This window comes from Canis aureus, chromosome 1 (genome assembly GCF_053574225.1).
Source record: "Canis aureus isolate CA01 chromosome 1, VMU_Caureus_v.1.0, whole genome shotgun sequence".
In the NCBI taxonomy this organism is placed as follows: Eukaryota; Metazoa; Chordata; class Mammalia; order Carnivora; family Canidae; genus Canis; species Canis aureus.
Genome location: NC_135611.1, coordinates 22,025,443 through 22,097,531, shown reverse-complemented (window position 1 = coordinate 22,097,531; position 72,089 = coordinate 22,025,443). Strand labels below are relative to the sequence as shown.

The window sequence follows — 72,089 nt, the reverse complement described above, 5'->3', positions numbered from 1 at the left end:
GTTATCAGCTATGTTAGATCATCTGGTAACAACACCACCACTGTCACTTGTGACAACCAAAGTGTCTGCAGACATTGCCAACAGTACCCTGAGAGCAAAACTGCCCTAAGTTGAGAATGACTGATACAGTCCATCCCCTTTCTCTGAAGATAAGGCATCTAAAACCCAGAAAGAGAAGAGTTATCACCACATTTACACCTCTAGTTAGAAACAGAGTCAGGGCATCCCTGGGTGGCTCAGTGGTTGAACGCCTGCCTTCAGCCCAGGGCCTGATCCTGGAGACCCAGGATCGGGTCCCACTTCGGGCTCCCTGCATGGAGCCTGCTTCTCCCTCTGCCTGTATCTCTGCCTCTCTCTCTCTCTCTGTGTCTCTCATGAATAAATAAAATCTTTAAAAAAAAAAAAAGAAAGAAAGAAACAGTCAAGAGTATATCACAAAATAGTCCCAATTCTCAGTCAAGTATTCATTCAAGTCCTTATTTCATTCATTATGTCCTTGAGAACAATTTTGCTCCAATATATTCTCTCTGGCTTAAGTAGATTTTATATTTGTATCACACGAGTCGGGAATTTAAAAATGCTCTTGATTTCTAAATTTTGAAAGAAGATAAACATTGTCTTACATTTGCTACATAAGGGTGGAAGCTAGGGTACAAGAGAACCAATAGAGTACACACAGATAGCATGCACACACACACACACACACACACACACACACACTGATTTGGCTTATGTGATTATGGAGCTTTTCAAGTCCCACACTCTGTTGTCTACAAAATAGACACCCAGGAAAGTGGGTGGTAAATTAAGAAGACCTAAGAGGTGAATCCCATGCTACAGATTCCAGTCAGAGTCTGAAGGCTCAAGAACCAGCAGCACGGAGAACAAGAGGAGGCACCTGACTAGTGTCTCCGCCCTTTTGTTCTATTCACACTCTCAGGGGATTAGATGATGTTCATCCACACTGGGGAGGGCAATTTGCTTTATTCAATCTACTGATTGAAATGCTGATTTCACCAGGAAACAGCCTCAAGGACACACCCAGAAATAACAGTTAAGCCAATCATCGGGGCCCCCTGTGTCCCAGTGAGGTTGACATATACAATTAACAATCACAATAAATAAATCCAATAAGCAAAAAAGGGAAGCGAGTAGGACAAATACACTCAGCCCCTTGTAACTCATCTCATTTCTAGATCCTCATGTCACCTACTAATGAGTAGTTACTGTTCTATACGAGTTTTGCTTTTCTCCTGAGCATTTCAAATTCCCACACCCAAATCGAAATTCCCACATCAATCCCAAAAACATTTCCTGAAAGAGTAGCAACTTATTATTTCCCTATTCAATTCTCCAAAACGGAAATGCCTTATTCTAAATAAGAAAGAAGTTGGTATCAAGTCCAGGATACACCTAAGGTAGTGACTTTTAAGGTAATTTTCTTTTTAATTTTCAGGGACCCACCCAGCATGTACACAATGCTAACAGTGTTACCTGATGGGTGGCAGTGAAACAGACAGTGCTGTTTCTCTGATTCATGTATCATAATCCTAAAGTGCTCTTGAGTTTTCCCAGAGACCAAACTTCTTCATTTGATAATACAAAGGCATTGGTTCAAGAAAATGCCAGTCAGCCATGCACTATTGCCTGTAACCAAAGGAACTTGCTCCACCGTCAAGATCAGAAACTGGGTTGAAAGACAAGGAGAACTGAGTAGTCGCCACTTATAAGCAGCATTGAATGAGCAAAACAGGACAGAGACTACCTGTAAAGACAATCCAGTTGATCATGCCCTAACATTTTCTGAATTATTCGGCATATGAACAGGGGTTACACAGATTAGTTACAATCAGAAAACAGCACACTGATCTTCAAAGAACTGCCAATCTAGTGGAAGAAATTAGGCCAAAATCTTCAGAAAGCAAGTAACTCATTCAGAAAGGACACAACAAGAACCAACGATCATATCTCGATTGGTATTATGAGCATGAAAGTGAGGCAAGTCAGGTAGGATAAAATAAGAAAACTTCCTGCAGGAAAAGAATTCAGAACCAGCTCATTCAAGATATGAGAGAAAAGTCTCATATTTTAATTATTTTTTAAATAATTTCATTTGAAAGCTGCATATAAATGAAATTGAAATCACACCAGAACAATATATTGTCTACTTTCATCTTTTTGAAGAAGAATCTTTCTTTTCTAATAAATTGAGCAATTCTTCTTTGTCATTGTAGTTTGTATTTCCCACAACATTTCTCTTTATCTCATAATATGGTGTGAATCTTATAGCACTGAAAAGAAATAGATTTCCTGCAAGTGTCCACTTATTTACTCTAAGTAGATGGCAATCAAAAAGTGCCCAAGGATAAGTCCCTGTGAAATGCTGGGTTCTGATGGGGTTCTTACTTGAAGTCATAAGTCAAAACCTCATATAAAGGGAAAAAAAAGCACTAAATTGCTTTTTGTAAGTGTCTCAGATTTTCTTTTGAAAGATGAACAAATGAGTGGAGTTTTTCCTCTCTCTTCTCCCTTCCCCACTAGCTAAATGAAACCAGCTATCAAATAGATGAGTGAAGTGTGGGCACCATTTGAAATGGGTGATACATAATTTTCTACCGAATGAAAACAGCTGAGAAAACATGTTTCATTCATTGTGTAAAATTTATAGTGTCTTTCATTCTGTTGAAGTCCCATACATTTTTTTGGAAAACTTGCAATATTTCTGTAAGAGCAATCTTATGCTCCATCAGCTGAATCAAGATGTATCATTTTTTTTATACACACCGAAGACTCTTGAAGCATCAGATCTAAGACATATTAAGTGGCCAGATGAGATTGGGAAGAGATAGGAACAAGTTACAGATGGCCTAAGTTAACGTTGTCAACAGAGAATCGAGCTTTTGAGAGCTGGAGTGACAGCTCAGGTGTGTTCCTTCGAGATGATTTCTTAGCTGTTGTTTTTAGGAATTCCATTTTCAAGTCAGTTATGGCAACCACTCAAAAGTATTTCCTAAAGAGAGCATATAATGCTTCCTGTCAATCTAACATTCAGTGGGTCAATGTTTGGTGAGCAAGATATTAGGATAGAATCCTTCAATTATGCTGTTTGAATTGGTCAAATTATGCTTTCCCTCCCCTCCCAGCTGGTCTCAATAAGGGTAAATATCTTGAAAAGGACACATTTGCAAAATCATTGCCACTAGGATTAGGTCTGCTTCAGAGACACATTTAAGCCTTGATTATGATGCAAGAAGAACCTTCTTCAATTGTTCCTGTTATTTAAAATAGGACTTTTAGGGATGAGGGGGTAGGCCAAGAACAGAAATACAAATAAGAATGGAGAACAGATACATAATAACATCATTCCTTTAAGCTCTAATAAAGAATTCAGAAACTACATTTTATAATTACTAATGTAAGCATAAGAATAATAAGTTCTATTAAAGACATCATTTTAAACACTGTTTGCCTTTCCTTAATCTCTCATTGAAATATAATATTCTCCTGATATTTTTATTTGAATAGACAACAATAAACCTCATCTCTAAAGAATTACCTTTCCACTGTATTTTGTAAACAATCACAAATTTGGTGGTAAATGAGATGTTTTGATCTCACAGTAGCTGGACTCAGGAAAATGCTTTTCAGCTTCTTGAATAGCCCATTGTATTATAGGTTGTTAGAACATGAGACAGTAAAAAAAAAAAAAAGAAAGAAAGAAAGAAAGAAAAGAACATGAGACAGTGTGTCTGGACATGGAATAAAAGCTCGCAGCCATATGATACATTGACTTGACATCACAATTCCGAATCCTGAGATGTAGAATTCAATAAATTATTACCTTTTTTTTCTTAATTCTTATGCAACTATAAACATAACACAAATTTATAAATTGAAAACAGAGCTACAAAACCAATAAAAATCGAATAAATGACAAAAATTTAATGTTACATACAATACCTTACTCTATCTATAGTACCATTTACAATGTGAAAATTGTATTGAATAGGAATTTGCACAGAATCATTTGGGTTTGATCTGTCTATTCAATGTTGCATCATTTGATGACTTATTTTTAAAAAATGATATTTCCCATTTGATTTATTGCAAAAAATTTTTAATATGGAATTCATTAAGTGAATCATTATTATTAGACCTACCTCTTTAATTTTTTTCTTACTAGTAAGTGATAATAAATTAATTCATTAAAAGTTTCATCATGATCCTAAATATAAGTGAAAATACATATGGCTGTACTCTCTTTTAAGATCGTGTTCCATGTGTCTGTCTATATGCTTATATTAAGAGTCTGTTTATTGACCTAAACATTCAAAATCCAAGTATTCTCATGGGCAACTCATGGATTTCTAAGAATAAGCTAAGGGAAGTGTTTATATGCAAGTATGATTGCTTCCCTTAAGGCTCTACCTAACTATTCTTATTATTTTCTTATTCAGACTGTGGCCTATCTTTTTCAGCAGCTGTATTAGTGCTGTGGATATAACACAATCAAGTTTTTTTTCCTCTTTCTTTGCTGGCCATTAGCTGTCAGGTTGGATTATTAAAATTTCCTGAGATGTGGTAGTCCTACAAATAGGAGAAAACATACTTGCATGTTCTTCTAGAGGGCTGAAAGTGTAAAAACAAGTAGGGAGCCATCTCCTTGCTAAACTACCAAGAAGAATTTTCTCCAACTTCAATTATTGTCTCAATTTCCAAGAGAAAATAGGATTTAGCTTGTCCATCTTGCTTCTCTGGACATTGTGGTCCAGAGAGATCATGTGTGTCCCGTCCCTTGTCAATCTTCCCCCAGACATCCTCAGTTATATGTGGATAAAGCTCTTCTTAGAATCCAACCACCTTTGGTCCTGCAGTTTCTGACAGAAGGATGCAGATACTGATTCAGGCTTTGAATAAGAAAGCTGCGAATTAGGGCTTCTGGTGGGGACTTCCCTCAGCAGTCTAAGGTCCCACTTGGACCAGTTACCTACAAGTTTCAGGAGACATTTGCTTCTGCAGAAGCAATAGATCAGAACTGGATGGGAACAGAGGGGAGAAGGATCTCTGGATCCCTCTTTCCCTCAGCCACTTTCTGAGACCTCACAAATTATATATGGGATGACGTATAGACTAGTCACATTAAGCTCTAACAGTAATCTGATCCCTCATCACTTCCATAACACAATACACAGTGCAAATCAAAATCATAACTCTTTTGGTCAAATCAAGTTTTAGTCGATAGTCAACAGAATTGTTTATTCTTTTTTTTTTAATATTTTATTTATTTACTCATGAGAGACACAGAGAGAGAGAGAGGTGAGACACAGGCAGAGGGAGAAGCAGGCTTCACGCAGGGAGCCCGACGTGGGACTCCATCCCGGGTCCCCAGGATCACGCCCTTGATGGAATGTGGCACCAAACCGCTGAGCCACTCGGTCCCTTCTTTTTCTAACTTCTTCCCTATTAATTTAGCACACATTATAATTCAAAGAAAAATAACAAAAATATTTACTTCATTGCTTTTTCTATATCTTACTTTAATTATTTCTCCAAGTAATGTCATTGGAACCTGAAAATCTTTCTTTTTTGGGGGGGGGGGGGGTTGGTTGATTCTATAATTTAATTTTATTTTTCCCCTAACTGCTTTATAGAAATGTTATTCCTGTTGTAACATATATCTGGTAATTTGAAGTCTCCTTTGTTTTGTTTCAAAGCCTTAACCAGTAATAAATTATTAATGTGTTAATACATTAATATTAATATATTATGGAAAGTATTAATGAGAATGATCTATTATTCATGAGAGTGATCTGAGTGCTTGGACTGTAGATTCTCTAATCTTTTAAAAAATGGATTTGTATTGTAAATAAATTATATAAATGGCAGAAAGTAATGTTTCCCCTGATTCTTATAAAATAATATTTAAATCCACCATTTCTATTGGAAATGATATATTCTGTGAAACTAGCATTAATTAACCAATAATTTTTAGCTATGATGACCCACCTGAGCTAAATTAGAATAGAACAGTTTTTCAGATGAATATAATCAAAATACTGACCTAAAATAAAAGAATATAAAAGACAATATTTTTTTTCAAAATCTGGAAGTCAAGTAAATGATTATAATAAACTTAAGACTGAAACTTAGCACATCCAACTTACAAGAATTACTTGTTGTTATATTACTCAGCTTTTTATCTACTATTCAGGGTACTTATCATCACCATGTTAAGCATTTATCACATCTTGAAAGTTGTATAATGTGATAGAGCACAAAAGAAATATGGGACTTTGTATTAGGGTATGCTAAACTGACAAATATATATCAATCCCCCAGTGTAAGTGTTCAAATACTATTAACATTTATTTTCTCTTCACATATGTTATGAGCATCTCAGATTGGCAGGGCATTATGCTCCATGCAGTCTCTCAGGGAACCAGGCTAGCAGTGACTCCACCACATTTAATACTGATTATTACCATTTGGGCACATAGAAAGGGGGAAAGAATCATGGTGGAGCACTTATAGAAATGATTATGGCTTAGGCCTGAAAAAGGCATATTAAACTTCTACTCCATTAGCAAGAACTTTGTTTCAGTCACACTCAACTTCAAGGGCAGTTGGGGATTTAATCTCAGTAACTAGGGAGAAAGAGAAAATGGATTTTGGTGGTTGCCACAGAATGTAAGTCATGACCACAAGGAATTTACAATCCAGGGGAGAGAGAATACAGTAACACAAAGGAACATATGTTGAACAATAATTTAACATTAGAGATAATAAATACTATAGACATCTAAAAGAAGGGAAAATCATCAAAATTAAAGCTTTATAGAAAAAAATATATGTCATCTAAAAGTTAGATGTGTTTTCAGCAGAATCAAGGAAGCCCTAACACATTCATGGTAACTGATTAGTGTTTTTATTCATACTGGGGAGGCATAGTAGTAAAGTAGAACTTTGGAGACAAATGGTGCTGAGTTCAAATGCCAACTCTTTCTAGCTGTGTGACCTTGGGCAGGTCATTTAACCAATCAGATTCTAGCAAGTTTGGGTAAAACTACATTATCTTCTTCAATTTTTATATCAACCTATATTTAGCTTGTAGCTTCAGGATAAAAACAGGTTATTTTCTTTAATCAGAAGGAGAGGGGACTTGAAAATCCGCTCTTTGATAAGAATCCCAGGAGACATTACAACTGGTCAGTTTACAAACATTGAGAATATGTGATGCTCAATTATTACCACTGTTTTCAGAAAGAAAGCTTGTAGAGGAATCAGAATAGAAATGTCAAAATCAGACAAATTGAGTATGCATCTCGATTCTACAGCCAATTAGCTTCTGAGCCGACTAAATAGCTTGATCTCCCGACCCCGAGATCATGAGCTGAGCTGAATTCAAGAGTTGGACACCTAACCGACAGAGCCAGCCGGGCACCCTTATTAAAATTATATATATATCTCCAGTGCTTGCAATTGCCTAGCTTGTTACGGGTGCTCCAAATATATGTATTTAATGTATGAATGGATTCAATTAATAGTAAATATGATTTTCATACCCCACCATCCATAGTGCAAGAGAGTGTTAAAATGGAAAGAATTCAAACCTGGATTCTAACTCTGACTTTCACAACTTTTAAGTGAAAACTACTATTTTGAAATATAGTGTATTAATAAAAAAAATTGAGATATTGCAAAGCCAACAGATCAAGAGACAACAGCGGTGAAAAAGATACCTTACTGAAGCACCTAGGTGGCTCAGTTGGTAAAGCATCTGCCTTCAGCTCAACTCATGATCTCAGGGTCCTGGGATGGAGCCCCGTGTCTGGCTCCCTGCTCAGTAAGGAGTTTATTTCTCACTCTCCCTCTGCCCCTCCACCCATTCATGCTCTCTCTCTTGCTATCTATCAAGTAATTAAATATTTTTTTAAAGATACCTTATTACTTATAGTTCCCAAAGAGGAGAGACATGACATACCAGGAGAAGCCATACTGTGAATCATCCAGGTTGGTGAGGAGGTAGAGGGAGAGGGAAGAGCTGTGGGCAGGATCCTTTATTGTGGTTTTAGCAGGAAAGAACTGCTGAGACACAGGTTAAGTGGGTTTACAATTGGCTGGTTTAAGCAATTTCAACAGGCCCTAGAGCATAAGATAAGGGCTGTCCCTAGTTGTCTGGTACCTGGCCCTGGGATGATTAGGGCCAGTGGATAGTAGCTTAGAATGTGAGAACCTGGGATGCCTGGGTGACTCTGGTTGAGTGCCTGCCTTCAGCCCAGGGCATGATCCTGGAGAGCCAGGATCAAGTCCCCCATTGGGCTCCCTTCATGGAGCCTGCTTCTCTCTCTGCCTGTGTCTCTGCCTCTCTCTCTCTCTCTCTTTCTGTGTCTCTCATGAATAAATAAATACAATCTTTAAAAAAAAAAAAAAAAAGAAAGTGAGAACTTGATAGAGGTGATGTTTGGGGTGTGGACTCAAATTGGGCTTTGTTTGTATTTGAAGAGCATACTCACAAGTGTGTTGTTTCCTATCTGTAGGAATTGTTGATCCCTGGGAGGGGCCCTCCAAGGTCAGCAAGGCCCCAGATGTCAGATCAGCTATACAGAAAATAAAGACATGGTTAATACAACTGCTTTGATGGTAAGCCCATTGACATCACCTAATCTCAGATTTCACATCTGAAAAATGGAAGTAATGATGTTTACCTCCAAAAATTGTCAGATAACAGATATGAAGGTACTTTGAAAACACTAAACCCATTTATGAAGATAGTGATTCTTCCGTAAAGGACAGCCCAGCAAGAAAGCATGATCATAATGTATTTTCTTCCCATACCGTCGATGTGTTTGTGGTCATGTGTGCTCCACTCTACCCCATCCACTTTGCAAGACTTCTAATCCTTTTGTGAGAAAGTTGAGTAGAGCAGGAGGGGAGAAGTTAGTTTGAAGCCATGGAGGAGAGACACTAAACAGACCTCATCAGTATCATCCTTTAAACATATAAGGTAAGCAGCAGCCACTGTTATGACATGGACATGAGAGGGGGCCAAACTACATATATGTTGTAGCTATTTGGTTTTTTTGGTTGTTTTCTTTTTTTTTAAGGTATTTATTTATTTATTTATTTATTTATTTATTTATGAGAGACAGAGAGAGAGAAGCAGAGACAGGCAGAGGGAGAAGCAGGCTCCTTGTAGGGAGCCTGATGCAGGACTCGATCCCAGGACCCCGGGATCATAAGCTGAGCTGAAGGCAGACTCTCAGCCATGGACCCATCCAGTTGCCCCACATAGTAGCTTTTTGAAAGCATTCTTTATTCACCATGAAAATTCATTACAAGAAGTCAATGAAAGATCAAATAAAACAGTAGAAATGATAGTAGAGGAATTTTCTAATTACTTAAGGCAATAGAATATTTATATTAAAAAGAATTTATAGAAATTTGATGAGGTTATGAATATTTATGTAAAAATTAAGTGGAGAAAGGGAACTCCCATCCATCAGCATCTCTCATTTCCTCACTCTCCTCATTATAAAGCTCACATTCCATGGTAATCACTAACTTGAGTGTTTGGTCTCAGAGAAGTGGGATATTTCTCTCTTTTCTCAGAGGGCTTCTACTTTCTCTGTGAAGTAGGAATGGGTAGGAAATATCAGAAAGGGAGACAGAACATGGAAGACTCCTAACTCTGGGAAACGAACTAGGGGTGGTGGAAAGGGAGGAGGGCGGGGGGGTGGGGGTGACTGGGTGGCGGGCACTGATGGGGGCACTTGACGGGATGAGCACTGGGTGTTATTCTGTATGTTGGCAAATTGAACACCAATAAAAAATAAATTTATTATTAAAAAAAGTAGGAGGGGCTTTCATCTTCTGAGTAGATAGCGGAAGGAAAAGAAAGATTAGAACTTTGAGGGGAAGGAAAAGTCTGAAATAAGCATTATCAGTGTGAGCAGAGAATGTGTTTCTAAGACTGTTGGTTTTATTGAGGATCTAGTCTGCAGTGTAGTGTAACTAATATTCTTGTATATTCCTAACTTCCTTTTCCTCTCCAACCCTGTGTGAGTTCAACTTCGTCCTGAACAGCTAAGCTTTGAGGAAATTACAAATACAAGATTAGAACATCTGAAAACACAGCAACCTTGCTTGGGACCTTCATTATACCTAGAAATCCTATTGAGTTTGGTTGATTCGGTCTCTCCTAAACTCTCCACAAGCTGAATGCAAATATTCCCCTCTTCTCAAAATTCTGACCATTGCCTTTCTATTACCATTCAGTAGGTGAATTTGTAAAGAAAATAGAAAATTTGTCAAAGAGAATGCATGCTCGGTCCCCGTGTCCTTGAGACCAAGCATGCAAACTTACTTCATCTGAAGCCTCTCAGTGTTTTGAATAAGAACTAGCTCCTATCCAAGACCAATCTAGTTCCTTCTCAGGGACATATACTGTTACTCTACAATTCCACCTCTCCCTCCCATGTAGTTCCTTCTCACTATTATTAAATGATCTCAATCCGCCCTATTCAAACCAACAAACAGAAAGTAAGGAAAAAGTTCCTCAACTTTTCAATGTCATTTGGTAATGTACTCTTTTCACAACCAAATTTCTCAAAACACTCATTTACACCCTGTATTTTAATTTATTTCCCATGCACCGTCCAATATTTAATCTGGTTTTCTGCTTATTTACTTCCCGGTAGTGTTCTTCCGTGGATCAGCAGTGACCTCCATGGCATTAAAGTCTGTGGATTTTTCATCTTACCCCACTTATAATCAACATCCAGATTTGTTGGGTACACTTTTGTAAGTATAATGATCCTTTGGGGAATTCCTTGATGAATACTCCTCAGATTATTTTCCTACGGCTCTGATATAATCTTTGCCAAATTTTCAAGTTTGTCTCCCCCTCTTCCTGGGCCAGGAGTTCTTCAGGATTCAGCCTTGATTTCTCATATCTTCTCACCCACTCTTCTATCCCTGAGAAATCTCATTTATAGCTGCAGCTTTAATTACTGTTTATTTCCACAGGACTCCCAAACACCTATCTCCATCCTAAGCTTTTTTCTTAACTAAAGACCTGCATATCCAAATGCCATCTTCTGATTCCTCTTAAATAACTCATAAAAATGTCAAAGTAAACAAGATCAAAACCAAATCTCCTGAACTTGACTTTCTTCTGGAGTTTTCCATTGCAGTACATGGTTCACCATTCACCCAACTGTACAAACCAGAAGTGTAGGAATCTTCACTGATTTCCCTCATACTCTTCCTCAGCAAGCCCTGTGAGTTTTATCACCCATCTATTTATTTAATCTACCCATACCTTTCCTTGCTGTCATCATCACTCTATTGAAGCTACCACCATCTTTTAGTTAACTTCGTCAATAGCACACTCACTCATTTATTTGCATTAACTCTGGCCTCTCTCTGAGTCCCAAGATAACAACATATCACCCTCATTTCCTGACTTTCCCTGATTAAAACTCTTAGGTGGGTTCCATTGTGTTCAGAATGAAGGCAGGATTCCTTAACATGGCTTTCAAGTCCCTGCATGAACTTCCGCCTAACCCCTGCCCAGTTTGGTCACTGCACTCTCTCAACTGGTCCCTGGCTTACCTCCAGACCATGAGCTCACCATGCTCTCTCACAGTCTGGGTTTTGCATACACCTGTCCCTTTTCCCAGACTGTTTTTCCTTCTTCATATTCCTTCAATAACTCCTGCTTATTCTTCTGATCCTGGCTCTTCATCACAGTGTTTATCACTTCTTTAGAGAAGCTTTTCAGATCCTTTTTGACTGAGTAAAAACATTACCAATACCATAATAGAGTTTTATAGCACTGTTTTGCCTCAGTATCATATTTTAGGAGACTTTATTTGATTAATGTCTTTTTTTCCCACAATAGTATAAATTGCACATGGGCAGCAATCATGTTTGCTTTCCTCTTTATCTTATCACTATCGTTTAACATGGTGTTACATTTCACATGGTTCTGGACATTCATTTAACACACATTATCCATATTTATATTATAAATGAATATGCATAAATGCTGAGCATATTATAAATAAATATCTGTCTATAGATAAACATATATTAACTGAAATAAATATGGGCACTAGAGATTCTCGTCTGAGGTGGTATAGCTAGTAAAGGTCAGATAAGATTCAAACTCAAGTTTCAAAGCCAGTGAGTGGTCTGACACAGACCCATAATTCAAGTATAATTTGTCCCCCTTTACTAAAGGAGATCTTAACCTTGGCCTTCTGTTGAAATCACCTAGGCAGCTTTTAAAAATGTTGATAACCAGGCCCAGAGATTATACTTTGATTCATTTATGGTTGGGCCTGAGTATCTATAGTTTTATAAAGTTGCCCAGGTAATTCTTATACATAGCTAGGGTAAAAAATGTTTGTTAGAATGACAAAACTAAATTAAGCAGAGAGCATAGCCTGAGATGATGATGATAATAATGATAATGAAAATACAGTAAATACAGTTTTAAAAATAGGGAATTAAGAAAAGGAGTGGGGGGGCAGCCCTGGTGGCCGAACGGTTTGGTGCCTGCCTTCGGCCCAGGGCGTGATCCTGGAGACCTAGGATCGAGTCCCACGTCGGGCTCCCTGCATGGAGCCTGCTTCTCCTTCTGCCTGTGTCTCTGCCTCTCTCTCTCTCTCTCTCTCTGTCTCTCATGAATAAATAAATAAAATCTTTAAAAAAAAAAAGAAAAAGAAAAGGAGTGGGAATTGAAGTTAGTGGCCTATGATTTCCCCCTTAATTTCTTTTTAACTAGTTTTTGCTGTTATCCTCTCATACCTGGTTAATAGCCACCAAAGAGTCTTCAGGTCCTTTTACCCAAAACCTGCAAATGTTATCTAATAAGAAAAGGGAATTTTTGCAGATGCAATTAAATTAAGGATATCATATAGCGGGATTCTCCTGGATTCTCAAGATGAGCACTAAATCCATTCACAAGTGTCCATAAAAGAAAGAGACAGAGGGAGAATTAACCCAGACAGAAGAGGAGAAGACGGTGTGAAGTAGCAGAGTCTTTAATGATTAGACCTGAAGAAGCCATAGAGGCCAGAAGATGCAAGAAAGAGTGTCCACCAGGGCCTGTAGAGGGAGTGAGGCCTCACTGCCCTGTGAAACTTTCAGGCTCCTGGCCTCCAAAACTTGAGAGAAAAAAACTTCTGTTTTTTAGCCCTTCAAGTTTGTGGAAATTTGCTATATCAGCCATAGGAAAGTAATACACCTGGATTATGATAATGTAGCTAAAATATACTGTCAAACTATAACAAATTTTTCAAAGGTCCTATAGCCTAAAGCAGTAAGAGTAAAGTGACAATAAGGATATTCCTCTGTCTCAGCCTTCTGCTTTTTTCAAACTCCAGCCTCTCTAAATGTTCTTCCTAAATAGTTCTGAGATTCTCCAGAGGTGTCTCACAAATGTCCCGAGACTCAGTTGCCTCGTCTCTTAGATGACATTTTTCATTTCCCACCTTGCATGCTCATATCACTGTGGCCATGTCTCTGATCACTGGCAACCCAATGGCTGCCTCCCAAGAGTGCCACAGATATGGCTGATCTCTGTCGGTATGAATGAAGATTAGGCTAAAACTGGAACCCATGAGCTGGGCCAGTGAGAGGTCCAACTATCTCCTGGATTACACTTAAAATTATAGTTTAAAAGGGCAGCGTAAATTTGAGATAAGACAAATCAACTGATTTCAGAAATACTCTCCACATGTTACAAAATATTAGTGATTTCTCTGAAAACATAAAACCTTATTCTAATTGTTAAATGTCCCATTGCTTCATAATTCTAATGTCACTATTGTCAAGATTTTGGATCCTCCATTGGAATAGAAAAATCTGCATCCCATCATCCATTGTTATTTACTGGATTTTTTATTTTACAGCTCTTTGTGGCCACTTATAATCCAAAAACAAAGGATTGTTTGGGTTTTACCTATTAACACAACTGAGGAAGAACATATTGAAATGCCACCATTACTTATAAGGCTTTTTCCCTTTAATTTTAAAGGTTTAGTGTTTATTTTGCTTCTTATTATAAAGGAAATCTATTTTTCATTGATAAATTATCAAGTGATCACTCTAAGAACTAAATATACAGACTAAATCTGCCACTTGTCAGGGTCTTTCAGTGTTTCTCCACTCGGAAATGATTGATCCCCCTATTTAATGGAAGACACACATGCACATCCTAGAATCATATCATTAATAACACCACCATTAACATTTTTATATTTAATTCCAGTGGTAGGTGCAAAGCATTTTTCCCCATAAATTTAAACCTCAAATCACACTAATTCCCATTTATCAATTTATTATTCATCCTCAGAACTGATCCTGTAAGTATTTATCTGAACCTATTCCCTGCCTAGGTCTGTAATATCTGGCAATATATTTAATTCTTACATTGATATTCTATAAAACCATGACAATATTAAAAGCATTAGATAAATACACTGCTTCTATGTATGTTAATAATAACAATATTTTATAGACATTAGAACTTCCAATAGTTGAGAGAAGTGCTTATTAAGAAAAAAGTCTTTAAATACAAAATAAAGATTTTTAAAATTTATTTATTCATGAGAGACACAGAGAGAGAGGCAGAGACACAGGCAGAGGGAGAAGCAGGCTCCCTGCTGGGAGCCTGATGGGGAACTCCATCCCAGGACCCTGGGGTCAAGACCTGAGTCAAAGGCAGACGCTCAACCATTCAGCCACCCAGCCACCCAGGCATCCTTTTAAATACAAAATAAATAACAATATAAAACCAAGCCATTATTTTCACTACTAAAGATTATTTTTTTCCATCTCACATTTGCTAATAAAAGACATATTCTGAGAAGATGAGAGTGAGATGATTGATGGGAAAGTTTCTCAAGATTCTGAAAAGAATGCAAGTTCTGGAAACATAGGTCAGCATGAGCAGAATGTGTAAGACAGATGAGAATCCTATATGTGATCCAAAAAATGTTGAAAATGATCCCTGATGAGAGGCTGTCTAATGAGAGTAAACAAGGAAGTGTTCTATCCTAAGGCGAATCCTGGGAAACTGAGAAGTAGAAGGGCTAGAAGAGCGGAGGGTGGGATGGGGGTGGGCTAATTCTCATTCTTTTACTGAAAAGGCTGATAACATCAATAAAAATGTAATAATCAGGAGCATCTGGGTGGCTCAGTTGTTAAGCATCTGACTTCTGATTTCAGCTCAGTCATGAGATCAGGGTTGTGAGATGGAGCCCCATGTCAGGCTCCACACAGGGCACAGAGGTTGCTTGGGACTCTCTCTCCCTCTCCCTCTGCCCCTCCATCCCTTAAAAAATTGTTTAAGAATATTACAATCATAATGTCTGGTTTGGCTGATCGGATTGCTGGTGATGAGAGGTACATTTACTCTCTAGCCAAAGTGAGGGTTTGTAGGAACTTTTCTAAATATGTCATCAATGAGAGTTGTGAATTGTTAATGCAACATCCACTAAGTATCTAGGAAGAATTAACCCATTTGCAAGGGGGATTAATTAAAAGATTAGGAACAGGAATGATCTGGCTCAAGATTGCTGAGATAAAAGTAAAAGACAAGTTATATTATTTCTATTTTGGATGTAGAAATGGTGAGCTGAAGGAAAATTAATTATCTTCCCTGGAGGACACCAGAGAACAGAAATAGAAGACAGATTTGACTCCTACCCCTTGCTATTTTAAGAAATTGAAGTTAACCTTGACGTGTGGAGAAAATCTTCCACGTTTTGTTTTATTCTACATTTCCTGATTTTTTTAAACTGAAGGCACTAATCACTCTTAAATATGATTCTCCAACTCTCCCTTAGTTTCAGATTCATTTATGCAGTCAACTTTCTAATTGATATCTCTACCTGAATGTTGTGCAGGGAACTCTACCTCAACATAATAAAAATGAAACTGTCCCCCAAAATAGATGCATATGGGCACAAATGTTTATACACACACACACATACATTACAAAACCTTCTTCTCCTTTATCAGTGGGTCACTCAGGGGGACATATACCCAGTGACTAAAGCTGGAAAACTGAGGTACCTTCACCTCTGGCTCCCTTTCCCACCCTCTCCAAAATCCAATTTCTGTCTACACCACTTCATTTTTCCCTTTGAAATCTTGGCAGGCAAGTGCAGGAAATCTCCCCACCACCTACACTCCCCTGCTAAGCCTGTGCAGACATAATTAATCAATCACAATACCCATTCCTGTTTATTCCTGAATTCACCACCACATAATTCCTCAAAATAATGCTCCTTGCAGACCTACCAAGAAACTTATCCTCCCAATCCTTAATATTTCTATTTCTTCCCCTCTATCATGACTTCCTCACTTCTGGATTACATTATTTCTTTTATGAACCACTTCAATGACCCTCTTGTCATTCTTCCTGCCTCTGATCTCAAACCTGTATGATTTACTCTCAGTATTGCTGCCAAAAGGATCCCTCTAAAAATGCAAATATGTCTGTGCCAGATTAAAAAAAAAAATTCCTATCTGTCATTTCTCCTTTGTAGAATTTGAAATCTTTAGTCACCAGAAGGGAGGTGGGTGGGAGGATGGGTTAAGTGTGTGATGGGGATGAAGGAATGCACTTGTAACGAGCACCGAGTGATGTGTAGAATTGTTGAATCACTATGTTGTACACCTGCAACTAATATTACACTGTATGTTAACTAACTAGAATCTAATAACTTAAAATAAAGTCTTTAATATAGTTTACAAAGTTCTCCATGTCTTTCGCATGCCTACCTGTCCAAACTCAATCTCACCACTTTCTGCCTCCTTACTGCCTTAATGCTTTAGTGCAACCAAACTATTTGCAATACCTTAGCTTTTTCATGCTGCTTCCACCATCACACCTTTGCTCATGCTTTTTCTCCATTGCCAGAAACATCCTTTTTACCCCTCGTACTACCTAATTTACTCTTTCTTTACCTTTAAGTCTTAGCTAAAACATTAATTTCTCATAAAATCATTCTCTGGTCTTTTGTATTCCCCCACTCCATAAGCACACTACTTTTGGATTGGGAGCTCCTATCTGTGCTTTTATTGTACCCACCCATGCCTCTGTCAAGGCACTTAAAATATCCCCCTGTGGTTATTTAGTTAGTGATAATATCTCCCTGGCTCCCTCCATAAGGATAAGGACCAGTGCAGGTGAACTTCTTGAGTCGTAAATCTCCAGAGTCTATTTATGAGGGACCCAATAAATGTTTGTTAAAGTCAACTTGGAAGCTAAGGTAAGAATTCCAATATCAAACTTCCCGTGTGGAAGTTGACTACATAGGAATTATTTAATAGACCAGATAAGGAAGATGTGGAATATACACTGGAACATTGTACAGCCATAAAAAAGAATGTCATTTGCAACAACATGGATGGACCTAGCAGCTTTTATGCTAAGTGAAAAAAATCAGATAGAAAAAGACAGACATATTATTTCATTCATCTGTGGAATCTAAAAAAACCCCAAGTGAATAAACAAACAAACAAAAAGCAGAATCAGACCTATAAAGCTAGAGAACAAACTGATGGTTGCCAGAATGGAAGGAGAATGGCGGGATGGGAAAAACGAGAGAAGGGGAATAGGACATCTTCCAGTTTGGGAGTGAATAAGCCACAAGAATAAAAGGCACAGCGTGAAGAGTGTAGTCAATGATATTATAATCATGTTGTGTGGTGCCAGATGGTAGCTACACACTTATGGTGAGCATAGCGTATACTGTATAAACTTGTTGAGTCACTATGTTGTAGCCTAAAACTAACATGACATTGTATGTTAACTATACTGAAATAAAAACACTTGAAAAAAAAGAAGTTATTAAAAAAAAGAAATTATTCAATCGTAAAAAAGAACGAAACCTTGCGATTTGTGAAAGCATAGATAGACCTTGAAGGCATTATGCTAAATGAAATAAGCCAGACAGAGAAAGGCAAATACCAGATGATCTCTCATATGGGTGGCATCTAAAAAGCAAACAATAACAACCACAAAGCTCATGAATACAGGGAACAGGACTGGTGGTTGCCAGAGGCAAGGGGTAGGGGATGGGAAAGAATGGGCAAAAGGGGGTCAAGAGGTAAAATAATAATAATAATATAGTGAGCAATGATATCTCTGGAAGACAGGAAATGAGGAAAGACAGAAACAAAGGCTTGTTGACTAAATCAAATTCTACTGTAATCATCATATTTATAAGCTTTTTAAAAAGTAGAACTTGCCAATCTATGATGTATTTGCTGAGCATTATTTTATAACCTGGAGGTAACTGTTCTTTTTCAGTTTTTTCTAAGCAAAGTTACCATAGCAAAAGCTCAAGCTGGGACAGTTGACTATCAGGAAGCAGAAACATTACTATGTGGTGAAAGGTGTTTCACTTTGCTAGGGCCACCAGAACAAAACACCAAAGACCGGGTGGCTTAAACAATAGAAATTCGGTCTCATGGTTCTAAAGGCTGAAGTGCAAGATGGAGGTGTTGACAGGCTTGTTTTCTCCTGAGCCTGCTCTCCTTGCCTTGCTCATAGGCACTTCTCACTGTGTCCTCACAAGGTCACCTAGTCATCTGTGTGTGTATCCTAATCCCCTCTTTGTACATACACACCAGTCATAGCAGGTTAGCGCTTACCTTATGATCTCATTTACTTTGAAACACTTCTTTAAAGGCTCTAACTCTAGATGCCATCACGTTCTGAGAAACTGAGGGTTAGGGCTTCACCGTATGGATTTTGGAAGAACACAACATATATGTCAAGAATTTTCTTTAACAAGGACCCCCTTAATAAAAATAAGATGGGAATACACATGTCTTAAATTAATCTCATTACTATAATACCTATGAATCAAAAGGCTAGGTTCCTTGAAATGCCCTCCCACAAGGATATTTACGGGCAAGCAATCTAACAGAGCCGGGTGCTAAAACACTTCATCAACTTCTACTTAAGTTCTCTGAATTTAAGCTTCCATTTCTGATCGTTATTTTTTTTTTCTTCTTGGAAAAATCATACGATGGCTATTTACACAATGCTTAAACATCTGAGCGGTGTTTTCCTGTTGTTGGTCCATAGTACCAATTATTTCATTGACTTAAATGCTTTCAGATTGCTGTAACCAGTCAAGCCAGAGACTGTCCAAGCTTGTTAATAAGTGAATTCTTTGGATATTAACATGGGACAATACCATTAGCAAAAACCTCAAATGCTCCAATAGGTTGAGCAATTTGGGTTTATGAACTCAAAACAGACTTGAGAAACTGCTGCTTGAAATTGGTTACAAAATCTAAGTAGTATTTTAAAAAATTAAGTGAGCCAATTAAATTCAGAATCAGTTCTTGAAACGTACTTTCAAAAACTGAAGGCAATTTGCGTTTGTTATTATTGGTTTTTTCCTTATTAGAGAATACATAATTCATTTTAGAAAATCATAGCAAAGAAAGGAATAGAAATTAAACTTACATTTCTCCTAAAATTGTGCAATATTTCTGGGCGTTAACAGAGAGGTTGGGGTCTAAGTTCCATCCTCTCTACAGCAGGGGATTGGGGGGGGGAGTTGTGTGTGGTTTTGGCACTAATATTAAATGATATTCATAATATATTAGGTTAAAAGCCATACTTCTAGGTATTTGCCCAAGTAAAACAGAAACCTATGTTCCCACAAAAGCATCTTCTGGAAATATGTAGGGTAATCTTGTTCTATATACTTATTTACTAGTTTCTTTTAAGTAGGCTGCACACCCAGCCTGGGACCCAATGAAGGGCTTGAATTTAACAGTCCTGAGATTAAGGCCTGGATAATTAACCAACTGAGCCATACAGGATCCCCTAGAAGAGCTTTGTTCTTAATCACCAAATCTGGAAACAGTCCAGCTGTCTCTCAACTGGGAAAGGGGTAGACTGTGATATAGCCATACAGTGGAATACTAGTTAGCATCAAAGAGAAACAACATACACAATACAGAGGAATCTCAAATACATACTGCTAAGTGAAAGAACTGACAAGGTTACATACTGTACGGTTCCATTCTGGAAAAGGCAAAACCATAGAGAGGAAAACAGATTTGTGAGTTCTAGAAGTTAAAGAAAGATCAAGGCAGGATTTGACGAAGTTAAAAACAGGCAAAGCATTAAACATTCTTAACTACAGAGAACAAACTAAGGGTTAGCAGAGGGGAGGTGGATGGCAGGATGGGTGAAATAGGTTATGGGGATTAAGAGTTCACTTAACTTGGGCCGCCTGCGAGGCTCAGCGGTTGAGCGTCTGCCTTTGGCTCAGGGCCTGATCCCAGGATGGAGTCCCCCCATCGGGCTCCCTGCGTGGAGCCTGCTTCTCCCTCCGTCTAGGACTCTGCCTCTCTCTCTCTGTGTGTGTCTCTCATGAATAAATTTAAAAAATCTTTAAAAAAAAAAGAGTTCACTTATCTTGATGAGCAATGAGTAATATATGGAATTACTGAATCACTATATTGTGATTAAATTAACACTGTATGTTAATTACACTGGATGATTTTATATATATATATAAATGACACTGTATGTTAACTACACTGGAATTACAATTTTAAGAAAAAGAGAGAGGGGTGTCTGGGTGGCTCAGCCAGTTAAGCATCTGTTTTCATCTCAGGTCATGATCTTGGGGTCCTGGGATCCAAGCCTGCACTGGGCTCCTCCCTCATCGGGGAGTCTGCTTATCCCAGTGCCCCCTCCCCCTGCTCATACTTTCCTCTCTCTCTCTCTCTCTCTGTCTCTCAAAGAAATAAATAAAATCTTTCAAAAATAAAATTAGAATAAAGAGAGATCTTGGGGGATGATTTTTGAGAAGACTAATAGAATTGTTCTGTTTGCACGACTCTATGCATTTGTTAAAACTCCTAGAACTGCACATCAAAAGGAGTGCATTTTACCATATGGAAATTAAAAATAAATTTAAAACATATTATGCCAAGGAGTATATATATGTTTCCCTTAGTGTTTTGTTTATATATATGATAACTCTAATAAATATCATAAAATTGGCACATGCTCATACATGTGTATAAACCATTTCCAGCACTTTGCACGAAATGGAGAGGTTGGCACTGAGGAAGATTAGAGGTCCAGCCCTGCGGGGGTGTCTTGATTTTCATTGTGCATATTATTATATTGTTTGAGTTATCTTTTTTTTTTTTTCGAAGTGTTCTTTTTTATTTTCTTCCTTAGGCCAGCTGCAGCTTCCAACCACAAAACCTCAAAGCACTAGGGATGGAGCAGATGGAGGGGTGGGTGCAGGGTGACTCTCTGAGTTCCAGGGCCTGCGGCCTATCCTGAGAGGTCAGGGCTGCAGGAGGCTGGGGGTGGGTGGTGGTTCCTGGCACTTTCCAATTAAAGAAACGCTAAACTAAAAGCATACATAAACATTTCGGGGTTGCAATCTTGGAGCCAATTTGGGTACATTTCCTTTCTTGCCAGACACACTACATACGGTCTTTCCTTGAATATGGATGCAATTAGGCTATAAAAAGTTCCTGCAGGTGACTTGGGCAACAAAAGCGGTATGAATGCTGGGGTTGCAGGCTTTCCTTGGTCCACGGGAGATTCTAACAATTACTCTCTGGTGAGAAGCACAAGCCAAAAATCAATGAAGGTAAAAGCAGAAGGTTGTTCCATGGTGGGAACGGCCTCTGTTTCATCGATTGCTGTCAGCACAATCTTTGGAAATAAAAAGGACTCTGAAAAATACAGGAGCTTAGTGTCCAGGATGCCCAAGATGGTTGCCAGCCAAAACCTTATAGATACAGGGACATCTGTTAAATTTTCCATTTAAACTGCCAATGATACATAGTAGAGCTGTAGAATTCACTGGTAATCAAGAAATCCTTAGACAGCATGCTGTGCAACAGGGCTCTGCGGAATCTCGAATGACTGGACACAGTAATGGCCTTCTCTTTCAGGGTTATGCGGGATGCGGGAAAACAGTGACCGCCTCACCGGTGATGCATCCTGTAGACTTTATCATGTCCTGGGAAGGAGATCCTCCAACAGCATCTTAATAAAAAATAACATAAAGATTGGAGATTTTCTTCAAATTCTGTATCGCTGTGTATATGTATATATGAATGAATATACATTTCTAGGTTTTTCTATGCTCCCTTGATTCCTGTCCATGAAATATTTCCCTGGGACATACCTATTTCATTCTATCTTTTTGTAAAGGGAAATTGTTTATATAACAGGTATGAAGGGAAGCAGCTGAAGAATCCAGTGGGAAAAGGGTACTGTTTTTGTGCAGAAACACATTTGTGTATCATGCCAAAAGCTCTCTTTAAAATATTTGCTAGTTGAAGGGGTGCCTGGGTGGCATCTACCTTTGGCTCAGGTCATGATCCCGGGGTCCTGGGATCGAGCCCCATGTTGGGCTCCTCGTCAGGGAGTCTGCTTCTCCTTCTCCCTTCTCCCACAGCTCTTGCTCTCTCTCTCTCAATAAATAAAATCTTTATTTTTTTATTTTTTAAATTTTTATTTATTTATGATAGTCACACAGAGAGAGGGAGAGAGAGGCAGAGACACAGGCAGAGGGAGAAGCAGGCTCCATGCACCGGGAGCCCGACGTGGGATTCGATTCCGGGTCTCCAGGATCTTGCCCTGGGCCAAAGGCAGGCGCTAAACCGCTGTGCCACCCAGGGATCCAAAATCTTTAAAAAAAAAATTTTTTTAATAAAAAAGTTGTTAGTTGAATCATGATGTAGAAAACTTGGAAGAGTTTTGCCATTTTTGTTTGTTTTAACCTTTAATTAGGAAATTTAATTCTCACATAGAAGAGTGCATGGGATATAAATGAAGAACTCCATATTATTATATTTTTTGAGAATATAAATGATTTATCAGATATATGTGCTGTAAATATTTCTCCTAGTTCCTCACTTGCCTTTTTGTTTTGTAAATGTCTTTCAAAAAAGTGTTATTGTTGATTTCCACTAAAAACAACATATCAGGGATCCCTGGGTAGTTTAGCGATTTAGCGCCTGCCTTCAGCCCAGGGTGTGATCCTGGAGATCCAGGATCGAGTCCCACATCAGGCTCCCTGCATGGAGCCTGCTTCTCCCTCTGTCTGTCTCTCTGCCTCTCTCTGTGTGTCTCTCATGAATAAATAAATAAAATCTTAAAAAATATATCAGTTCTTTAGGCTTACAGCATTTTTAGCCAAGCCTAATGTTTGCCTATTTGATGTTTACAAAGATATTCTTCTATGTTTTCTCCTAGAATCATTACAGTTTTAGACTTTATATTGAAGGCTATCAAATTTGTGGGCATAGAGTTTTTCATAGTACTGCTTTATCATCGTTTCAATGTACGTGAGATCTGCATTGACATTCTTTCTTTCATTTCTAATATTAGCTATTTGTGTCCTCTCTTTTTTATCAGTTAATGTGTCTAGAGACTGATCAATTTTATTAACCTTTTCAAAGAACCAGCTTTTGGTTTTATTGATTCTATTGATTTTCTCTATTGATTTCCCATTTTTAATTTCATTGATTTCTGCTCCTCTTTTTATTCTGTCCTCTTCCTTTTCTTCCTCCTCCTCTTCTTTTCTTCATCTCTTCTCCTTCTCCTCCTCCTCTTCATCTTTTGCTTACTTTGGATTTAATTTGCTCTTCTTTTTCTAGTTCCTAAAGGTAGAACTTAGAGTTTTGATTTTAGATCTTTCTTCTTTTAAATATATGTATTCAAATCCCACAAATATTGATGTTACATTTTCATTTAATTCTAAAGTATTTTGAGATTTCTCCTTTGATTCATGTATTATTGTAAAATATGTTGTTTCATTTCCAAGTATTTTTGTTTTTTCTAGATATCTTTGTGTTATTGAGATCTAGTTTAATTCCAGCGTTGTCTGAGAGAAGACATGGCATGATTTCTATTGCTTCAAATTTTGTATAGTGTGTTTTATGGTTTTATGTTTTATGGTTGACTTTGGTAATTATGGTGTGTTTTATGGTTTTATGTTTTATGGTTGACTTTGGTAATTTTTTTTTTTTTGGTGATCTTGCTCTTCAAATAATTCATAACTTTTAACTATTGAGAGTACAGTGTTTAAAATAGCTTATTAAAATTAACCTACTACTATTTTGGCCTAACATATATTTTAAGAAAATATTATTAAGTACATACAAACATACAGTGTAGTTCTCTAATAATTCATTTAATGAAAGAATATTTTCATCAAATTCATTTCCTTAAGTTGTAGTGTCTAGCTTTCTCCTTGTTCTCTTGGATTTAATATGCAACCACTTGTTTCAAAATCATTTGCTATCACCAAGGAAATACTGAGAGAAGAGAGTATGAAGCCACATTCTCATTATGATAATATATATCTAACAAATAACTCAATTACATGTTTTTTTTAAGATTTTATTTATTTATTCATGAGAGACACAGAGAGAGAGAGAGAGAGAGAGAACGAGAGAAAGAGAGAAAGAGAGGAGCAGGCTCCATGCAGGGAGCCCAACGTGGGACTCGATCCTGGGTCTCCAGGATTAGGCCCTGAGCTGAAGGCTGCACTTAAACCACTAAGCCACCTGGCTGCCCATCAATTACATGTTTTATCCCTTTATTATTTGGTTATTAACAAACCACTGCAAAATGCAGTATCATAAAATAATACACTTCTGTTGTTAATTATAAATCTATAGATCATTTGCACAATTATTGGCATTTTAGCTGGGCTCATTCATGCATCTACTGTCAGCTGATTGATCACCTGTGGGCTAGTTAGTCTTGAAGATGATCAGGTCCTCCCTCCACGTGCTATCTCCAGCAAGCTTGTTCTTGTGAGAGTGGCTGACGTTCAAAGAGAAGTTTGAAACAGTGCCATTCCATAGTCGAAATTGGCACACTATCATTTCTGTTGAATTTATTGGCCAAAGCTAGTAACAAAGCCAGACTAGATAAGAGTTGGGGAAGTAGACCACCTCTTTATTGAAGGAACAGCAAACTACATTGCAAAGGTTGGAGGTAGAAGAAAGGATAAAGAACTTGGGGGCAGATTTGCAATCAGTCAATCGCATACTCAAATCTTTGGGGATGTGCAATGTAATAGAAATGAAAGGGGTCAAAATTATTTATTTTCAGTCATGCTACATGATTCTTCCCCCTTTATTCTTACTTGTAACATGTAATTATATCTGAACTATCTCTATAATTTAGTATAATATTAATGGAATAAATTTTGGAGAAAAAATATGCAAAAGAGAATGAAGAGGTCATCTCAAACCTACAATTTTTACAAAGTGAACTCTAGGAATGCTTTTATCTCTTTCCTGGTACATAGTATTTAATTTGGAATTCATCACTTAGGATGAGATTATCTAGTGCTGTTAGATTTAACCTGGACTAGCTACTGGTTCCTGGGGACCATGCCAAAAATGCAAATATATATAAAGTCCCAGGGGATGAAGGTATCTAAGACTTGTGTTTAACAAGAGTGAGAGAATTGGACAGAATGCTGGCTCTTAAAGTGCCCTAAGGGACCCTTTGCCTTTGCTGTGACATAATCCTCCCAAGACCTACACCTCTAAATCTCTAATTGCCTGTAAATGACTGGTTATGGCTCAGCCATCTAGGGATTTATCTAAACCCTTACTTAACATCTAAACTTTCAGCCAGTACAATCTTCTGGGAGTTTCATATGTGTTTTGAGAGTTCTCAACTCTTCAGCTGTAATTATATTCTCTTGAGTGCAATAGAGAAGTATTTGGTACTTGTGTTTTTCAAATCCATTTACAGAAAAGACTACAGTCCTATAGTGTCTATTAGATCCAAAAAGAAAAAAAAAAAAGGTGTGTGTGTGTGTGTGTGTGTGTGTGTGTGTGTATTTATCTGTCTGCCTACTGGCTTTTATTTTACAATATGAATTAAGATTAAGACAATTTTCTCCTTAAAATTCTTTATTAACCTTACTTGTTTCCCATATGCTAATAAAATTGGTAAAACTTTCTTTTCTCAAGCTATAAAAAAGCAAAATTGTTCTTCAATTAGGTTTTCCCAATGTTCCTTCAGCTTTGTACATGAACATAATACAGCAAGTTACTATTCTATAATTTTATTTTTATTTCTCTTTTAAGATTATTTTCCATTTTTTTCCTTTTGGAAATGTGCAAGAAGAACGAAACTCATAACTTCCTCACTTCCTGTGAGATGGCTACTAAGGATAATTACCAGCAGAGTATTGTAGGGTATATTAATGTTTCTACGGTTGCCAGAACGAAACAATTTGATAGTTGAAAATTTAAACTATTGAGTTTAAATGGTAAAAGTTAAATAAAAATAAAAGTTTTAACAGCTGATGAGGATTGTTAGAATGGAAATAGATTGATAGATGATGGATGGTAAATAGATTTTTTTTGTAGATTTTGTATTTGTAAATAATCATATTTAGGGACTAGCCTATTTTTAGGATTTTTATTTTATTTCTGTTTTTTATTTCAAATATTGGTTATATTAACAAAGCACCAGGGCTTTAGGTCATAGTGACAGACTCCAGGTACAATTTACTCATGATTCTAAGACTTTGAAGGAAAGAACAATGATTTCATCAGTCTTTCCTGTTGTTCTCTTCTATTATAAATTATGTTTGGGTGAGAAAAAAAAAAAGGAAGTTATGATAAATTTTAACTGGGAGATCTCAGAAAGCAAAATTTTGTCATGTGTGTTTGATAAAAGTGAATTGGAGGACTCCTGCCCTGGAAATAAATCCTGCAGTGTGCAATGTAATAAACTGGGCAGGATGGAGAGTTCACATGCGAGTCGGAAGGAGACCCCTTCCCATTCCCACTTCACATTAGAACTCCCAGACTCAGAAAATACGTGCATTACAAACCACTGAAAATTTGGCACAAGTCTATGACATTCCCTACTTATTAGACCAAATAAACATATCTGAAATGTTTTATGCAACTCATGAGGGAAATGGCAGCAATCAAGGAAGGAAGGGAGTTCTAGACTAAATTATTGCATTGCTATTTCCCATGGCCCAGACTCACCTAATAGGTTGCTAACCCTCTGCATTCTTCTGAAAAATCTAAACAATCTCTGCTCATAAAGGAAGATCTGTTGTTAAAAGTCCAAATGCTCTTTACATATCAGGTTGATATAAATTGTACTAATGCACTGGGAACATTAAGGCTGGGCTGTTTCCATTTCAACATGAAAATAGGGAGAATACATTTAGCTGAAAATATAGAGAGGAAAAAAAACCCTGAGAAATTGATGAATACTTCATTGATTATTAATTCCAAATCCAAGCTAAAATGATCGAAAAGTACTCATGCCACTCCTTAAAAATGTGCCTTTGAAGGAAAAAGAAAAGGCCCATTTCTAAATCATTCAGAGTCATTTGTATTGATGAAGTTATAAGAGTAGGTACTAAAATTTTCATTTCGTTCTTTTGTATAGTCATAGCTACAGGGTTAACCTTGATTAAGGGTGTTAAGAGTATTTTCACACAGTTTGCCACCCTAGGCCAAAACTGGTGACGTTGATGATGAAGACTTCAAGTCTAAGTCTCGCTGTAATGAACTCACTTACTTCCAAAGTCCCCTTGAGTACGATAGCAAAGTGCAATTGATACTTGTGGTTTTCAGAAGCTCTCAGAGAAAAGAACCCGCTCTTTACAACCCAGATGCAAAAGTGGTATATAGAACATCCCTAACATTTCTTATTCCCTGAAATATGCAGGAATAAGGAGAATATAGTCAAGTATGGCTACATTTTGGCATTATCATTGGCATAAATATAAAATACGGCCCAGCGATAGCAAGAAGCCTTGCTAAGGCAACATTATTTGAAAGGTGCTGCTTATATGGGCCTCTGGATCCAGTAAGAGGTTTTCTTACCTTGATATTATATGATTAACACAAACAAACAAATGAGCAAAAAATTAATTAAGAAGCAATTAGCCTATTATAGGATAAGCTACATTCCATTTTTCAACAAAATTAAGTGTAAAAATAGATTGTACACATGTACATATGTAAGAAGTACAGATACATGCCTAGGCATGCATGTGTGCTTGTATGTGTGCATGTACATATTTACAGACAGAGACAGATACGTATCTAAAACCACAAAAAAAATTAAACTGGTAATGAGAGTATTAATTCAAATCCATCTTCAGGAAGGTTATAGGAAGCATCTTTGTTGTGGATTTTCCTTTTTTTCTTTTTTTTGGTTTTGGTTATACATTATCCACCTTCTGCCCCAGGAGCCCGGGTGGCTCAGCGGTTTAGCACCGCCTTCAGCCCAGGGCGTGATCCTGGAGACCTGGGATCAAGTCCCATGTTGGGCTCCCTGCATGGAGCCTGCTTCTCCCTCTGCCTGTGTCTCTGCCTCTCTCTCTCTCTCTCTCTTTCTCTCTCTCCCTCTCTGTGTGTGTGTGTGTGTCTGTCATGAATAAATAAAATCTTAAAAAAAAAATATGCAACTCCCCTAACACCATTCTGCATCTAAATATTCACCTTCACGCTTTTAAGTATGTGGATTAATTATAGGGATTTCAATCCTAAATCATTTTGTCTGAAACGATTTAAAGTTCATACTTTATTTTTAGTGTCCTTCAAATATTCTTCTAAAGTTCTAGTTATTGATTTCCTAAATTGCCTCTCAAGTCAGAAATTCCTGTAATGAAAAAAATGTAAAGATGTTCCCTGTCCCCCACAATGCTCTCTAATTCTAAAACTGCCTCTCATATGCCTATTATTATATCATCCAGTTGGTGCCTTTCACCACCTTGTGGTCAACTCTCCTTGTATTTTAACACATTACTCAAGTCTGTATCTGGCCAGCTTAGTTATCCAACAGCTCTCTCTCTCTCTCTCTTCTCTTCTCTTCTCTTTTTCCTCCCTCTCTCTCCACACCCTCTCGCTCGTCTCTCTATATTTCTTTCTTCCCTTTTCCCACTGAAATTATCTAAGAACTAAAGAAACTTGTTTAGAACAAAGAAAATCATCCTTGTTTCTAAATGCCAAGCAAACACAAGTGAAAATTCTGATCCATCAACATTGGCCCCCATTTTAAGGCTACAATTTTGGCATGGAAAACTGATCTCACAAAGATTTGAAGATGTTCTTTCTGAACCTGGTGAGTGCGTTTGTTTTATTTTAAAGAAAAATAACTTCATTGCTTTCAATATTATGATCAGAATATTTGGGCTTCCAAGTATTCATGAAGCTCCCAAGTTAGGATTCATACTTTTTTTTTTTTTTTTGACATTAGCAGTGACTAACATTTATTATGCACTTACCATGGGCCATTGACTGTTCTAAGCATTTTATATGCACTATTCTACTTACCCCTCAAATAGCCATATAAACTATATAGAAATTTGAAATCACAATTTTATTCACAAAATTTATTCATTATTTTGGTCTCCATGTCAGAGTACCCGAATCAGAAAGAGATCTCTCACCTTTGAAAAATGCTGTGCCTAAATAATTCTTCCCTTCATGATGCAGGCAGTTACGAATCCAAGCCACCAATTAGAATTTTCATTTCTTATGAGATGAATTTCTTTTGGGAGTCTCTGGGGGCCTTAGTTGGAGCTATGCTAATCTACCACAGAGGTTCATTATGATAACAGTGAATCTCAAAAGGAAACTGGCTGGTGTTTTGATCATTTTCTTCCCAGGAGGATCCTTATCATTTGTGCAGATTTATCTACCTCTTCCCCATGCTCCTTTCTGTATACCAAGGAAAATTGATGCTTTTGTCAAACCACAAAATGATGCTGTTTCATATTTCCCCTAAAGCAATGGATACCTACTTACCTTAAAATTATTTTTAAGAGGGATAATGCAATCGATTCTTGCCATAACAGCACAAATCTGCTCTATGGTGGCTTATTTTCTGCAGTTTTAGACATAGAAGTAGGGAGCATAATTTTATTCTATTTTTTTATTTTATTTTTGAAAAGTTTTATTTTATTTTGAAAAGTTGAAGAATGTATTGTATTTCACAATATCGTATTTTCAATTTACATTTTCCTTGTAGCAAACTCAAAAATGTTCACAATTAATTTACTATTTAAGAATATTTTCGAATTTAGGGCATCTGGGTGGCTCAGTGGTTGAGTGTCTGCCTTTGGCTCAGGTGGTGATCCTGGGGTCCAAGGATCAAGTTCTGCATCGGGCCCTGCAGGGAGCCTGTTTCTCCCTCTGCCTATGTCTCTGCCTCTCTCTGTGTGTCTCTCATTAATAAATAAATAAACAAATTTTTAAAAAGAACATAGGGGAAAGAAAGGAAGGAAAAATAAAATAAGATAAAAACAGAGAGGGAGGTAAACCGTAAGAGATTCTTAACTCTAGGAAGAAAACTGAGGATTGCTGGAGGGAGGTGGGTAGGGAATCGAGTGATGGGCATTAAAGAGGGCACTGGATGTAATGAACACTGGATGTTTTATGCAACTGATAAATCACTAATTTCTACCCCAAAACTAATAATACATTATATGTTAACTAAATTGAGTAAATAAAAAAAATTTTTAAAAGAAAGATGAAGGTAAAACATTAAAAAATGTATACGGATGTTTTAAATTTGAAAGTATTTTTATTTGTTTATTTTTAAAGATTTTATTTATTTACTCATGAGAGACACACAGAGAGAGACAGAGACACAGAGACACAGAGACCCAGGATCACGACCTAAGCCAAAGGCAGATGCTCAACCGTTGAGCCACCCAGCCATCCCTCCCCTGTTCATCCATTTTGTTTCTTACATTGCACATATGAGTGAAACCATATGGTATTTGTATTTCTCTGACTGACTTATTTCACTTAACATAATACCCTCTAGTTCCATCCACGTAATTGCAAATGGCAAGATTTCCTTCTTGTTGATGGCTAATATATATACGCACTACCTCTTCTTTATCCATTTATCCATTCATCCACCAATGGACATCTGGGATCTTTCCATAGTTTGGCTATTGTGGACATTGCTGATATAAACATTGGGGTGTAGGTGGCCCTTTGAATCACTATGTTTCTATCCTTTGGATAAATCCCTAGTAATGCAATTGCTGCATTGTAGGGTATTTCTATTTTTAACTTTTTGAGGAACCTCCATACCATTTTCTAGGGTGGCTGCCACCCATTTGCATTTCTACCAACAATGTAAGAGGGTTCCCATTTCTCCACACCCTCAACAACATCTCTTGTTTCCTGAGTTGTTAATTTTAGCCATTCTGATTGGTATAAGATGGCTCATTATGGTTTTTATTTGTATTTTCTTGATGCTGAATGATATTGAGCATTTTTTCATGTGTCTGTTCATCATTAGTATGTCTTCTTTGGAGAAATGTCTGTTTATATCTTCTGCCCATTTCTTGATCAGATTTTTTTGTTTTTTAGGTGTTGAGTTTGATAAGTTCTTTATAGATTTTGGATACTAGCCATTTGTCTAATGTGTCATTTGTTAATATCTTCTCCCATTTTGTAGGAGGTTTTGTTGATGGTTTACTTTTGCTGTAAAAGTTTTTATCTTGATGAAATCCCAATAGTTCATTTTTGCTTTTGTTTTTCTTGCCTTTAGAGACATGTGTAGCCAGAAGTTGCTGTGACCAAGGTCAGAGATGCTGTCTGTGTTCTCCTCTAGGATTTTGAATAATTCCTGTCTCATGTTTAGATCTTTCATCTATTTTGAGTTTATTTTTGTATATGTTGTAAGAAAGTGATCTTCTGCACATGGCTGTTCAATTTTGCCAACACCATTTGTTGAAAACATTTTTCTTTGGACATTCTTTTTGTTTTGTCAAAGATTAGTTGAGGGTCCATTTCTGGGTTCTCTATTCTATTCCATTAATCTATGTGTCTGTTTTTGTGCCAGGACCATACTTGATGATAACAGCTTTGTAATACAGTGGAGGTCCAGAATTGTGATGTCTCCAGCTTTGGTTTTCTTTTTCAACATTTTGGTTTTCTTTTTCAACATTCTGGGTCTTTTCAGGCTATTCAGGGTCTTTTCTGGTTCCATACAAATTTTAGAATCATTTGTTCCCACTCTGAAAAATGCTGGTGGTGTTTTAATAGGGATTGCACTGAATATGTAGATTGCTTTGGGTAGCATAGACATTTTAAAAATATATTTTTTTCCAATCCATGAGCATGGAATGTTTTCCCATTTCTTACTCAATTTCTTTCGTAAGAGTTCTACAGTTTTCAGAGTACAGATATTTCACCTCTTCAGTTAGGTTTATTCCTAGGGATCTTATGGGTTTTGGTGCAGTTGTAAGTGAGATCAATTCCTTGATTTCTCTTTCTGCTGCTTCATTGTTAGTACATAGAAAAGCAACAGACTTCTGAAGGGAGAATAATTTTAAATCCTGCCTTGCTAATCCATTCAGTGGAGACTGTGGCAGTTTCTCTCAGCCATTTTCAGGTTAAAGTAGACATAAAAAATTATTATATCTGTATGAGAACTGGGATAAACTGGAATAAATTTGGGAGTATCTATACAGAACTTGGTGGGGAAAAAAATTACATCCTTAATGTAAGATAACAATGTTAGAAAAGTCAAATAAAAGTGATAGAAAGAGTATTAACTATTGAATTTATATAAAACTTCAAAATAAAGACTTTTCATTTTTTTCTTTAATGAGAAACTTGAGCTTTCTTTTATGAAAATAGATTTTTATGTTTGATTTTATGATTAAGCTGCCTACAGGCAATTCCTAATCATGATTTTTATGGTGATCTTTCTCCAAATCCTTGAGAGTCACATCAAATAAAAAACTTTGTTCACATATAGATAATAAAAAAATTTAAAACCATTTTCCCATTTTTATAGCTGCTTAAAAACTAGCAAATTGAAATTATATTTAAAAAATCCAAAAGCACTTCCTTTACCCTCATTTACTAATATAATGTTGAAATCTCTTATAGTACTGCAGGTAGATTTCAAATCCAGAGACTCTTTTTTAAAGATTTATTTATTTATTTATTATTTGAGGGAAGGGCAGAGAGAGAGAGAGAGAGAATCCAGAATCTTCAAGGAGACTCCCCACTGAGATAGGCCCTACCCCCAGTGGGGCTTGATCCCCATCCTGGGACTCTAAGATCATAACTTGAATGGAAATCAAGAGTTGGCCACTTAACCAACTTAGCTACCCAGATGCCTCCACCAAATGAACTTTTGTAGATAAGATATTCCAAAATAATGGAGAACATCTACAGATAGATTGAGAAGCCTACTCCTACAAGAACACCCTCCAGGAGATTTCTTAGGGCCTCTCTGACTCTCACCCCTGTGCAATTCACCTTGAGCTATATTCTGTGTTCTGAGTGTAAACTCTTCCAGGAGCAACCTGGGCTGCATTAGCTGGATGCTAAAGCAGATTTCTCCAAGGTAACTCATCTCCTCAGTGCTTAGCAGGCATATTAGAGCAAGCACTGCCAGATGTGGCTCCTTGAACTCGTGTTTGATGACTGAAGTGTCCCAAAGACTAAAAAGAGTTTTCCAAATTTGGTCCCCAAATCAAAAGCAGCAGCAGCAATAGCACCTAAAAATTTCCTAGAAATGTAAATACTCAGACCCCATTTAAGACAGACACTCTGTGCATATTAACAAGCTTTCTAGGGCAGCCCGGGTGGCTCAGTGGTTTAGCACCACCTTCAGCCCAAGGCCTGAGCCTGGAGTCTCAGGATCAAGTCCCATGTCAGGCTCCCTGCATGGAGCCTGCTTCTCCCTCTGCCTGTGTCTCTGCCTCTCTCTCTGTGTCTCTCATGAATAAATAAATAAAATCTAAAAAAACAAAAAAAAAAAAAAAAAAAACAAGCTTTCTAGGCTTTTTGAGTCATGCTTCAGTTTGAGAATCAATGGGATAAAGAGTTCAATATTTCAGGGACCATCTCTAATCTATTCAAAGCACAGAAGTTGCAAAGCCCCATGTGGGTTTTATTGTTGCTGTTACTCAAATAATACAGATTTCTCAACTTTTTGTTATGAAAAATCTTCAAGGTGGAAGGCCATATCAAACCTATGCACTGTATAAAAGTCATTATCCGCATTACTCGCTGTATAGCTGCACTGTCAAACTCAGCTCAGTGGCCCAGAGTTTTATGGCTACACATCCCATGCCTATTACATCTGGACAATACAAGCAGATAAGTCCCTGCCCAGGTAATGTTATCCAAGAAGGACCACTAAAACCTTATTCTAGAATTGAAAATTCTAATTTGGGATAGGACATCCCACTTCCAGAATTACCCCTTTAAAATGGGAATATCTTTGTGATACGGAAACGATGGCAATTATCCCTCACCACCTTCGTTTACAAGATTAATTCTGGACACCTGGAAGCACTCTGAGAGAAGGGAATATAGGACAAGAACGGCTGGTATTGGGTGAAGTAGGAAAGAAAATTAAAAAGAGGGTGGAGGAGAAAAATCATAGCACAAGACAGTTTGAATGTGAAGACTCCTCAGCGCGACGTGTTAACAAGCTAAGAGGCAGTGGAACAACAGTCTTGGTTGTTCAGTGTATATTGAAGTGAGAAGTTGAGAGAGAGAGAGAGAGATTTTCACCTGTGAGTTTTCTTTAATGCCAGCTTTGGTTAAATCCATCATTTTCCCTACCATTCACGATGGCAAACATTAACTTGCCCACGTGCACATCACCATTACAAACGTGTTTTCACCTCAGAGAGCCTTGACTTAAGGAAGAATTAGATCAAATAGCTTATTCCATGCCCATATCAGCTACCCCTAGAACATCGGGAGCTGAATTCTTCTCCATACTGTGAAGTGGAGGGTTCAGAACACTGAACTGTGCCTATTTACTTGTTGTCAAGCCATAAACTTCTCTCTAGAATTCTCAAAAGGACTGGGAGAAACTTGAGGATCCCCAGGTGGAATGAGAGCTGATGGAGCAGGCGAGGCACACTAGTGGAGAACACACTGGAAAGTTCACTGCTGTTGGACTTATTTACCAGAAAGCATATGCAGGATTCATTGGTACGTATATTGTATTTGACGCCAGGGACGTTTCTTTTGGTCTCAGGCACTCTGAAAACTAAAACATATTTCAGTTACCTGAAAAGTAGTGTCTCCCAATAATGCATTTCTAACCTTCCATTTCCAGGTTCTATGAGAAACATACGGCTGCCCCCAGTGCCGTGGTCCCTTCCAACACCCCCCCCCCCCCCCCCCCCCCCCCCCCGCCCCAGCAGCCACCAAAGCCATGTGCTGCACTATCAGGACAGAAAAATTTGCAGCACCGGGTCTGAACAGCACCAGTTTTAAGTCTACACTGGCTTGGGCAGAGTTTTCATCAAACAAAACATATAAGAAGATGTGGACAAGACAAAAGTGGAACTATAAAGTGACCCATTGAATGAAACTTTAGTCTCTGCGACAGATGCAGCTCTTGAGTCCCCGGAGCCGTATCCAACCCCCTTAAATAGTCACTCTTACTGTGAATTCCATCAAGTGAGCCGATGCCCTGGGCTAATCATAGTTGAGAAGGTATGAGAAAAGGCAGCTGGGAATGGGAGAGGGTGTTTCTCAGTTCTGCTGCCACAGGGCTGGCTGCATTAACCTGCACCCCCCTTCGCCGGCCCCACAGGATCTCAATAGCACCAGCAAGAGAGCAATGCCTTCTAAAGGCTCCGTGTGAGTCCCAACACTGGCAGATGGAATCACGTGCTCTCTGACCCGTGGTGTGGACCACATGCATAGGCTTAGACCAGAGTTCCAGGGTCCAGTGGGCCGAGGCTGTTTTTCCATCCGTTTTCCACCATATCCACGACTAGCTCTTTCTTAGGATACCCTAAACCCATATTTACCCGCATCATTATTTTTTCTTTGATTTCTTGGTGCCCTTTCCTGTCTGCTGATCTCTGGGGGTTCATTACGTTCACGATATTCTAACATTCAGTCTCCACCCTCACCCTGCCCCCCCAAAAAAGGAACTGTGTCAAGGTCTTACTCTTTTCTTCCCACAAGTCTTCTCGGTTCATTATGAAAACTTACCTACCCTCTTTTCCAGTAGCCTTTTGACTTCTACACACTGAGACCTAAGGAGGGAGAGTCCTTTTTCACGGGGAGAAAGAAAAAATTATCTTGCCCCTTTTCCTCCAAAACCTGGGCTTACATTTGCCTTGCAATACTGAAATGAAACTTGAGTGTTTTTTCCAAGTGAAAAATACTAACAGAGCATTTACTTCCAAGGGTTGATACCTCCCACATAGAAATAAATCACCTGGAAACTTTTAAATGGAAACTGTAGCTAAATCCTGGAGAAAATAGGCTTAACTTTCTAAGCATCTGATAACTAAGTGCTATCTCTCTCTCTCTCTCTTCTCTCTCTCTCTCTCTGTCTCTCTCTCTCACACACACACACACACACACACACAAATAAAAAAATAGGAGACAGAGCTGATTAGAGAAAGAAAAATATTTTGAGTACTGCTGAATGGCTAGTTGAGTTCAAACACTCAAGGCTAGATTTAATTTTTTCAGGGGTTTTTAACAAGCAAAAAGGGCATATCTATCAGGACATTTCTATTCAGAGGATTCCTTTGACGCCCTTGTATTTGCTTACACCAAATATCACACAACATTCTGTTTGGCAAATCACATCAGTTCTCAGCATTTGTCTTGTATGGTTTCAACTCTCTGTGGTTTGAATAGCTTTTTTTTCACAGGTATAACCCAACCTAGACCCTCCACCAGTCCATGAGGCAGAGTCTTGAGGAGCTCTCGCCTCCCATCGGGCCATCTGCTTCAAGAGGGTGTAGCCTCCAGACCCTCTTACAGCCTGGCAATGACAGTGGTGACAGAGTTCCAGGGTTCAGTGGGCAGAGGCTGTTTCTCCATCCATTTTACACCATATCCACGACTAGCTCTTTCTTAGGATACCCTAAACCCATATTGGCAATGACAGTGGTGACAACTTCCAGTAGGAACTCCATCAGCGCCTTTGAGGAGGACTTTATGGACAGGCTGTTCTGCAGCTGCAACATTAAACACTAATCTGGCACAGATTTTGCACATAGATTTCTCACTGGGACTTTGCAAACAATTTATAACTCCACTTGTTTCAATTCCATAAAAGTCATCTTTTCCAGAAGCATTCACACAGATCTCTGTCAGCCCTGCTTGAGGACGAGAGTTTATCAGCACTTTTTATTGCTATCATCTTCCCGAGAGACGAAAATTTACTAAATGTGTTGTAAATATTAGAGAACTTCAGGCAATAAGAGCAATTTAAACAATATTTACTGAAAAATTCCACATCGATATTTTTGCTAATGATTGGGAATCGATCATCAAGATACTTCCCATAGACAATATTTTCTTTGTTCTATTTTTTTCTCTCTGGAACGCTTTCCCACCAGATGTATCTTAGCCACCCTGCCTTTCTCTTTCAGCCCTTTGCTCAAATGTCACCTTTTGATAAGATCTAACCTGACCACACCGCGAGAATTTACCCCCTGTTCCCCAGAGTTCTCAATCTGCCTTACCTTGTGGTATTTTCCCCCAAACACTGATTATCTTTTAATATAGCCAACAATATAATTATTTAATAAGTCTGATGATTATTGTCTGTCTCTATGTTCTGCAATGAATGCTCGTTGAAAGCAAAGATTGGAGATTGGCCAGTAACGTAGTAATAGTACTGGGGTGGGCATACAGCAGTTTCTCAGTAAGAAATCTGTTGTGTGAATGAATGAATGAATGAATGAACAAATGATAAGCAAACTAAAAGCAGAACAGAATGGCAACAAGTTACTGCTTTTTGGAAAAAGTTTGGTTTGATACTAATCTGCTGAAACAACAAGGTATGATTTAACAATAAGATATGATTTAACAAGAAAAAGAAATTGAAGCTGTCAAATGAAGCTACATTTTATTTTTGCAGCTTGTAAATCACCCTTTAAAAGTAAAAGTGTTCATTAATAGTGGAATATATATTTCCCTTATTGGTGGCCTTTTTGAGACCTAAAAATTGTATATATTTAAGGTACACAACTTGATGTTTTGATGTTTTTTTTTTTTTTCTATCTTACCGATCTATAAATCTGGTGATTTTACATGTTTTCATTTCTGGGCAGTCATCCCATTTTAAATTCATTATCATACAACACTGACATAATGTGTTCAATATAAAAGTGACAAAATTAACAATCGAGCACTCTTAAAAGATATTTTGTACACTTTACATTTTTATACATCTTCTGTGACTGTTAGCCTAGGTATTGCACAAATTTCAGTGTATGATATATAACAACATACAGCTGCCTAGTAAACGTCACTGGAAACTCACACACGCCTTTTCTTTTAGAAGCTTTTCGAATACTTATCCTTTCAGAGGATCACCGTGGGCAAATGGCCTTTACAGATTCCACCTATACCTTCTGTCGACAGAGCTAATTATTACTGCTTGGTCACTTGAAATTCCTTCCTTTGTCCTTTTTATATTACCCTCAGATATTTTCAAAAGCATTTGCACAGGAAAATAAAAGTTCTTTTTCAGTTGAACTATACCCTGAGAAGCTCTGGTTTTAATTAGTGGAAAAATCATATTAAAAATCAAGTTTTGAGTGCTAGGGGCTCACATTTTATTATTTCACATGAGCGTAGTTAGGAAATCAGTTGCTAGGCTCTCATCCAACACTTGTATCCTTTGGTAAGAAAGAGAAATTCTCTCTCAGGAATACGTGAGAAAATGCGAAGACATGGCATTTTAGACAGCGTACACATACTCTTAATAGAGAAAAAATTAGAAGGGAGAATTGGTGCATTTGGTTCTTTGGAATATCTATCTTCCACTAAGTTTTCGCTTTTCCACAAAATATAGACTCTAGGATACATATGTTAGTGTGTATGTGATTTAGAACACACATCTGTTGTAAAATCAGTCCATCTTACACACACACACACATACACACACACACTACTGCAGCCAGTTAAGGAAGTGATAAACCCTAGAACTTTGGTATAAAGGCGAGTTTAGGGAAATTTTTAAAGTTACAACTATAGCATCTTTGGTAATTTAGTTTTTATGTAAGAGTCTGAATCTTCATGGATTATAAATATCATATTTGTATGTCTGTTTTGCAGTCAGTGACAAATGCCCCTTTACTTCAGTAATGAAATGAAGGTAATCTGAAAAGAATTAAGATTCCCTCCCAAATTAACTTACCAATAGAAATGTATCATTTTATTCTAGAAGCATGAGTTCAGGAAGTCTTCAAATCAAGAAATCACAAATTTCTGAAATTTGTTAAATACATACATTTTCAATCTTCATTTCAGTGTAGATTTCTGTAAATTGGGAATCAGAACCTTTCAAAATAATTAATTTCCATTGTACTTACCAAAGAAGTGTTGTGGCAGTGGAGTCTCTGATTTAGGGCATCCAAACTTTTGTTAAATCTTGGGGATAGGTGGAAAGAGATTGAAAGCCAGGCATCAGCTATGTTCTAAACATGCCGTCATAGTACGCATGCTGTCCAATTCAAAGTGACTGTCAATTTCCAGAGCAGTCATTCAGAAATTAAATTTCATTTTGAGTGTAAGATTATACCGAGAAAGAAATTTTTGGTTTAAAACCTAGTTTAGAGGTGCCTGGGTGGCTCACTTGGTTAAGCATCTGATTTTGGCTCAGGTCATGATCCCAGTGGGATGGAGCCCAGCATAGAGAAGTCTGCTTCTTCCTCTCCCTCTACCCCCACACCCTGTACTCGCTTGCTCTCTCTCTCTCAAATGAATAAAATCTTTTTAAAAACAAATAAGTAAGTAAAACATAGTTTAATTTCTTGACTCTGCTTAAGTTGACTGCTTAAAATCTATCTAAAAATAAATAAAGGTAACAATTCTTCAAAAACTTGCTGCTTCACCTTTACACATGTACTCATTCAGAACGGTAATATTTTTTATATTTCACCAAAAAAAAAGGTTTTTACACTTTTGCTGGAACAAGTTTTGTGTCTAAGTGCATTAAAAAAATTCCACTGTGAAAGAATTACCCTTCCGATATATATGATCTTTCTCAGATAAAAGTGAAATGAAGGAAAAGAGAGAGAGAGAGAAGCCATCCAAGTTTTTCTCCCTGCCTTTGCCTGCCAGCAATTGCACACAGGAGCTCCACAAACCTCAGGAGAGCTAGGGGAGAAATAAGGCTTAGATTTAATCCTATTCCCTGTTTTCTGCATCCCCAGCAAGTCCTGGGCTGCTACCAGTGCAGCTCAATGCTATAAAATCTGCTGAGGTCCCCGAACCATGCCCTGCCTGTTCCTGCCTGGTTACCACCCTGTGGACAGCCGACTACTTCCTCTAGACTAGACCTGAATTTTAGGATACTTAATGTCAGCAATGTGGCAGAAATTTCAAGATACCAAGGGACTCAGAGACCAACTAAATTGTTATTCTACTGACCCCATAGTCTCTAGAAATACATTGCATAACATTTAGATAATCTTAATATCACTCCACCTAACTACAGAATTTGACAAAGTTATTTCCTCCTTCTTCAAACACTTCTCATGGTTTTTATGATACCCATTTACTCGTTTCTTCTTCAAGCTCTGCTGGTTTTCCTCATTTCAAACTATAAAATTTTGAGTGCCCCAGGCTCATTATAAATTCATTCCTTAGGTAACCTAATAAATCCACTGCTGCAAAGACTATATGCACTGACACAAATTTGCATTTGCAGTCCAAATGCTTCCTCTGAATTTCAGGCGCCAGATCATTAAATAGCACCAACATCTCCTTTTGGAGGTCCAACAAGCCCCTGGTCCTCCATAAGCTCAAACTTGAACTCCAGATCTCAACCATCACCACACCTTCCCATGGTCCCTGGGATACCCCCCAAGGACTTCCTGTTCTTAGGAAATAAAACTCTTTTCTTCTGGATGCTCAAGTCAAAGACACTGCGTTCATCGACTCCTTTATTTCTCTCACGACCCAATCCATCAGCAGATCTTTTTAGCGCTACCTTCAGAGTACACTAAGAACCTTGCCACTTCTCACTACATCTACCACTACCTTAGAAGTCCAAACCATTATCTCAAAAGCCTCCTAGCTGGTCTCCGTTTATCTGCCCTTGCCCACCCTCCACTCCATTCTCATTCTTCATTCAACACACATGTTAGATCACAACACTCCTCCAGCCAAAAGTCTTGGTGGTCCCCCATTTCATTCAGCATCAAAGTCAAAAACTTTAAAAGATCATATATGATTTTCCCCTTGGACTCTATAAGGCAAGTACCCATTCTTGCCAGGTCCATGAACTTGCTGTTTTCTCTCAGGAAACGGTATCCCTACATGTGTAAATAACTCTCTCTTTCACTTCCTTCAGTCCTTAATGTTGATATAACCCTTTCAGAGAAGTCTCCCCAACCACTGTATCTAGAAACTCTCCCCAGCATCCTCTCCCTTAACCTATTATTTTCCCCATAGTCCTTATCACCATCTGGTATATTTATATTTGACCTCTTCTCTGCATCCCTTCCCAGCACTAGGTTATAAACCCTATAAAGACAGGTCCTTTATTCAAGGTTGTATCCTTATGTGTACAATAATGCCTGGTTCGTGGTGGATGTTTTTTCATAAGTCTGAGCCACAGGAAGATTTACTGCCAAGTTAATGGAGCTTAACCTTCACTCCCCTCACTTGACACGGACCTCTTGCAAGTGTTGAGAACTATTGGAAGGTGTTCAGTATTCTAGGTGGTGAGAGGGAGGCCAGGTTAGAATTATGAAATATGTGAGCATGAATGGAAAGTTACCTGAAGGAATGTCAGATGAGACCTCAATTGCTAAGCCTTCAGTAAGTTTTCATGATGTCTTTTCTCATTCTAAATAAATAATTATTCTCATCCCAAATTGTGTTTACATCATTTTGTTTTCTCTTTCCTTAAATGGATCCTCCCATTTATATGAAGCCCCAGAAAACCAGCATCTGCCAAGAAAGATCAGCCAGATTTCCAGGAAGCAGAGAGTAGAAGAGTTTGCTTGCATTCAAGTACTCTCTTCACAGGAAAATATCCAGACCCCAAATGTTCACTCTTGCATCAGAAATTACTTATCCTCATAGCATTTCCATGGTACAGTAGATTTATTTTTTTATTTATTTTTAAAGAGTGAGAGAGAAGAGAGTACAGACCAAGAGGATAAATCTTAAGCAGGTTTAATGCCCAGCCCAGAGCCTGACTTGTCGCTCAGTCTCATGACCCCGAGTTCATGACCTGAACCAAAATCAAGACTCAGACACTTAACCAACTGAGCCATCCAGGTGCCTCAGAAAAGTGGGCTTTTTTTTTTTTAAGATTTTATTTATTTATTCATGAGAGAGAGAGAGAGAGAGAGAGAGAGAGAGAGGCAGAGACACAGGCAGAGGGAGAAGCAGGCTCCATGCAGGGAGCCCGATATGGAACTCAATCCCAGGTCTCCAGGATCATGCCCTGGGCTGAAGGTGGCGGGAAAACGCTGAGCCACCCAGGCTGCCTGCAAAGTAGAATTAATTGGCAAATCTCTCTCTCTTCTTTAGCATCAACATTAAAGAGTCAATCTGCATGTACCTTATACAACGAGTCCTGTAGGAAATTTGTAAATATTGCATGTATCTTTGGTTGCAATAATGTGAATTACATATGATAGAATTCATTTTTAAAAGGGAGGGTAAAGGAGCACCTGGGTGGCTCAGTTGGTTAAGCATCTGCCTTTGGCTTGGGTCACGATCCTGGAGTCCTGGAATTGAGCCCCATATCTAGCTCCCTGCTCAGTGTGTGGTATGCTTCTCCTTCTCCCTCCATTCTTCCCCCTGCTCCTTCTCTCTCTCTTTCTTGCTCACTCTCTCTCTCAAGTAAAATCTTTTACTAAAAAAAAAAAAAAAAAAAAACTTAAAAGGAGTGAATGGTCACAATTTTTAAGTTTCATCTTTTTCTAAAAAGATAAAGCAAGTAATTAAAATATATGATTTTATTTATTTATTTTTAGAGAGAGAGCACATGTGAGAGTTGGGAGGAGGAGGAGAGGGAGAGAACTTTCAAGCAGGAGCTCAACCCCACAGCCTATGAGATCATGACCTAAGCTGAAATCAAGAGTTGGATGCTCAAATGACTGAGCCACTGTCATCCCAAGATGTATGACAAGTATTAAAGAAATCTTCAGGTTCATAAAGGAAAATTTATCCAAACATAATTTCTTTAAATTATGGACTTGTCAGAAATGTCCACATTTTACAGTTTGTGTGTATATTTCAAACAGTTCTAATTTTTGTTTTGCTTTGTTTTCTAAATCATAAGTTCTGCTTTGTTTTTCTTTTGCTTTCCTTGGGTCTTTGTAATTATTGCTTATTATGGTGAACATGAATGGTCAGTTCCTTTATTTTCATTCTTTATTACTACTAATAAAATTATGTAAGGCTAGACATTTGATTTCAATTTGTGTTTCATAAGTTTTAACATGTGTGTTTCTTTAGATGGGGTTTTTGTTTTGTTTTAAATTTATCTTGAAGTTCAAGTATATGGACTTTTGGGTTATTTTTGAGCAAAGAGTTATATGGAAGTATTTTTTTCCCTACACTTTCATGAGTATTGTGTGCAGGAAGGTCTAAGGAGTGAAGACACCAGTAAGAATGAATATACTCAATGTAGCAATATGGGTCTTTAATGCAGAGAACCAAAAATTCCTGGAGAAATGGATTATTCCAATGGGGAACACAATGACCCTGGAACATATTGTACCAGAAAGAGAAGTGAGAGAAAAAAAGATGGAGGCATGTCTCAAGGAGACAAGAGCTAAAAAAAAACAAAAACAAAAACAAACAAACAAACAAAAACTAAAAAGGAGTGAATGGTCACAATCTTAAAGTTTCATCTTTTTCTAAAAAGATAGAGAAAAGGAGTTCCTATTGGCCAAGTCTGGGACGATTTGAACACCCAATTAAGATGCAATAATTGATCAAAGATTTAAAAAAAATAGGAAGACTTAAGTTCATTATGATAACAGGTAGGTAAATAAATGAGTAGGAAAGAAGGGAGGACCTTACTTATAGTGGAATGCCAAATACTGACTGATAAATATGAAGAGGATGCTGTTACTGGAAAATCTTAATTTTGCAGCTATCATAGTAGAGGTTAGTTATGAGAAGACTCACCAATTTATGCTAAAGGTAGAGGGAAATTCTGATGAGCCTAAGGCATGTACACCATTTTAAAGTTCTCCCCACATATTACTCTTTACCACAATGGGAAAAGTAAATAGTAAATAGTAAGAAAATGTAGACCTTAATCAAATGATTAAAATCAACATCACTACCGGAGGGCAAGTGGACATAGTGTGCATCCAGATGTGATATCCTGAGGACAGGATATCACTAAAGTATTATTCTGTCCTGGAATGTCTAATCTGAATCTAACCATGAAAACATCAAGCAGGCCAATAAAGATCATTATATTAAAAAGAAAAAGGTGAAGAGAGACTATCCTTCAAAAGCAGCAATGTCATCAAAGACAAAAACTATGGAAATATTTCAGATTAAAGAAGACATCACAAGGATGCCTGGGTGGCTCAGCAGTTGAGCATCTATCTTTGGCTTAGGGTGTGATCCCAGAATCCTGGAATCGAGTCCCACATCGGGCTCCCTGAATGGAGCCTCTGCCTGTGTCTCTGCCTCTCTCTCTCTGTATCTCTCATGAATAAATAAATAAAATCTTAAAAGAAAGAAGACATCACAAAAGTAATATCAGATGCTAGAATGAATCCTTCACTGGGAGGGAAAAATATACACTATAAAAGACAGTATTGAGTTATCTGACAAAAAGGAAATATGGGTTGTAGATTAGATAAAAACATTGTGTTACACTTAACTTACTGAAGTTGATAATCATACTGTGGATACAACTGAGAACTTTCTTATTCTTAGGAAATATTCATAGAGATACTTAATAATCACTTAGAATTAAAGAGCCTCGATGTATGCAACTACCTCTAACACAGTTCAGAAAAGAGACAGTATATGCATGCACAGGCACACACACGCAGAGCAGATGCAAGTGATGAAAAATAAAGTAAATGGGAAACATTTCACTGTAAATGAATCTGGGTAAAAGGATGTATGAATATTCTGTGTTCTTATTTTTGCAGCTTTTTCCTAAGTTTCAGGTTGTTTTCAAAAAAAATGTTAAAATTCCACAAATGTTTTCCTGAGGTTGGAGTTTCTTTTATATTTATTTTAGATGACAGTTGCTGGTTTATTATCTGATGGTCAGAAATAATGGCCTATAAAGCATCTGCTTTTTGACATTTGTTGGCATCTTCTTTGTGAGTCGATTTTTATAAACATCTATGGACACTTGAAAAGCAGTTGTTCCTAACTTGTAGAAATAATTTTTTCTTTGTTTACAGAAACCTTATGAGAGTTATGGTATGTTGTATGAAGAATTTTTCTCACAAATCTTGTATTTAAAGTACCGTGCTTTATCTTGCTTAATGCTTTTTTGGTTTGACTACCCGATCTAATATCAAAATCCTGCCCTCTGCTTTCTTGGTTACTACCATCTTTGTTCAATTTTTACTTCAGAGTTAAAAAAAAGTCAACACTTACCCTAAGTCTTTTGCTAAAATTTCACTGATTATCTCTTGAGGACTAATGCTCACCTGTTAGTAGATTTCTCATAAACAATCCATGGGAATGCTTCTTCAGTTCCTCTATGTTTAAAATTGTTTCTCTAGGGGCATCTGGGTGGCTTAGCTGGTTAAGCGTCTGCCTTCAGCTCAGGTCATGATCTCAGGGTCCTGGGATCGAGCCCCATGTTAGGCTCCCTGCTCAGCAAGGAGTCTACTTCTCCCTCTCCCTCTTCCCCTAACCCTTTCTCTATCTCTCCCCCTCTCAAATAAATAGATCAGATTTTTAAAATAAAATAAAATAAAATAAAATAAAATAAAATAAAATAAAATAAAATAAAATAAAATAATAAAATAGGTTTATCAATAGCCCTTTATTTAAGGGACAGCTTGGTGGAATCTAAAATCCTTGGTTCACACTCTTTCGTGCATATCTTATTAGTGTTTTTCCATTGTGTTCTGGTGTTGAGTGTTGAGCTTATACTGTTGGTTATGGTATTTTGGCCATACTTACACAAAACTTGGCGTTTATGAGTTTTCCTTCTTCTCTTACCTTCCAGAGGTGAATTCTGTGGATTTATTTTTCTTCTTTTCTCATCTGTAGTAGTAAATGGGAAGTAGGAATTGAGTTGTTCTCAAGCTTCTACCAGAACCAGAACCTTGAGCAGCTTTGTAACCTCTCATCTTCAATTTCTGCATCCCTAGAATATGGACATCCACTTAAGAAAGTCACATGAGAATTAAATATGACATCTATGTTAGAAACTTAGTGTACTCTTGGTACAATAGTCAATTATACTCAATCGCACATTAGTTCTGTTTAGTCTCTGGTAAGTGTTATGTAGAGACCAAATCTTTATTCAACAAACCATGCCCTGTGGTTTAGGCTCTTCCAGCCACATAAAATAATATTTTTGAGGAACAAATATAGACACAATTTACCTCCTGACATAAAGAATCATGTTTGGTTTTCTGGAGATCTATACTTTAACGACAACTCAAGTTATGTGCCTGAGCCCATGGGGCCAACTACATGCTTTTGAATGAGTTTAGGTTATATCTAGAAGGGGAATAATTAGAAGCTGTGGTATTTGTGTACAGTCTACAATATTTAGCAAAAGTTTCAGTCTTTAAATAGTGAGGATTTCTTAGTGAAATTGGATACTTCATGGTTGAGGCAGTGGGGATGTTACTGAAACAAATGAATCCTAAGAATACCAGTTTCCTTTCGTAAATGAATGCTTACTAATTTTCATATATTACTTTCATTGCTTTTTACAGTTTGACTGCCATCGGGTGGGCACAAAGTTTTCTCCATATAGGGAAAGGCAAATTACAGCACACAACTCTAGATTAACTGTGATCAAGTGACACAGTTGCTAGTGTATTTTTTTTTTTAACTTAACTTCTTCATGGAGAGGATTCAGTGGCCAATTTCCCACAATTTTAACATTTTGTTTTGGAATACACTGATTTTTCCCACAAGGCATTATCAATTGCTTTCTTCCCTCAATTCCTGTCTCACTCATCTCTTCTCCTGAGTTTACTATTGAGGTTGTGGTTTCTTTTCCTCTTCTGTGAAGAAGACAAGAATAGCACATACACATGAACACAGAGAAATATGATGAGTATATATAAAATTTTGTAAAATAGTATTGCTTCCTTCATCTACTTATATAGGATGGCTGAAAACCCCAATCCCAGTGACGCTGTTCATCCATAAATATCTTTGGGACTCCTCTTTGAGAAATTTCTTCAGTATAATTTGGGGAAGCCAACATCTTAAATCCTGTGCTTTCAACCTGAGTTACCATGTTCATTTTCTAGGGCTGCAGCAAAAGAGTACCCAAAACTCAGTGCCTTAAAACAACAGAAATGTATCATCTCATAGTTCTGGTGGCTAAACATCTGAAATCAAGGTGTCCACAGGGCCATGCATGCTCTTTTCAAGGGCTCTTGGGAAAAAATCCTACCGTGTTTCTTCAAGCAATGCTTGGAGTTTACTGCCTCTGAGATATGCATCATGCCAATCACATGACCATCTTCTCCACCATCCCCCACGCCCCACTGTGTCTTCATGTATGCATGTCTGTCTCTGTATCCCCTTTCAGATATCCCAGTCATGTTGGATTAGGACCCAACCAAATGACCTCATTTTAATGGATTACCTCTGTAAAGATCCTATCTCCAAATAAGATTACATTAAAAAGTACTAGGGAAAAAAAAAAAAAAGTACTAGGGATTAGGATTTTAACACATCTTTTAGGAGGAAGTAATATTCACCTCATAACAGCTGCCTTCTAATAATGATTTTTCTTCTTTAAAAAACTGAAAACTGCATTTAAATGTGAAACATTCTCAGAAATATAATTTGGAGAGGTAATATCCACAGATGCTTCATTTTTAATAGTAGTTAAGATATATATATAAATCTGCCTTAGAATAAGGCAGAGTCTTTTAACTATTGTAAGGAGAAGGGAATGAGTGGTAACATGACACCTGAGTTGTCCTGATTATAAATTGATTCTTTCACATTCATTTAAGATTCCAGGAGCTGAGATCTGCATAACTACCATGTCTAGGCCTTCAAAATAATCCCTTTTCCTAAACTAAGTCTTGAGTTGGGACAGTTTCCTCATTAAAAACCTCACAAACGTAATTATTTCAGTGCCTGAAATAGTTTGTGCCAGAATTTGAGGAGAGAAATCATCAATGCCTCATTAAACGGATCCAACATTGTTAATTCCAAGTTTGCTTAATATGCTCGACTAATGGGTGGATGGGGCAGTATGAGAAACTTCTCACTACCTGGTAAGGTTTTATTTATACCAAACAGATGTTACTGCAATGTCTTGGCACTAGAAAAAAAAAATCTTCATAAAAAAAATACCCTTGTTTGGTAGTTTTGCTGAGCTTTTTAGGTACAAGTTTAGAATATATTATACCAAAGGTTTTTGGATTATATTTAGTTGATGGGAAACCAAAAAATAAAATGTTATAATAGAGTTGCAAGAGAAAGGATTGTCATATTTGGAAGCTTCTCATGTTTATAATATTACTCAAAACACACATGGACTTCAGAACAATATCTCATCCTAATTTTTCTTAAATAACAAGGAGTGACCCACAATCCTAAGAAGATCGAGCAGACTCTAGACATAATTCATTCTCTAGTCCTAGAACAGTTGTACAATAAAAAGATTTCTCATTCTCAAAGGAGAATTACAAAATTTTACAGAAATATATATGTTGACCAACCATGTGTCAAGTTAAAATGATTCCCAATATAGTACAGCATGGAGGGAAAAATTCAAACACTTGATATTTCTTCAGGGTTGAAAAATACTGATTCAGTGAAAAATTAATGGGAATTCAATGATAAAAGGGCTACGTAGCCAGTAAGTTTGGGAAAGGGGGCCAAGTCATACCTACTGAGACATTCACAAAACTATTGTCACACTAAAGCTTTGGGAAACTCCACAGTGAAGAATTTCTCCCTCTCTCTCTCTCTCTTTCAATTCCTTTTAATTCTAGCATTTTGAAAATCACTTGTCTAGAAAGCCAAATATGCTTTTATTTAACATCCATTGATATCTCACATCCTAGGAAAAGGACAAGCCAGAGTATTTCCTTTCTTATTTTAAGCAGTTTCTAAGACTCATCAGTCCAAGAATAAGCTGAATGTGTGTAGCTATGTCTATATCCACTTCTGTTTCTGTCTGAATTTAAGCATCAGGTGACTTCCTATTTGTTATGCACTTTCTACACTAAGATGGGAAGGAATCTTACATTATAATTTGTATTTTGACTAAAATTCAGTAAAGCAAGCACAAACTCTCCAAGAGATTTGCATTTTAAAACCTTTGATCTCCTAGCCACTTATCTACTGTTTTAGCAAATTCAAACAAGATCAGCAGGAGTAGATTTGATGTGTTTTGGGGGCGGGTAGGAGGCCTGGGCAAAGAGGAGGATCAGGATCATCGGAAGAGGGCAAATGTAGACTTCTCCTCCTCCTCCATCTGTGCTCTAATTGGACACCCAAGTCCTGGCACCGGGCTCTTATGGCTACTGCAACCATGCTTCTCTCCTGCACCCTCCCCAGTACACACCCTCAAGGTCCACCCAGCCCATTTCAACCGGCACTGCAGGTCTCCATGAAAACATGGTTTCCTCTAGGATGCCCTCCTAAAGCCCCAAAGTCTGAGTTAGATTCCCTCCTCTCCTATTCTTTCTCAGAGCACAAAAATAATTTCCCCCATTTTGATACTAATTACATCTCTTTTATACTCATTTGCTTCTCTCTCTCCCCAAGAGACCTGATTTTAACAGTGAGACCTTATCTCCACCACTGCTTATGGTAAGTAACTAGCACAGTGCTTGGCAAGTGAAATGTGCCTAGAAAATGCCTGTTGAGTGTGATTGTCTGTGAACTTCCACTATAGACCTAGCTGGCTCTAGAGTTAAATCTAGGAAATGGGTCAGAATTACCAGCAGGAGTGGCTCAGGCAGGCCCCTTTCCCTCCTTCCTTCCTCTCCTTTCACCCTGACTTTTTTCTTTTCTGCCCTCTACTCCTTTGTCAAAAGCAGTTATTGTTTGCATTTCTTCTGGGCCGGTCCATTTTCCCTCCAGGCACTTCCAGGTCTTTGCCACTGGAAACAGCCCACATTTCCATCTCTTTGGTCTCCTAAACTGCAGGAGAGGGCTAGAGAAGGAGACAGTTGCTTAAGAATCCCTAAGGTGAGAAATGAGAGCTATAAGGGTAAAACCAGAGAAGTACTCAGTGAAAGGGCCCCAAGTGGAGAATAGTAAGGTGAGGTTCTTTACCTTGTAAGGTTTGTTAGGGGTGGTGGTGGCAAAGAGGACTATAAATGTACATTGAATAGTTAGCAGAAATTACATATATTATAGGAATAACATAGACAAAAAAATTATAAATTTGGCTTGTCCATGTAAAAGTAATAAAATACTGTTTGCAATAATGTTATGCTCATTGGGATAATGTATGTGCTTAATTACCATACATTAATCATCATTAAATATTAGAATAAAGTGTTATTTTTACTTGATTACACTTGTTCATGCAATTCACATATAAATATATAAATGCATGCAAGTATAAATTATACAATTACGTAATTATACAATAATGTATTGTGTATGTGTATACAACAATGTATTATTCTCACACACGTTTGTTGGGCATTTTCATGCACAGTAAATAGTTTATCTGAATTTAGAAAGGGAATAGCAGAGCTGAGAAGGGAGAATTAAATTTTATAGAAGCCTAAAAAATAAACTTAGAGATCGTATTAGACATCAGATATAGATATAGAAGGAAAGGGAAAGATTATACGCATCTCCAAAGTGTCTATCCTGTAAGACTGGGCGTCAGGGCTTCACTCTCCACACGGGGATGGGATTATAGTGGAGGAAAGATCAGAAGGAATTAGATCCTGATGACAGGACACTTTCGGGTACCTCCCATATCTCAGTATCTCACTCACACTCAAAATACACCGTTACTAGATGTCTCTTTGGCATGTGAAAAATGGAGAAGCAAGAAAGTAAAGGATGGTCCATTCAAGGTAAGCTGAATTATACACCATAATTCAGAGCATTATGGTGTCCATTCAGAATATGACCTCCAATATGGAAATTTTAATTACATTGATAGTCTGATGGAAAAGTGGAATTGGTAAGAGACAGAACATGTAAAATTTTGAGGACTATTACTTCAAGATGGATAAAAATAAAGCATGTTGCAATAAGCAATTTAGGAACCTTGGCCACAAAGCATTGCTAGTTATTTGTAAGTCAAATATAGAAGATACTTAGAAAAGGGCAGGGAAGGAAAGATGGGGATCATTTAGATAGTTTTCAGAGATAAAGAGTTCAGATAAGCAGAGAGCATAGACAGTATATTGAAAGAGAAGAAAAAAGAAAAAGCAATGGATAATAGGTGAAAATGAATGTCTATTATATGTAATAGAAAAATTAGATGGATAATTAAAGATTAGTGAAGTGTTGATAGAAATATTGTACAGAAAAATCTAAGATGTGGAAAGATACAGAGATAAATAAGCAGATGGATAAAATACTTATGAAACCAGGGATCCCTGGGTGGCTCAGTGGTTTAGCGCCTGCCATCGGCCCAGGGTATGATTCTGGAGTCCCAGGATCGAATCCCGTATCGGGCTCCCTGCATGGAGCCTGCTTCTCCCTCCTCCTGTGTCTCTCTCTGCCTCTCTCTCTCTCTCTGTCTCTCATGAGTAAATAAATAAAATCTTAAAAAAAAAATACTTATGAAACCAGTCTACAGCAAATCATTTTTATTTCCTGTTTAACAGACAGAAAAATTGCATTGATGGGGCCCAATTGCTAAGTGGCACAGATTATAGCTTTCCTAGGATACCAGAAGATACTATTACAAAAGATGGAGCTTCCTGATATTTCCACTTGTACATTCAAAGTTGATTGCAGCTTCATGATGAATAATCCCTTCCCTCTAACAGTCAATGTATATTCTGCTGGAAACTTTTCCACATCATGAAAGAAAATCCAACTATTTGAAGAAATCTGCCTTGACGTCTCAGAAATAAATTCTGAGATCTTAAAATTAGAATCTGCTACCACTTATGACTTTACAATATATATAAGGTCTAGGAAAACCCCAGGAAAGCATACAATAACTATAGTGGCATAATCTATGAGTGTTAATAAGTTTAAGTTCTAGGATAAATAGTAATAGCAAAATCCTTCAAGCAGCAAATTTTGTTAATTTCTAGTAAACCTTGTAATGAAAAGAATAAGTGATCTTTAAATTTTTTTTTTTTTTTACTGGAATAGATAAATGGGGACAGGAGCAAAACAGCAAATGAGAAAAAAGATTTATTTGGATATGAGTCCTGTATTTTGGCAAGTAATTAATCAGGAGAATACGTTCCTTAAGAGTATAATTTACCTTGCTTGGCTTTGACTACACTAGAGCAGAATGTTTTCTAACTTTCAAATCCCCAGAAATGAGAAGCGAAAAAGATTTTTATAAAATTCTCTTACTCGTATCTGTGGATTATGACTACTCTAAGTAAGAAATGGCTGGGACAATCATATTTTCTCTTTTCTTTCCTGCTTTATAATTTTCTTTTTTCTCTTCTGAAGACACAAAATTCAAGCCATCAAATGGAACTCTTGGTATTGTTAGTTTTCACTTTTTCCTTTATAAAATTCAGAAAACTGAGATTAACATTTACCAGTTGCCCTCCAAAATTGAAAGTCAATTTCCCAATTTAAATCCTAGACCAGATATTCTCAAACATGGCTGCTGCACATTTGAGTAACCAGAAGAGTTTTTGAAAAAATATGGTGCCAGGGGCACTTCCTCAGAGATTCTGATCAGGTTGGTCCATTGTAGAGCCTGAGTATCAATATATTTTTTTAAGCAGGTAGGATTAATAATTACCACCCTAGACCAGTGGTTTTCACACTCAGAAAAGAAGAAATGGAGGTGAGAGCTTTAAAAAAAAGTGTCTTCCATTTCCCAGATGCACATTGTCCAGGTGTTCTCTCTTTTAAAACTGAACACCTGAGGATGTGACTGGAATTAAGGCATTAGGATGAGTTTCTTGCCTATTTTCCTTCACAACAACCCTTCAAATAGGCTCCCCTCATACCCATCCAGAAGCTTCTAGATATGATGCATTGCCCTGAGGAGTACAACCTCTGGTGCAGCCAAGAAACAGAATATTGGAAATACTTCACTTAAGAGAAGTCTCTAAAAAAAAAAAGAAGAAGAAGAAGAAGAAGTCTCCTTTCACCTCAAAATGATTACTCACCTCCGTCCAGCTCATTCAGAGATATGTTTACTTATTAAGTTTAGATCGTTATTCATCAAAATTTAAAATATATTTAGACCAATTTGATCAATTGTGTACTAATTATAATTATGAAGATCATCAATCCAGAAAAAAAGTAGTACATAGAGATTTATGTAGCAGTGACATTAATAGATAGGAAGTCTATATTTCAATGTATTTTCATATTGGACCTGTCCAGAAATATATTAGGGTGATTAGTAAAAGACCTCCAAGCATAAATACATTTTACATTAGCATAAAATTCTGTGGATGTAATAAGATGAATGTACAATTTCCAGAGGAATGGAAAGAATGCGTATTTTATATTGTTAAAGAATAGTTTGGGTTTTTTAGTTTTAGCTTCATTGTTTTAACTTACATATAATAAAATGCACTCATTTAATGTATCACACCAAAAGGTGTCCTTTCTTTTCCATTCCATCTTCTCCTCAACCCCCAAGCCCTGACAACCTCTCGTCTGCTTTAGCTTACTCTGATTTCACACTCTTTTTTATTTCATATAAATGAATCTTAAATTAGAACTTGTGTTTGACTTTTTCACTTATGGTGATGTTTTTAGATGCATCCATGTTGCATCACTCCTTTTGAGTCCCAAGTAGAATATCAGCGAGTTTGTCCATTCCCCAACTAAGAAACATGTGAATTGTTTTCAATTCAGAGTATGCTACAATATTCATTTTCAAATCTTTGTGTGAATATATCTTAGGTTTCATTTGCCTTAGGTAAATATAGGAGTAGGAGTAGGAGTAGGATTCTTAGATCATATATTCAGTGTATGTTTAACTTTGTTAGATTTTGCCATTTTGCCTTCCTGCCAGTAATGTTTGAGAATTCCTGTTGCTTCATATTCTCACCAGTATTTGGTATTGACAGTATTTTTAACTTTAGCCATTCTAGTAGGCATGTTGTAGTACCTCATTTTGGTTTTAATTTGCACTTCCTTGATAACTAGTGATACCGACCATCTTTCTTGTGCTTATTGATCATCTATGTATTGTATTTTATGAAGAGTCTGTTCAGATCTTTCTACCCTTCTCACATTGGTTTTTCTTCATATTTTTCAGTTGTTAGAGTCTTTAATGTACTGTACATACAAGCTGGTTATTAAATACTTTTTGCAAATATTTTTCCAAGTTATAGCTTGACTTTTCATGTTCTTAAATTAAGCATGAATTTTGAAGAGCAAAATTTTAATTTCGATGAAGTCCATTTTGCCAATTACTTTTTTATAGTTTATGCTTTTCACATCTTATTTCAGGAATTTCTGCCTAACTCAATGTCACAAAGGTGTTTTCTTATGGTTTCTTCCAGATTTAATCATTTCAACTCTTCGATAAGGCCTATGATCAATTTCTAGTGTCTTAAAAAGGTTGTTTTTAACAATTTTATTGAATTTTATCATAATTTATGGCAAGAGGATTTTCTGTGTTTCTTATTCCACTGTTCTGAAAACTCTCCCCCAAATAGTTTAATTTATAAATGTTGCTGTTTTCTATTCACCTGAACTCACCTGTATGTTTTGCAATATTTATACTCATGGTGAAAAATTGTGGTGTCGTTACTGCATATAGAGTTTTTCAAAATTGTTTAAGAAGGTACTTGATGGAACGCCTGGGTGGCTCAGCAGTTGAGTATCTGCCTTCGGCTCAGGGCCTGATCCTGGAGTCCCAGGATCAAGTCCCATATCGGGCTCCCTGCATGGAGCCTGCTTCTCCCTTTGCCTGTGTCTCTCCCTCTCTCTCTCTCTCTCTCTGTGTGTGTGTGTGTGTGTGTCTCATGAATAAATAAATAAAATCTTAAAGAAAAAAGTAAGAAGGTACTTGAGCAAAAGTATTTGAAGAGTTATTCTGAACCGTGATTTATCTTTGGTTCCAATGGCAAATAGGGGTGCTATGTGGCGTGTAGAGTTTTTGTTCTTTAGTATTTTTTCTTTTTTTTTTCTGGGCCATTCTCATCTGCTGAGACTTTCTTTTTTTTTTTTTTAATTTATTTTTTATTGGTGTTCAATTTACTAACATACAGAATAACCCCCAGTGCCCATCACCCATTCACTCCCACCCCCTACCCTCCTCCCCTTCTACCACCCCTAGTTCGTTTCCCAGAGTTAGCAGTCTTTACGTTCTGTCTCCCTTTCTGATATTTCCCACACATTTCTTCTCCCTTCCCTTATATTCCCTTTCACTATTATTTATATTCCCCAAATGAATGAGAACATATAATGTTTGTCCTTCTCCGACTGACTTACTTCACTCAGCATAATACCCTCCAGTTCCTCCACGTTGAAGCAAATCGTGGGTATTTGTCATTTCTAATAGCTGAGGAATATTCCATTGTATACATAAACCACATCTTCTTTATCCATTCATCTTTCGTTGGACACCGAGGCTCCTTCCACTGTTTGGCTATCGTGGCCATTGCTGCTATAAACATCGGGGTGCAGGTGTCCCGGCGTTTCACTGCATCTGTATCTTTGGGGTAAATCCCCAACAGTGCAATTGCTGGGTCGTAGGGCAGGTCTATTTTTAACTCTTTGAGGAACCTCCACACAGTTTTCCAGAGTGGCTGCACCAGTTCACATTCCCACCAACAGTGTAAGAGGGTTCCCTTTTCTCCGCATCCCCTCCAACATTTGCTGTTTCCTGTCTTGTTAATTTGCCCCATTCTCACCGGTGTGAGGTGGTATCTCATGGTGGTTTTGATTTGTATTTCCCTGATGGCAAGTGATGCAGAGCATTTTCTCATATGCATGTTGGCCATGTCTATGTCTTCCTCTGTGAGATTTCTCTTCATGTCTTTTGCCCATTTCATGATTGGATTGTTTGTTTCTTTGGTGTTGAGCTTAATAAGTTCTTTATAGATCTTGGAAACTAGCCCTTTATCTGATATGTCATTTGCAAATATCTTCTCCCATTCTGTAGGTTGTCTTTTAGTTTTGTTGACTGTATCCTTTGCTGTGCAAAAGCTTCTTATCTTGATGAAGTCCCAATAGTTCATTTTTGCTTTTGTTTCTTTTGCCTTCGTGGATGTATCTTGCAAGAAGTTACTGTGGCCGAGTTCAAAAAGGGTGTTGCCTGTGTTCTTCTCTAGGATTTTGATGGAATCTTGTCTCACATTTAGATCTTTCATCCATTTTGAGTTTATCTTTGTGTATGGTGAGAGAGTGGTCTAGTTTCATTCTTCTGCATGTGGATGTCCAATTTTCCCAGCACCATTTATTGAAGAGACTGTCTTTATTCCAATGGATAGTCTTTTCTCCTTTATCGAATATTAGTTCACCATAAAGTTCAGGGTCCACTTCTGGATTCTCTATTCTGTTCCACTGATCTATGTGTCTGTTTTTGTGCCAGTACCACACTGTCTTGATGACCACAGCTTTGTAGTACAACCTGAAATCTGGCATTGTGATGCCCTTGGATATGGTTTTCTTTTCTAAAATTCCCCTGGCTATTCGGGGTCTTTTCTGATTCCACACAAATCTTAAAATAATTTGTTCTAACTCTCTGAAGAAAGTCCATGGTATTTTGATAGGGATTGCATTAAACGTGTATATTGCCCTGGGTAACATTGACATTTTCACAATATTAATTCTGCCAATCCATGAGCATGGAATATTTTTCCATCTCTTTGTGTCTTCCTCAATTTCTTTCAGAAGTGTTCTATAGTTTTGAGGGTATAGATCCTTTACATCTTTGGTTAGGTTTATTCCTAGGTATCTTATGCTTTTGGGTGCAATTGTAAATGGGATTGACTCCTTAATTTCTCTTTCTTCAGTCTCATTGTTAGTGTATAGAAATGCCACTGATTTCTGGGCATTGATTTTGTATCCTGCCACGCTACTGAATTGCTGTATGAGTTCTAGCAATCTTGGGGTGGAGACTTTTGGGTTTTCTATGTAGAGTATCATATCATCGGCGAAGAGGGAGAGTTTGACTTCTTCTTTGCCAATTTGAATGCCTTTAATGTCTTTTTGTTGTCTGATTGCTGAGGCTAGGACTTCCAGTACTATGTTGACTGAGACTTTCTTAACATGGAATTTATATTAAACACAAGCACAAAAAAATCAAATTTTGATAAATCGAAAAGCAGTGATATGAAAATGTATTTGTGATATATTATGAGAGCTATAGAAGTCTGGACTCATGATCAATCGTGAAAATCTCCATGAATCAACATATGAGATCATGTGTAAGTAGCCTAGAATAACAAAACCTTATGGCTTAAAGTCATCCAGACCAGTTTCCAGCTGTGGCTGTATTCTTTTTTATAAATAACTTAGAAGTCCTCTGGATTCTATTATACGCATATTCAGAGTATTGACTATTAGAAAATTCTTTCTTACATTAGGCCAAAAATATCTGCTTCTAAATTTCCATCCATGAGTTTTAGGATTAATCTCTCTAGACACAAAAACAAATTCAGTCTCTTCTTTATTTAGCATTCTTATTATATTTTAAGATGATTGTCATAATCTCCTTTCTCCAGGATGAGACTTCCCCTAGTCCTTCAACTGTTCCTTAGTTTCAAGTAATATTATTATTAACTGATCTCTTTTGGAAGTCTCTACTTTGCATCTGATTCAATCCTCATGTTGGTTCTCTGTACTCTGGCTCTATCAGGCATTGCTACTCCCAGCCTCCTCACTCCCTGATATGTCATTTGGCACAGCTGAGCTATGTCATGAAGCTCCATATAGATCTGTATTTCATTACCTATAATAATAGCTATTACTCCATATATACCTAGAATATCTATAAAATTTAAGGTATCTGTGCAAAATCCTGTTCCAGAGTTTAAAAATCTAACTGTAGTAGTACAAAGTGGAGAAAACCAGGCTTAATAAAAGCATATGATTGAAAAGCCACAAGGACTTCAGTTCATTTACATGCAATATGACGGAGTTCAGGAATTAACAATCAGCTAGCAACAAGACACGGTAATAGATGCTTTCCTTTCTATAAACCATGCAGGAAGCTATTATTTTTTTCATTTTACATATGAAAAATCCTAGAATCATTCCAATTTCAGCTCTGACAAGTAAAGAGCTTGGAAGTTATCACTCCCATCTTTATAATAAGAAAATAGCTGAACACACGGAAAATCAGTGACTTGTCTTAGACCCCTCCGAGAATTGAGGCAAACTACCTGGGCAAACTGCCATACTGAAATCTGGAAAGATAGATGAATACAGAGAATCGCAGCTGGGATCAGCTTACCTGGAGCCATAAACTGACAGAAACAGTTATATGACAGCTTTCAAGAATTTTTGGAGGCAGAATGCAGACTGGCTTGAGAGCAAGAAACTCATGTGGGCCTTCATTTTAGCGAGTTTTCCTTCCAGAAACCCTATGGATTCTCACATATTGGATGCTGTATTTTCAGATGTTTTATGTGATAAGCAAATGGATCAATCAGAGGTAACCAATTTCTAGAACAGATTGGTTATACAATACAATAAAAGTGTTAAGTATGCCAAAGATTTCCAGCCTTGATTCAAGAATGCGTTGGCATCACCACGATTCCAAGATACCCAAGAAATAGAGGCTATGTTGGAGCCAGAAGCTCAGTTTCCCTATCTTTCAGGCCTGCTACCCTCTTCTGAATCTTGTAGAAGCATGCCAATGCTTTAGAAAGTCAAAAAACCATAAAGTATTTCTTTTTTATTTTTAAATATTTTATTTATTCATGAGAGACACAGAGAGAGAGGCAGAGACAGGCAGAGGGAGAAGCAGGCTCCCTGCAGGGAGCCCAGAACTATGGGATCACGCCCTGAGCCAAAGGCAGATGCTCAACTGCTGAGTCACCCAGGCATCCCAAGATACATAAAGCATTTCTAAGGGCTCTAAATTTGTTTTGACAAACTGCCAATATTTGTAGTTCTATTATGTGGATATGTAAATATTATGATCATTATGACTATGACCCCTTTAATTCCAGAGTTATCAGAAAAGTGAGAAAATCTCTTCCAGACCTAATCCAGAAGGCACTAGGGAAGAGACAGCTGATGGAAAATTCTATGGTCCTGGAAAATGTTATAGGTTTGGTGGGCACCACTGGAGACTAAGAAGAAAGAAAAAAAAAAAAAACTGGCTATTTGGGGGATTTTAAGAAATTTTAAGGAAATCCAAGGAATATTCATCTGGTTAAGTAACATTGGTAGTGATTTTCCTTTTTCCTTTTTTTCTTAGAGTTTTGGCTCTGTTTTGTATAGCTAATGTATAATTTCTGTTAAAGATTAATTTGGGGGTAATAATCTCACCTTCCCCTTGTTCGCCTGAGCTTCAAGGTTGATGTCATGTTAAGGTTAAGCATGAATTTAGCTATCTTTCCTGCATTCCTTTATCTTTTAAATAATCTCTTTTAAACCTCTACTTTCTTAAAGTTGCCACTTTTCCCCATTAGATAGGGAGGGTATATGTCATTCTGTCTCCTTCATCTCGTGATGAAGAATATAGAGTAAGAACTGCAAGACCAGATATATAGCTAAGTATAACTAGATGACAAGAGTTCTCAAAGAGAAACAAAAAGGGAGATGCTGATCTAGCATCTCCACAAAAAATGTAGACCCCAGTGATAAACGGATTTTTTTCTCATTTTCCTGACATTATGCCCCATAATTATCTATCATATAAGATGGGTTTTTATTTAGGAAAGAGCCAAAATTAGAATGGGATTGTAGACAGTAAGAAAAAAAATGTTTTTCTGTAGTTTATTTATATTATCACACGACCACCATATAAATAATAACAGCGATGGACTTCGATTGATGGAATGACCAGACACAGACCCCAAAAAAATTGAGGGCAAATTAAATAAAATGTATATGTGTAAAAACATGGAGGAAGCTTAATATAGTCAGGACATGTGGAAGAGACATGTAGGCATGTCAGCTTCTAGGATCAGGAGGTACAGAGATCCCCAAATCTTCCCTGGCATGCGCATCTGTAAGGGTTATTGTCTGTGTGATTAAGGTTCATTTCAGGTTTTTTGATGCCCGGCCATTTTCCATTAAGTCCAGATCAAAATTGCACATAGACTGGTCTGGATTTGAGCCACAATCAGCCCATCTGAGCTGGTGCAGCTTATCGATCTTGGAGTTATGCGATCAATACATGAATGGATTACAAGGCACAGTACAGTTCACTCAGCATAATCACAGTTCACATTTATCATCCTCCACCTTATTAGGCCAACACAGTTGACTGCAAGTGCATGTCTCAGCACTGCACAGCAGAAGTAGAGCAATGGTCAGTTACCTTTATGTTTCAAAAAGTCTTGCCACAGGGCTTGCCAATAGATGTCAAGGCCTGTTTTGAAGTTATTTTTTTCCTCGGTTGTAAGTGTTCATGCTTCCATTTCTGTATTATCCCCACAAGCAAGATGCAACGAATATATTCTCTTAAGATTCTGATTCAAGCCAGACTTTGCCTTCCTTACTGTCACCTTAGAAGCCCACAGAAGCCTACTAGTAAAAAGTGGGTCCTGGTCCTCCTATAATGCCACCAAGCCTTCAAAATAACGTTATTAGTTCTGGGACCCTAGGAAAGTTGACAAAATCTTGTTTGAGGTCACATACAGTCATTGAGCATCACTCTACTTTCCACCACAAAACCATGTCTAAGAAAACCCTAAACATACCTGACACAGAGCATCTGTCTCTCCTATTCCTGCCCAGGAAGATGTATCCACATCCACATCTGCATCTACATCTATCTTACAGGGAGTCACACACCCAGATACACACACACACACACACACACACACACACACACACACACACATATATAATATGTATATATGATCACACTTATATGACACCCATAATATGCTATATTATGTAAGTTTTATGTGTTACACTTTCATCATGATTCCCAGGATTAATGAATAAGCATAGTAATAAAAGTTACATCTTATTAAGCAATAATATATAGATAAGCTCATCAGTATTATACATGGTAAAAGCAAAATCCTAATAGATATTCTGAGACTATTGAGAGTACCAGTTTTGAGCAGTGACTAACCCTCTTTATGACTTTTCTAGAAACCTAACATTTTCTCATGCCCACAACAGGTTCAAAGTAAAAACTTCATAAGTTCAAGTTCCAGGGCCACATCGAGTTAACTCGTCCCTGTCTTGTTACTGGAACAAGTTCACTTCCTTTTTATCGCACAGCTACAGAGATCTCTTCAGATGGTTACTTTGGCGAGGGAGTAAGACAGTTAACCTTGTCAGACACCCCCAAAGGACAAACCAACCACTGAAATCCAAGATGTAGGAAAAGGAGGGTGTGAGAATATGATAAATACATTAGGTTCAGAGCCCTTAGAAAAGACTTGTGATGGTTGACGTGTGTGTCCACATGAAGTGTGAGTTTCTGTACTTCCCTGGGTCTGCTCTGTGGTGGCCCCCAGGCTTCTAGTCACTTACCGGGCAGAACTGTATCCCTGGAATGGTCTGCCAGACAGGCAAAATTAAAGGTAAGGGGGTAATTTAATCATTTCTGAAAAGCTCATCATCCCTCTCCTCTCTCTGTAGTCCCTATCTTCAGCTGATTAGTTATCTAGCTACAGTAATCCATGCTACGGTGCAAACGATTATTGAATATCACCATTACAACCTCTCTAGAAATGGGCCATTTTGGGGTTGGAACTAGCTTGTTAACTCCAGATGAACTGTTGATCCTAGGGGTTCTTCTTACGTTCCAAAACAACAACAACAGTTGAATTTTCTCTTCATTATGTTAAGAGGGCACTATCTCAACCAAAATAATTATTTCATATTTTCTGGCTGGTTAATAGTTTTTGAGACTTATCAGGTACCAGGTACCTTGTTAGGTGCTGCAATAAAAGAGCAACTAAGATGTAATCCTTACCTGGAGTTCACATTGGAAAAAAATGGTCCTTAAAATCAGCTCTAAGTGTCTTTTTCCAAGGGAGATCTTAATTCAAAATTTTTAATTTTACTGAATGCTTGTGTTTCCACAAAATTCATATGTTGAAACCCTAACCACTCCCCGCCCTAATGTCATATGATGACATTAGGAAGAGGAGCTACTGGAAGGGAATTTGGGTTGGATGAAGTCATGTGGGTGGAGTTCCTGTGACAGAATTAGTGTCTTCATGAGAAGGCTCCGCAGAGCTTACTCTCCCTCTCTCCACCCTGTGAGGGTAACAGCAAGAGGGCAGCAGGCTGCCAACCAGGAAGAGAACCAAGAATTGAAATCTGCTGGATGCCTGATGTTGGACTTTCCAGCCTCCAGAATTCTGATAGATTGCTGTTTGATCCACCTGGTCTATGATATCCTCCTACAGCAGGCCAAGCTGACTGGGAAAGGTATATAAAGGAAGACTTCTTACAAATTTTTTTAAAAAGAAAAATAAAGGATGAATTTCAAAGGTAGAGAGACTCATCCGTCATTCACTGCACAGCATTTACTGGGCTCCTGCTCTGGGTCAGGTATTGTCCTTAACACCAGAGAACCAAGCACTCATTTCACCACCATTTTCAGGATAAGAAATAGAAAATTGCCAGAAACTTTAAAAATGGTGTACCCCCCTCAAACTAATCTCTCTGCCTCTGCACCAGAGGTGATTGACGTCTACCTTGCAGAATAATTATCAGGGTTTTGCTTATAATTTTCTCACATAGATTTTCCAAACAATACACTTTTTAGTTTTACAAGTTTTTGAATCTGTATAAATAAAGCCATATGACTTCTCTTTTATTCAAAATTACATTTGTGAACTCCATGATGATGCCCATAGCTAGAGTTTCTTTCTCATAGATATGTAATATTTTGTTCTGAAAACCTATCACAGTGTATGTAGCTAATCTACTGATAATGGACATTCATATTATTTCCTCTTTTTTTTTTTTTTGTTTAATAAAAAATGGCTATAAACATTTCTGTGCATGTTTGGGCATGATTTCGTAAGTATAATCACCACTTGGATTTATTCTTTTGTAAAGTACCTATTGAAATCTTCTGTTGAGTTTGTTCTCTTGAGTTTTGCTGTTCCCTAACGATTTGTTGGAGTTCCTTATATATTCTAGATATTTGTATTCCTCAGTTATATATCTTTTCCCAGTTTCTGCTTTTTTTCCCTTTCGATGTTGTGTTCCTTCTCTAGTGCATTTAGATTATCAGAAGTTTTGAAAATCATAATTTTAATGTAATCATATTTTAGCAATCTATTTTTTTAAAGGTTAGTAGAGTTCGTGCCTTAAAAAGAAATTTTCCTGTCTTGCAATCATGAAGATATTTTTGGATATCAACTTCTGAAAACTTTAACAGCTTTGGGTTTTACAATAGGTCTATAATTCACTTGGACTGGACATTATTACTTATGTTTTATATGATAGATGTTTATATAGATTTACACAAATCTGCTATTTCCTGCACTCTATTCTTGAATCTCTGACCTTCCATCTTATATGGCTTTCCTTCTGCCTCAGGTATATCCTCCAGGGTTTCTTTTGCTGGAAGTCTAACAGTGAAAAACTATCTCCAGTTCCTTTTAGTTGGCAAATATGTTTATTGCACTATCCTACCATAAAGACATTGTTTGCTGGTTATGCAATTTTATATCAATAGGTACTTTCTGTTAGCACATCATTTCATGGTCTTTTGCCTTCCCTTGTTGCTAAGAAAAAGTTATATTATGTCTAAGTCTTTCCTCAATGCTTGCTTTTAAAATCATCATATATTTGCTGTCTTGTCTAGTTACCAATTTTTTTTATCTGCCTAAAATTTGGAGGACTCCTAGAAATTATAGATTGATGTCTTCCCAGTTCTTAAACAATTTTCTGCCACCGGCTTTTTAAATATAGCCTTAGCCCATTCTTTATCTTTTTTCTCCTGGAACTCCATTTAGACATTTTGAAGATATTCACACTCTATCCTCCATATCCCCTAACTTATTTTTTGTATTTTCCAGACTTTTATCTCTCTTTGCTAGATCATAAATGATTTTTTTTTAGTTGATAATTTCTTTTTTAGTTTACTTGTTTGTTTCAGTTCTACTATAATTTTCCCTTCTTCTACTGGGTTTTATTTTTGATATTATTATTTTCATTTCTAAGAGTTATGCTTGATTCTTTGTCAAATATGTTTGATTTTTCTTTATTGTTTTTGTCCCATGCACGTAATTTAAGCTTGTCTTTTATTTAAGTAGAGTAAGCATAGATATTTTATATTCTGCATCTGAAAATTACAATATCTGAGGCTTGAGGATGTTTTTCTGATGGCTCTTGCTTATGGTACTTTGTGTTTTTCTGTTCTTAGTTATTATTGTGGGAAACATTTAAGATGATTAAGATGAAAACAAGATCCTTAAAGTTCTGCATTTGCCTCTGCCAAGTGCCTGGGGAAATTATCAGACAGCAATCCTCTAACTTTATATTTTTACATCTCAAAGGCAACATAAATTTAAGTTTCAAAGCTGCATGAGGTCAATCTGGTGTTTACAAATGTTTACTAATGATATCCCCCACCCCATCTCAGTGTCATATTTAGGTAACTAATTTTTCTTGTGGTCCTGCTTGACAGTGGCAGAGAAGATGATCTCTGAATTATTGTTATACACCCATTAGAGTGCCGACTTTAAGATATAAGGGCTTAATATTACATCCTCCACTTTACGCAGGTCCTGGATTTTGTCTTTTTTCCCCAAACTGTGAGAGTTCTTCAAAATATAGCACAAGTTCACAGGCCCAGCAAATGCCTTCATGTAAAAACAAATTTCACTATTTTCTTTACTTCTTTGGGTTCCTGCCTTTGATTAGTTTTTTAACCTGAGAAGTCCTTGCTTTCCTGAAACTCATCAGTTCATTTAATATTTATCCTGGATTATTCTTTCTTAGATGGAGGTCTGCTCAGGTACATAAGCCACAGTAGTATTATTGAAAATGAATGCCTTTTTTTTTTAAGATTTTATTTATTTATTCATGAGAGACAGAGAGAGAGAGAGAGAGAGAGAGAGAGAGAGAGGCAGAGACACAGGCAGAGGGAGAAGCAGGCTCCATGCAGGGAGCCCGATGTGGGACTCGATCGATCCCAGGTCTCCAGGATCACACCCCGGGCTGAAGGTGGTGCTAAACCGCTGAGCCCCCCGGGCTGCCTGAAAATGAACGTCTTAAATAAATGTTTAATTCTTTTAAAATCTGTATCCTACCATCCTATATTTTCATTTGGATTATTCAATTTTATCACACTAGGGAAATGGAAAATTTAGCTGAGTTTGACAAGCAAAAGAGAAATCTTTTCTTAACTATTCAATAGACCTTATATATCTAAACATTCCATTATTCCCTGTAAAATTTGGTTTTTAGCTTTCAGAGTTTGTATCACTTATTCTTCTTGGATATTTTCTCAATATACATTTTATAAATTACTTGAATCTCCTTTTTGCTCTTTGACCAGTTAATTAGACTAAATCTTTTAAGACTGTACTTGTCTTCCTCTTAATGATTTTATGTGGTGAATACTCATAAAATATTCTGACCTGATCTCAATTTTAAGGGCATGAAACTTCCAAACGTCTATTTTTATGTCATTTACAATATTTTTTCTAATGTGTTCTAAAATCCATTTGAAATAAGCATATACTTAAAATCTTCCTAACTTCTTCATCCACTGATTCAATGATTGATTGATTCATTCATTCATTGATTTATTCAATTAGTGTTGGGTGGAGAATTTAAAAGTACAAATCTATGTTTGTGGAACCACTAAATTATTTGAGACAGGTATTCTTTTGGCTAATAAGATTAATTGATTCAGTGTGTTTCAGTTAATGTTTTTAAAAAGGGGGGGGCAGAAATATGAAGTTTGAAAAAAATTCCATTTAAATTTTGTAACTAACCCAATACTAGCAAAAGCATCAGTGGTGACCAGCAAGCTAGTCAAGTATTGGCTTAAGGTAATTGGTCCAGAGGAAACATTCAAATTTTATCGATTTTAAGACAAAGCCTAACTCAAAGTTAAACTAGAACACAACAGAAATCATGCATAAGTAAGAGTTTTTAGAAATACCCCTTCTGTGCCATCCCTGATTAAAAAGTCAGATTTATTCATTGAAAGAGGAAGTCCCTTTAGGTTGCTCTTTTCTACTCTATTTTCAGGTAACAGAAAAGACATACTTATCCTAGTGAAGCATCCTTTTCCACGTCCATATCAATGATCTCAGGCATTCAGGACTTTTCTAGATCTTCTTGAAAGGATCAAAGTTCCCAAAAGGTAGACTCTCTCACCTCTACAAGTCGTTGTAAACACCATCAAATTCTAGATGTATGCATCTTCTTTACGCAACAAGACAGAAAGGGAGAAGAACAGACAGTCATTTAGGTATCTGGGACTAAAATTTTGACCTTTGCTTGTTAATTTTCTTTCTTTGTATTTTTAAGATTTTATTTATTTCTTCATGAAAGACACAGAGAGAGAGAGAGGCAGAGACACAGGCAGAGGGAGAAGCAGGCTCCCCACAAGGCGCCCAATGTGGGAATCAATCCCGCATCCCGGGATCAGGACCTGAGGTGAAGGCAGACGCTCAACTGCTGAGCCATCCAGGTGTCCTTAATTTTATTTCTTTGTTTTGCAGCCTAGTAATGTAACAACAGAATGAGAAGAAAAAAGAACTGCTTGGCCTTAGGATTCCTGACACAAACATAACCTGTATTTGGTGTCCAGGGGTGTACCTGTCTGACCTGGTCTATTGGTACAGAACTGATTTATCCTGAGGGGCCAGGTCACTCACCCTGCATAAGGCAACGACATTTAAGAACAGATTTAAATTGCAATCAGGTTAGGTTTAGAGGCTGGGCAACAGAGAACTGTTTGCTTTGTCAAATCAGAGTACCCAAAGGCTCCATGAATGGAGCTGAGTAAATCTCTTAGACTTGGCTCATCATGAAGATGGCAGGATACAGAAGCATATTTATCATTCCTATGAAGTTGATGCCCAGAAATCCAACCTAATTAAATACTTTATTTCTGCTTCCAAATTTAACATGGTTGAATAGGTCTAGTCTTTGCCTGAAAATCATCTACTCTCTTCAATTTGTTTTTTTCCCGGTACTCAGAGATTTAACTCTTCCCTCAGAGATTAAACCATTTCCAAGTATTCTGCAGCTTTTCAGCATTCCGCACTAGTGTTTCTGACACAGGATCCTTAACTATAATTGTCAAGACCAAACATTAAATTCTTCATTGCAAGGAAAAAGACAAAAAATGCTGATGTTTTCCATGCATCCAAATTTTAACGTATGCCAGGAGAGTGTCAGAATGTTAATTTGATGAATCAGTTGCTTATATGATATTACATATATTAATTAGCAACATATCATTTTCTCTCCTGAATGAAAGTGAATCTAAGAAGAATTATACTATGGTAAGATTTTCATTGTTTCCCTAACAATGTTAAGGAGTGCAAAGGAAATTTTTGATAAAGATAAATATCTTTATCATCAATAATTTATTGCTCAGATCAAAGTTCTACTTAGATCTTCTTTTCTCTTTGCCATTCTTATTAACATTTGAATCAGGTAATTCAAATATTCTTATTATAAGACATTAATCCTTATGTAAAAGATATACATGAGCATTGGATTTATTTTGATAAATTTCATAGGCTTACCAACTGGGTCTTTGTACTGGTTACTGCAACCATAGTAATCTCTTCCAGTGTTTAGGGATCCCATAAAGGCTTGTGATGAGTGGTAGCTGCATCAGAGCTTGCTTCTGAAATTATAGTTGCAAAACATTGGGGAATCTCAATCTTAATGTAATGATTATACAAATTAAAAATGTATTCCTTCCTGCCCTTGTTTCTTATTGTATCTCATTAGATAATGCTCTACATATATTAGCTAGCATTCTTATGTTGGACTTTTAAATCTCACTTTAATTTTCTACTCTTTGTGTAAAATAGGTATATTAATTTCCTAAGGTTGCCATAATAATAATAATAATAATAATAATAAAAGTGGCATAAACTAGGTGGCTTAAAGCAGATATTTATTGTCTCACAGTTTCTAGAGACTAGAAGTCTGAAATCAAAGTGTTGGCAAGGTTAGTTCATTCTGAAGCCTGCAAAGGAGAATAGGTCCCATGTCTCTCTCCTAGCTTCCAGTGGCTGCTGGCACTCCTTGGATTCCTTGGCTTGAAAGGAATTTCTGCTTTAAATTGAGACTTGAAACTGTAAAATTCCTATAAGAAGCATAGGGCAAAAGCTCTTGACATTTGCCTTGGCAATAATCTTTTGGATATAATTCCAAAAGCATAGGCAACACAAACAAAGACAGACAAGAGGGATTATGTCAAACTAAAAAGCTTCCGCACAGCAAAGGAAACATCAACAAAATTAAAAAGCAACCTATGGAATCAGAGAAAGCATTTATAAACCATATCTGATAAATGGTTAATGCCAAAAATATATAAATAACCTGAATAATTCAAAGGCAAAATAAATCCAATTAAAAAATGAGCAAAGAAACTGAATAGGCATTTCTCCAAGAAGACATACAAATAGCCAACAGGTGTATAAAAAGGTGTATAAAAGGTACTCAACATCATTAATCATGAGGAAAATGCAAATCAAAACCATAATGATATATTACCTCACTCCTATAGCTATAGGAGTTATTGTAAAAAATGAAAAAGATCGTAAGAATTGGCAAGGATGTGGAGAAAAGGGAACATTCATACACAGTTCGTAGAAATGAAAATTAGTGCAGCCACTACAGAAAACTATATGGAGATGCCTCGAAATATTAAAAACCGAACTACCAAAGAATCCAGCATTTCTACCTCTGGATATGTATTCAAAGGAATTGAAATCAGGATCAAAGTGCCATCTGCGTTCCCACGTTCATTGCAGCATGAGTCACGATAGCCAAGACATGGAAGCAACCAACATTTCCATGATGGGTGAATAGATGAAGAAAATGTGGTATAGACATACAATGAAATATTATTCAGCCTTAAAAAGAAAAAAAAAAGGAAATCCTGTCACTGGGCACAACACAGATGAACCTGGAGGCTAAGCGAAATAGTCCAGGTACAGAACAAATAGTACGTGATACCACTTATATGAGAAATCTAAAATAGTCAAAATCACGGAGGCAGAGATGATTGCCTGGGGTGGTTGCGTGGGGCTGGGAGTAGGGGAAAGGGGCCAGTATCAGGCAAAAGGCATAAAACTTTAGTCATACAGGATCAGTAAATCCTAGTGCCCTCCTGTACAGCATAGTGCCATAGCTGGCAAATTTTTAAATACACAATACAGTATTATTAAAATAGTAGACCTTGTGTTGAATGCTCTTGTTACAAGAAAATAATACGGACAAGAAGGAAGGCATGAGCAAACTTGAGGTGATGGATAGATTTATGGCTCACATCGTGGTCATGGCTTCAAAGCGTGTATTTCTCTGTAAACCCACCGAGTTTGTGTATCTTAATGTGTACAGCTTTTTGTATGTCAATTATACCTCAACAAAGTGGTTGGAAAAAAAACAAAATTAAAAATTAAAATATAGAAAATGCATTTTAGAACAATTGCAGGTCTTGTGATTTTTGTAAATGTGAGACTCTTACACAACATGAGAAAAAAAAGCCCACCCTAATCCAGTATGACCTTACTTTAGCTTGATTACATTGGCAAAGACTCTATTTCCAAAAGAGGTCACACGCTGAGGTTCTGAGTGGACCTCAAGTTGGACCCAGATAACCTTATTCAACCCAGGTCACTGGGTAAAATCAATCTCTCAGAAAAGAGGAGACAGAGAAATAAAAAGAGCACTAAACTCGCTGGTAGGGGAGGATCCAGGATTACCACCAACTCCTTGCCATGAGGTCAGTACTTTCTGATACAGCACGTACCAAGAAGCTGGTCTGCGCCAAAGGGTTTTCAGAGGGTGACTCTGGCTCTGTCTTCAAACACATATACCCAAAACACTCTCATCAAGGTTTTTCAGTTCTTTTTTTCTTTCCTCATTTTTGAGTAGTTTTTCATCCATAGCTTTCTCGCCCAAGCTCCCAAAACGAGAACAGAGAAAACCACTTTATAGCTCTCGGCTATAGCTTGTGATAAAACCTAGAGGAACTTCAGGGCAAATGGGGGTGCTTGCCATTTTATGATATTGATTTTGATATGCATATGTGTCTATTTGTTTGCTTTTCTCTCTCAGCACTCACTAAACTTATTTTATTCTTCTAATACATTCCCGCAGCAAAAGCTTCAAAGGATCATGCCAACAAAAATATGACCAAAAAAATTTAGGATTGAGGGTACATCAGGCTCTATTTTAACATGCCTGTGAATTGTCCAACACAGCTCCCAGAAGCATAAAGCACTCTTCATCAGGAAAAACATGTTAGTTTATTATACATTCGGTGCAACTAGCCATAGACAACCATTTTTCAACACAAACTGAAATCAGGAAGCAATTTTATTTTCGTTTTCTGTTGTTTCTCCCATTCCAAGTCAGTCTTTTTCTAATCTGTGGTCCCCTTTTTCTTCTGTGGATGCATTTAAACCCTGTAACTTATGTCCCCAAAAGATGTTCTGCAGCATTCCACCCACACAGATGCCAATGATGGTGCCACTGTAGCCTCTTCCTTAGAGCAATTATTTTACAAATCATTTGTTTAAAAGGGTTCGGGTTAGCGAAAGCAACTCTCCCCATGACTATTATATGTCTCATAATTTAGAAGTTTCTTTTTTTTTTTTTGGCTAAGCTATCAATATGGTTTAGAATAGGCAAATGATTCTTCTTAAACAATTGATACTGATTTTGCTTTTTGTGTCTCATTTCTAGACTATCCAATTTCTTTTCTCCAGGCATTGAAACAACACTAGCACTCACATTTATGTGTTTTTATACACAACATAATTTGGTAATCAAGTATTATAAGAAGCTATGTTTCTGAAGCATGAAATTGATATATAAATACAGATCTGTGACCTGTAACATCCAATTTTAAGTCTTTTATCCAGAAATAATGCCCTAACAGGTAACTCAAGATTGAACTGTATGCATTCAAAAACACTAAACGTGTAAAGTGAATTTGGGATGATTTATTCATCCTACAGAGCAAGGGAAGATAATAGCATATACATATTTTTAAAAATCTTTATTCCTAAAGTTGGATCTTTTGGCTTTTTAAAAATAATGTCTTATATTAAAGGGAATAAAAGAATATTAAAGAATAAGTATCAACGGGCATGCATTGTGAAATCATTACTAAAATACTTGCTATATCAATTCACGTAACCCTGCTTGGGATCTAAAGAAACACAAGTCTCAAACTGACTGAACATACAGTCCATACAAGAACATGTAGGGGAAACTTATAAATAAATCATGAGCCTTATATTCCGTTGCCCCTTAGACCTATTGCAAGAACCCAGGGCTCTCGGGCTGCTGCCTCTCCACTTCCCAGGCCCAGGGTGCTAAGAGCGCGAGGCACCTGTGCCTTGATATCCTGCCCCAAACTGCAAGCTGACCTGTCCATCCCCGTGGATACTTGCTTCAAAGAAATTGATAGCTCCACCTTTCATGTCCAGCTTACAGAT

The 72,089-nt window shown here is 37.2% G+C and overlaps 1 long non-coding RNA gene across 1 annotated transcript; it reads right to left on the bottom strand.

The window, feature by feature from the left end:
- Positions 1–39,389: 39,389 nt before the first annotated feature.
- On the bottom strand, positions 39,390–68,253 carry LOC144281253 (uncharacterized). Its single transcript, XR_013349814.1, has 4 exons — positions 68,151–68,253; positions 66,658–66,816; positions 46,198–46,345; positions 39,390–39,447 (listed from the first exon to the last, which is right to left on the bottom strand). It is a non-coding gene; the product is annotated as an uncharacterized LOC144281253 (long non-coding RNA).
- Between the last annotated feature and the right edge of the window lie 3,836 nt (positions 68,254–72,089).